Source organism: Aotus nancymaae, unplaced genomic scaffold (assembly GCF_030222135.1).
Source record: "Aotus nancymaae isolate 86718 unplaced genomic scaffold, 86718_ANA_hifiasm-v0.15.2.pri h1tg000012l, whole genome shotgun sequence".
Classification (NCBI taxonomy): Eukaryota; Metazoa; Chordata; class Mammalia; order Primates; family Aotidae; genus Aotus; species Aotus nancymaae.
In genome coordinates, this window is record NW_026988423.1 from 47,535,026 (window position 1) to 47,604,577 (window position 69,552).

General features: G+C 54.5%; 2 protein-coding genes across 2 annotated transcripts; both read right to left on the reverse strand.

Annotated features, from left to right (window-relative positions):
* Positions 1–11,607: 11,607 nt before the first annotated feature.
* ELN (elastin) lies at positions 11,608–39,307 on the reverse strand. The gene is made up of 25 exons (XM_064375297.1): positions 39,124–39,307; positions 38,175–38,216; positions 37,690–37,749; positions 37,341–37,394; positions 34,127–34,213; positions 33,980–34,042; positions 32,777–32,887; positions 30,419–30,469; positions 28,232–28,342; positions 27,957–27,998; positions 27,209–27,295; positions 26,984–27,040; positions 24,816–25,037; positions 24,668–24,727; positions 23,354–23,425; positions 22,709–22,747; positions 20,702–20,770; positions 20,557–20,616; positions 20,229–20,312; positions 17,938–17,976; positions 17,665–17,718; positions 16,898–16,942; positions 15,890–15,919; positions 14,736–14,786; positions 11,608–12,425 (listed from the first exon to the last, which is right to left on the reverse strand). The coding sequence occupies exons 1-25, from the start codon at positions 39,305–39,307 to the stop codon at positions 12,382–12,384; spliced, it is 1,818 nt and encodes a 605-aa protein (XP_064231367.1). The 3' UTR covers positions 11,608–12,381.
* A 50-nt stretch (positions 39,308–39,357) lies between these two features.
* On the reverse strand, positions 39,358–58,210 carry LOC135274545 (elastin-like). Its single transcript, XM_064375298.1, has 12 exons — positions 58,076–58,210; positions 51,046–51,096; positions 49,944–49,973; positions 48,812–48,844; positions 45,388–45,423; positions 43,960–44,055; positions 43,623–43,700; positions 43,489–43,539; positions 42,728–42,775; positions 41,079–41,150; positions 39,889–39,918; positions 39,358–39,404 (listed from the first exon to the last, which is right to left on the reverse strand). The coding sequence occupies exons 1-12, from the start codon at positions 58,155–58,157 to the stop codon at positions 39,358–39,360; spliced, it is 654 nt and encodes a 217-aa protein (XP_064231368.1). The 5' UTR covers positions 58,158–58,210.
* Positions 58,211–69,552: the final 11,342 nt, after the last annotated feature.

Sequence of the window (69,552 nt, forward strand, 5' to 3'; positions counted from 1 at the left end):
TGCCCAACTAATTTTTGTATTTTTAGTAGAAACGGGGTTTCACCCTGTTGGCCAGGCTAGTCTCGAACTCCTGACCTCGTAATCCATGCTGCCGTGGCCTCCCAAAGTGCTGGGATTAGAGGCATGAGCCACCTCGCCCGGCCCCAGAAGGGCTATTCTGATCTTACTCCCCTGCCCTTCATATTCTTCCATTGCCTCCCCTTAGCCAATCCAGTGTAGATGCAGAGGGCAGGGCCGTGTCGGTGCTGTGCCCACAGTGCTGGGTGGAGAAATGCACAGTGGCCTGGAGGGGCTGTGAGCCTGAGCCCGGTTGGTCGAGTGGTGTTATCCAGTTTTGACTAAATAAACCCTCACAGAATGGACTCATTGCTGAAAACAATTCCTGCAAAAAAAGCACAGATTGAAGATGATGCTTTCTGGGCGCTGTGGCTCACACTTGTAATCCCGACACTTTGGGAGGCCAAAGTGGGAGGATCACTTGAGGCCAGGAGTTCAAGACCAGCCTGGGCAACATAGTAAGAACTCCCATCTCTATGAAGATAAAAGATTTAGCTGGGTGTGGTGGCATGCACCTGTAGTCACAGCTACTCAGGAGGCCAAGGCAGGGGGATCCCCTGAGTCCAGGATTTAGAGGCTCTAGTGAGCTCTGATCATGCCACTGTACAGCCTGTCTCAAAAAAAAAAAAAAAAATGAAGCTGGCACTTCCACATGCCACAGGAGCTCCTTGTCAACCACAGTTCCAGGCGAAACATCGGATGTGACATACTCAGTCACATTGCTCATGCAAGGTATTTTTTTACTGAAAGCAAAAAGGATTTTTGCTTTTATTTTATTTTATTTTATTTTTTTGAGATGGAGTTTTGCTCTTCTTGCCCAGGCTGGAGTGCATTGGTACGATCCCAGCTCACTGCAACCTCCACCTCCTGGGTTCAAGCGCTTCTCCTGCCTCAGCCTCCCGGGTAGCTGGGATTACAGGCATGCACCACCACTCCTGGCTAATTTTTTGTATTTTTAGTAGAAATGGGGTTTTGCCATGTTGGCCAGGCTGGTCTGGAACTCCTGACCTCAAGTGATCTGCCCACCTCAGCCTCCCAAAGTGCTGGGATTACAGATGTGAGCTACCTTGCCCAGCTGCAAAAAGAATTTTTGTACTTTTTTTTTTTTTTTTTTTAGGAGAGACAGGGTCTCACTCTGTCACTCAGGCTGGAGTGCAGTGGCACCATCATAGCTCACTGCAGCCTTGAACTCCCGGGCTCAAGCGATCCTCCCACTTCAGCCTTCTGGGTAGTTGCGACCATAGGCAAATGCCACCAAGTCTGACTAATTTTTGTATCTTTTGTAGAATTGGGGTCTTACCATGTTGCCCAGGCTAGTCTCGAACCCCTGAGCTCAAGCGATCTTTTCCACTTTGTGTTCCCAAAGTGGCTGGGATTACAGGCGTGAGCCACCGAGCCTGGCCTGATAAAAGTTTTCTATATGAGGAGTTGTGCGTCCCATGGGATTGACTCACTTACTCCAGAGATTAGAATTGTCCAGTTGCAAATTTGTGCCTGGCTAGACACAAGCCAGTGATAAGCAGGAGGCTCCTTGGGGACGCTGCCATAGCGTGAGCCCAAGGCTGTGGATGAGGGCAGGGCCAGAGCCTATGCTGTCCTAGGCTAGGCATGCAAAGCAGGCTGGCATAATGGGATCCCTCCTGTCAGACCCCGGCTGCCACCCGCCCACTTCTTGCCCACTCTGGGTGACCTCACTGAGACGAATGTCTTGGTGATTCCTTCGACCTCTCTTCGAACTGCAGACACAAGAACCTGAATGTCTATTAGGGATCTCCACTTGGATGGCAAATGGGACCTCATACTTTTTTTTTTTCAGTTGAGATAGGGTCTCACTGTCACCCGGGCTGGAGTGAAGTGGCGCCATCTCCGCTCACTGCAACCTCTGCCTCCCGGGTTCAAACAATTCTCTGCCTCAGCCTCCAGAGTAGCTGGGACTACAGGCGCATGCCACCACACCTGGCTAATTTTTTGTATTTTTAGTAGAGATGGGGCTTCACCATGTTGGCCAGGTGTGTCTCGAACTCCTAACCTCGTGATCTGCCTACCTCAGCTTCCCAAAGTGCTGGGATTACAGGCGTGAGCCACTGAGCCCGGCCAGGACCTCCTGCTTAACACGTCCAGCTCAGAGCTCATAATTTGTGCCTGGATGGTTCCTCCCTACATGTTTCTTATCTCAGTAAATGATACCAGCGTCATCCAGGTGTTTCTTATCTCAGTAAATGACACCAGTGTCATCCAGTAATTCAGGCTAAATTCACAGGCATTCTCCTTCTTCTTCTTTTTTTTACACAAGATCTCCCTCTATCACCCAGGCTGGTGGGCAGTGGCATGATCAAAGCTCACTGCAGTCTTGACCTCCCAGGCTCAAGCGATCCTCCCATCCCAGCCTTCCTAGCAGCCAGAACTACAAGGGTGCAGCATGGCATGACTCCTCCCATTCCCTCTCTTGACTCCCTGCTTCTGATCCATTGGCAAATCCTATTGGCTGTATGTGTAAAATACATCCAGAATTCCAGCACTTCTCCCTCCTTCTTGGCCTAGTTGGGGACTGAGAGCAACAGCCTCCCAAGTCACGTCCTTATGCCCTGTTATCCTGCAGAGCCTCTGAACGTGTAGCTCAAAGAGTGACATTCCTTTGCTTTCTCACCCGGAGGTTCTTGCTTCTGCGCTTATGGGACCTAGCCTCTGGCTACTACTTTGCCCTTATTTTTTCTCTCCTTGGTCATTTTTGTTAAAACCGTGATGGTCAGTCATGGTGGCTCATACCTGTAATCCCAGCTATTTGAGAGGCCAAGGCAGGAGGATCACTTGAGGCCAGAAGTTCGAAACCAGCCTGGGCAACATAGTGAGATCTCTACGAAAAAAAAAAAAATTGTCAGGTATGGTGGTACATGACTGTAGTCCTAGCTACTCTGGAGGCTGAGCCAGGAGGATTGCTTGAGGCCGGGATTTCCAGGCTGCACTGAGCTAGGATTACAAGACTACACTCTAGCTTGGGTGACAGAGGGAGACCCTTTCTCTAATTATTATTATTTTTTATTTATTTTTGAGATGGAGTCTCGCTCTGTCACCAGGCTGAAGTGCAGTGGCATGATCTCGGCTCACTGCAACTTCCACCTTCCAGGTTCAAGCGATTCTCCTGCCTCAGCCTCCTGAGTAGCTGGGACTACAAATGCGTGCCATCACGCCCAACTAATTTTTGTATTTTTAGTAGAGAAGGGGTTTCACCATGTTGGCCAGGATGGTCTTGATCTCTTGACCTCATGATCCACTTGCCTCAGCCTCCGAAAGTGCTGGGATTACAGGTGTGAGCCACCACACCCGGACCCTTTCTCTAATTTAAAAAAAGAAAAATCAGCCAGGCACTGGTGGCTCACACCTGTGATCCAGGATTTTGGGAGGCTGAGGCGGGTGGATCACCTGAGGTCAGGAGCTCAAGACCATCCTGGGCAATATGATGAAACTCCGTCTCTACTAAAAATACAAAACTAAGCTGGGCACAGTGGTGTGTGCCTGTAATCCCAGCTACTCGGGAGGCTGAGGTAGGAGAATCGCTTGTGCCTGCAATCTCGGCTCACCGCGAGGTGGAGGTTGCAGTGAGCTGAGATTGCGCCATTGCACTCCAGCCAGGGCGACAGAGTGAGACTCGGTCTCAGGAAAAAAAAGAAAAAAACAACAAAAAGAAAAATTGTGGTGTGCCTCTCGGCTGCTCTGACTTCCCAAATTTGTGGTAGTCACAGGGCTTTTGACTTGAGGCCAGTCCCTTCACCATCCTGTTAGGATGACGACATTTCTGTCACCGTCTCCTCCTTAGCTTTTGATCTTCGTAGCACTGATTTAGCTAACATTAGAGTTATTATTTGTTCACTGTACTATATTCGTTTCCCGTGGCTGCTATGACAAAGTACCAAAAACCTGATGGCAGAAAACTACAGACATTTACTTTGTACAGTTCTGGAGACCGGAAGTCTGAAATCAGATTGTTGGAAATCAATCCTGAAATCAATCTGCTCTATCTTCTTTTAGGCATTTTATAGTTTTGGTTTCACGTTTAAGTCTTTTTTTTTTTTTTCTGCCTAGCCGTTCTGGCCAGGACTTCCAATACTATGCTGAATAGAAGTGTTAGGATGGGCATCCTTGTCTTATTCCTGATTACAGGAAAAGCTTTATGTCCTTTTTATTTTTCATTTTATTTTATTTTTTTTGAGACAGGGTGCCACTCTGTTATCCAGGCTGGAGTGCAGTGGTGTGATCATGGCTCACTGCAATCTCAACCTCCCAGGCTCAAGCAATCCTCCTGCCTCAGCCTCCCCAACAGTGGGGACTACAGGCATGTGCCACCATGCCTGGCTAATTTTTGTATTTTTCATAGAGATGGGGCTTTGCCACGTTGCCCAGGCTGGTCTTGAACTCCTGGGTCAAGAAATTTGCCTCCCTTGGCCTCCGAAAGTGCTGGGATTACAGGTGTGAGCCACCGCGCCCAGCCCAGTCTTTCACCATGAAGTATGATGTCAGCTGTGGGCTTTCATCTACAGCCTCGATTAGGTGAAGTGGTTTGCTTCTATTCCAAGTTTGTTGAATGTTTTTATCACAAAAGAGTATTGGATCTTGCTGCTTTTTCTGCAGCAACTGAGATGATTATGTGATTGTCTTTCATTCTGTTTATATGTTTTTTTTAGGGATTGATTTTCATGTGTTGAAACATCCTTACATTTCAGGAAAAATCCCACTTGTTTTTAATCTGCTATTGAATTTGTTTTGCTTGTATTTTGTTGAGGATTTTTGCATCAATGTTCATAAAGGCTATTGGCCTGTAGTTTGCTCTTCTTGTGTCTTTGGTAGTAGAATAATGCTGGCCTCTTTTTTTTTTTTTCAAAATTTTTTGCATATTGAGTGAAAAAAAAATTTTTTTGAGACGGAGTCTTGCTCTGTTGCCCAGGCTGGAGTACAGTGGCACGATCTCAGCTCACTGCAACCTCTGCCTCCCGTGTTCAAGCGATTCTCCTGCCTTAGCCTCCTGAGTAGCTGGGATTACAGGCGCTTGCCACCACGCCCAGCTAATTTTTTGTATTTTTAGTAGAGATGCGTTTCACCATGTTGGCCAGGACGGTCTTGAGCTCCTGACCTCGTGATCTGCCCGCCTCAGCCTCTCAGAGTGCTGGGATTACAGGTGTGAGCCACCGCACCCAATGGCTGGCCTCTTAAAATGAGATTGGATTTGTTCCCTCTTCTTCAATTTTCTGGCAGTGTCAGGAGGATTGGTGTTAATTTTTTAAATGTTTGTTAGAATTCTCCAGTGAAGCCATCTGGTCCTGGGCTTTTCTCTATTGGGAGACTTTTTATTACTGATTCAGTCTCCTTACTCATTATTGGTCTATGCTGATTTTCTCTTTCTTCATGATTCAGCCTTGGCAGGTTGTGGCTTTCTAGGAATTTATCCATTTTATCTAGATTTTTCAATTTGTTGGCACATGAGTATTTTAGCTTCTTTTTCTCCCCCACTCCCAGAGATGGGGTCTTACTCTGTCACCCAGATTGGAGTGTGCAGTGGCACAACCATAGCTCACTGCAGCCTTGACCTCCTGGGCTTAAGTGATCCTCCTGTCTTGGCCTCCAAAAGTGTTGGGATTATAGGCATGAGCCACTACGCCCAGGCCTAGCTTCTCATAAGAATACCTGCTATGGGACTGAGGGTCCTGCAGGTCAATCTCCCTGCCTCTCCAGATCCTAACTTAATCACGTCTACAAAACCCCTTTTTCCATATAAGGTAACTCTTGGGGCGGAAGTGTGTCTCCCCCCAAATTTTTTTTTTTTTTTTAAGACGGGGTTTCACCGTGTTGGCCAGGCTGGTCTTGAACTCCTGACCTCATGTGATCCACCCACCTTGGCCTCTCAAACTGCTGGGATTACAGGCATGAGCCACCACACCCAGCCGTCTCCCCAAAATTTATATATATATATATATTTTTTTTTTTTGAGATGGAGTTTCGCTCTTGTTACCCAGGCTGGAGTGCAATGGCGTGATCTCGGCTCACTGCAACCTCCACCTCCTGGGTTCAGGCAATTCTCCTGCCTCAGCCTCCTGAGTAGCTGGGATTATAGGCACGCGCCACCATGCCCAGCTAATTTTTTTGTATTTTTAGTAGAGACGGGGTTTCACCACGTTGACCAGGATGGTCTCGATCTCTTGACCTCGTGATCCACCTGCCTTGGCCTCCCAAAGTGCTGGGATTACAGGCGTGAGCCACTGTGCCCGGCCAAAATTTATATGTTGAAGCATTAACTCCAATACTGCAGAACATGACTGTATTTGGAGATACAATCTTTAAAAAAAAATTTTTTTTTGAGACTCGATCTCAGTTTACTGCAACCTTAGCCTCCTGGGTTTAAGTGACTCACCTGTCTCAGCCTCTGGAGTAGCTGGGATTACAAACATGCACCACCAGGCCCAGCTAATTTTTTTTTTTTTTTTCCTGAGACAGTTTTGCTCTTGTTGCTCAGGCTGGAGTGTAATGGGGCAATCTCAGCTCACTGCAACCTCTGCCTCCTGGGTTCAAGGAATTCTGCCTCAGCCTCCTGAGTAGCTGGAATTACAGGCATGCATCACCACACCCAGCTAATTTTGTATTTTTAGTAGAGATGGGGTTTCTCCATATTGGTCAGTCTGGTCTTGAACTCCCGACCTCAGGTGATTTGCCTGCCTCGGCCTCCCAAAGTGCTGGGATTACAGGCCTGAGCTACTGTGCCCGACCTAATTTTTTTTTTTTTTTTTTTTTTGAATTTTTAGTAGAGACAGGGTTTTGCCATGTTAGCCAGGCTGGTCTCAAACTCTTAACCTCAAGTGATCCGCCTGCCTCAGCCTCCCAAAGTGCTGGGATTACAGGTGTGAGACACCATGCCTGGCCTATTTTATTGTTTTTTTTTTGAGACAGAGTCTTGCTTTGTTGCCAGGCGCCAGGCTGGAGTGCAGTGGCACGATCTTGGCTTACTGTAAACTCTGCCTCCCGGGTTCAAGCAATTCTCCTGCCTCAGCCTCCCGAGTAGCTGGGGCTACAGGCGCACACCACCACGCCCAGCTAATTTTTGTATTTTTAGTAGAGACGGGGTTTCACCATGTTGGCCAGGATGGTCTCAATCTCTTGACCTCGTGATCCGCCCGCCTCGGCCTCCCAAAGTGCTGGGATTACAGGCGTGGGCCGCTGCACCCGGCCTCGTATTTTATTCTTAAAGCAGTGCCCATCTTAGAGTTTACAGTCTGGTGTAGAGAGACAGAAAACAAAGAAGTAAAATATACTTTGTACATGGTAGCAGGTACTCTGGAGTCAAAGAAGGCAGAGACAGGCTGGGCACAGTGCTCACGCCTGTAATCCCAGCACTCTGGGAGGCCGAGGTGGGTGGATCACTTGAGATCAGGAGTTCAAGACCAGCCTGGCCAACATGGTGAAACCCTGTCTTTACAAAAAATACAAAAAATATTTGCTGGGCAGGATGGCAGGTGACTGTAATCCCAGCTAGTCATCAGGCTGAGGCAGGAGAATTGCTTGAACTTGGGAGGTGGAGGTTGCAGTGAGCTGAGATCCCGCCATCGCACTCCAGCCTGGGTGACAGCAAGAATCCTTCTCAAAAATAAATAAATAAATAAATAAAAAGAGCACTTTGGGAGGCAGAGGCCGGTGGATCACCAGGTCAGGAGTTTTAAGACCAGCCTAGACAACATGGTGAAACCCCGTCTCTACTAAAAATACAAAAGTCAGCTGGCGGTAGTGGTGTGCACCTGTAATCCCAGCTACTCGGGAGGCTGAGGCAGGAGAATTGCTTGAACCTGGGAGGCAGAGGTTGCAGTGAGCCGAAATCACACCACTGCACTTGGGTGATGGAGCGAGACTCTGTCTCAAAAAAAAAAAAAAAAAAAAAAAAAAAAGAAGGCAGAGACAGGTCAGGGAGTGCTGAGGAGGGTGCAGCTTGCAATTTTATTTATTTTTAGAATAGACATGGGGTCTCGCTATGTTGCCCAGGCTGGTCTTGAACTCCTGGCCTTAAGTGATCCTCCCACCTAAGCCTTCCAAAGTTCTGGGATTACAGGTGTGAGCCGCCACATTCAGCCCAATTTGCAATTTTAGAAAGGGGTCATTGTAGGACCCTCTGAGAAGGTGACACTTGAGTCAAGACCTGTAGCAGGTGAGGGAGCCCGAAACACTGATAGCTGAGGGAAGAGCGTTTGGGGCAGAAGAGATAGCAGATGCCAAGGCCGGCAGTGGGGTGACCTGCTGCACTCAAGGAAAAGTGAGATGGTTGGGGCGACTGCACAGCTTGAATAGAAGAATGTGAGGTCAGAAGAGCTGGTGCCAGGCGTGTAGGAGCTTCTTGGCCACTGAAAGGCCTCTGGGTAGATGGAATGGTGGATGAGAGTATGGATGGACAGATGGGTGGGTAGATGGATGGTTGGATGGGTAGACGGATGGGTGGGTAAATGGGTGGATGGATGGACAGGTGGATGAACAGGTGGGTGGATAAGTGAATGGATGGATGGATGGGTGGGTGGGTGGATGGATGGGTGGATGAGATGTGTGTAAAGCAGGTGTGTAAGCGGGTGTGTAAGTAGAGGTGTGTAAACGGGTGGATGGATGGATGGACGGTGGATAAACAGGTGGGTGGATGGATGGGTGGAAGGGTAGATGGGTAGATGGACAGGTGCCTGAGTGTATGTATGATGGGTGGGTCGGTGGGTGGATGGATGGGTGGATGGATGTCAGGTGGGTGGGTGGATGAATGGATGGATGGGTGGAAGGGTAGATGGGTAGATGGACAGGTGGCTGAGTGTATGTATGATGGGTGGGTCGGTGGGTGGATGGATGGGTGGAAGGGTAGATGGGTAGATGGACAGGTGGCTGAGTGTATGTATGATGGGTGGATGGGTGGGTGGATGGATGGGTGGAAGGGTAGATGGGTAGATGGACAGGTGGCTGAATGTATGTATGATGGGTGGGTGGATGGGTAGATGGATGGGTGGAAGGGTAGATGGGTAGATGGACAGGTGGCTGAGTGTATGTATGATGGGTGGGTGGATGGGTAGATGGATGGGTGGAAGGGTAGATGGGTAGATGGACAGGTGGCTGAATGTATGTATGATGGGTGGGTGGATGGGTAGATGGATGGGTGGCTGAGTGTATGTATGATGGGTGGGTGGGTGGGTGGATGGATGGGTGGAAGGGTAGATGGGTAGATGGACAGGTGCCTGAGTGTATGTATGATGGGTGGGTCGGTGGGTGGATGGATGGGTGGAAGGGTAGATGGGTAGATGGACAGGTGGCTGAGTGTATGTATGATGGGTGGATGGGTGGGTGGATGGATGGGTGGAAGGGTAGATGGGTAGATGGACAGGTGGCTGAATGTATGTATGATGGGTGGGTGGATGGGTAGATGGATGGGTGGAAGGGTAGATGGGTAGATGGACAGGTGGCTGAGTGTATGTATGATGGGTGGGTGGATGGGTAGATGGATGGGTGGAAGGGTAGATGGGTAGATGGACAGGTGGCTGAATGTATGTATGATGGGTGGGTGGATGGGTAGATGGATGGGTGGCTGAGTGTATGTATGATGGGTGGGTGGGTGGGTGGATGGATGGGTGGAAGGGTAGATGGGTAGATGGACAGGTGCCTGAGTGTATGTATGATGGGTGGGTCGGTGGGTGGATGGATGGGTGGATGGATGTCAGGTGGGTGGGTGGATGAATGGATGGATGGGTGGAAGGGTAGATGGGTAGATGGACAGGTGGCTGAGTGTATGTATGATGGGTGGGTGGGTGGGTAGATGGATGGGTGGATGGATGGGTGGATGGATGGCAGGTGGGTGGGTGGATGGATGAGTGGATAGGTGGACAGATGAACGGGTGGATGGGTGGATGGATAGATAACTCTCCTTTGCCACTACTCTAGGGCAGGCTGTGTCACCCCTCCCAGGACCATTACAGTAACCCTCTGTGCATCTCCTTGAACCACACCCATTACCCCCTCTGATCCATCCATCAGTCCTTAGCACCGCCCTCTCCTGCCAGACATTCTGGCTGTCCTGTCCTCCACCTGAAAGGCTTGACCTTCTTCTCTGTTCTATTCTTTGCCTGGTAAAATGTTTCTGCCCTTTACTATCCTCTGGGGAGCTCTCCCTGAGCACTACCCTCCACCAGCTTTCTCTTTCCCTCCCAGCTCCTTCTGGCACCACAAAGGTCCTTGTGTGCAAGCCTGTAGATGCTCCAGTCTGCACGGTGAGCCCCATCCACACTCCCCGTGAACAGCTCTGTTGCCACGTTTCTGGCTTAGAGGTGTGCACACTCAGCACAGGGGCCCCCTCTCAGCAGGATGGTGCAGGCCTGAGGCTGCAAGTCCTGGAAGAGGGCTTGGTGGCTGGGGAGGAAAGTCCAATATCTGGTACCCAGAGTGTGGTCTAGAGGTGGGGATGTGGGCTGCAGGTGAGCACGTTCCCAGGCCCCATGGATTTCTGGCCTCAAAGGGAGGAGGAAGGGCCAGAATGAACGGGAACATCTGAGTAAGGGTGGAGCTGAGCCTGAGCTTCTCAAAGAAGTCAAATGATGCCTTAATGGGCCACACACGAGAGTAGGTCTTCCTTAGAGCGGACTGTTTCAGAGGAAAATGGTTACCCTTAACCGTCTTCTGAGTTTTCTTAGGTCAGCCATCTTTCCTCTCTGTCTCTGTCTCTGTCTCTTTCTCTGTTGAGACAGGGTCTTGCTGTCTCACCCAGGCTGGAGTGCAGTGACACAATCATAACTCATTGCAGCCTCGAACTCCCAGGCTCAAGTGATCCTCCCACCCCAGCCTCCTGAGTAGCTGGGACTACAGGCATAAGCCACCACTCTTGGGTAATTTTTTTTTTTTGTAGAGATAGGGGTCTCACTATGTTGCCCAGCTGGTCTCAAACTCCTGGCCTCATTGTTAAAGAACAAGCCAAACTTGGAGAAAGATCAATGCCCCAGAAGCCAGCAGCAGGGAGTTTTGGTTGGGAACCTTTCAAATACACTGTGGGAGGTTCCCGGAAGCAGAGCCCTGATCCGCCTGCAGGCCAGGGAGGTGAAGGCAGATGAAATCATATAAAGAAACCCAAGACACAGTTTCCTTTAAAGGTTTTCATTTATTAGTCTTTTCTGAAGCAGTTAATTCTCTTTTCTTATTTAAAAAAAAGATGTGTTTCATCCAGAGTTATATCAGAGTGATTAAAATGATTTTTCTACTGAGGATACAGCTCCTCGGATCAGAAAAAAAAAAAATTCTCTTTTTTTTCAATGAACCACAAAAATAAAACCAAAAGAGAACATCAACAATCAAAAATAATCCCCAAATATCCAGGACAAAAAATAAAATATTTATTGATCTATCACAGCAAGACACAAAAAGATGGGCAGGGCAGGGGTGGGAACTGCTTTGAAGTCCAGTGGACCGAGGGAGGGATGGGGGGATACAGTACTGTATGTGGGACACCTCGGGTGAAAAGGAGATGCCTGGCACCCCAGTCTGCACAGCCCCGCACGCCCTGGGGGAGTGTAGGATGGGGGTGGAGGCAGGGCACAGGCTGCCATGACAGGTCAACCAGGTTGATGGTGGGTGCACCCAGCCAGCCAGTGGTGCCGGGCAGTCAACTGGGGACATGGATGGACGGACGGATGGATGAATGGACGGATGAATGGATGGATTCTCCAAGAGCAAGGCGGCTATTCCCAGTGTGGGGTGGTTTTCCAACCCAAAGGCACCCCGGATGTGGGGAACAGCGATCGGTGGGGGGGAGATGGCCAAGTGGACTGAGGAGAGGAGGATGCTATGAGCGAATCCAGCTTTGAGGCTTCAGGTGCTTGGGTACCAAGTGGATGGCAGCCAAGGGTGGGTCCCAGTGGGCAGGGGGAGCTGGGGCTGCCCAGGAAGTGTCTGCACCATCTTTAGAGGAGCCCCTGGAGAGGGGGTTCCCCGAGGGGCCACCCTTCCCTCCTCCCTCCCCCCAGGAAGATAAGAGCACCAGCATGTAGCACCAAGTTCCCCTGGAGATGGAGGCTGTATGAGGGGAGCTCCTAGGTGGGAAGGGATGGGCCGGGGGCCAGGACCACACACCCCTTGCCTCTGAAGTGGGGGCTCCCGGTTGGGGCACTTGGCCACTCCCCTCTTTTTCCTTGCCCTGTGGATCTGCAAGGCCGCCCGGCCTGCCCGTTCCCTCCTGGGGTGGGGAGTCGGAGGGGCATGGGATAGGGTCACAAAGGGTTTACATTCTCCACCAAGCAGTAGCACCAACGTTGATGAGGTCGTGAGTCAGGGGTCCTGGGAAGCTCATTTTCTCTTCCGGCCGCAAGCTTTCCCCAGGCAGGCCCCAGCTGGATGGGAGGAGGGGCACATCACTGTGAGCCTGGCCCTTCTCAGGGGCGGCTCTAATCCCCACCTGCTCTGACCCACTCAGACAGAGGCTCCAAGAAGCCACGAGAAGCCAAGCTGTGGCCCCAGGCCAAACTCAGACCTGGCCCATGACATCAACTTCCACTGGGCAGATGGGGCCGGGAGAAGCCCCCAAGACATTATTTGGATGGGGCCGGGCGAGGTGGCCCACACCTGTAATCCCAGCACCTTGGGAGGCCAAGGCGAATGGATCATGAGGTCAGGAGTTCGAGACCAGCCTGGCCAACACGGTGAAACCCTGTCTCTACTAAAAATGCAAAATTTAGCCAGGTGTGGTGGCGCACACCTGTAATCTCAGCTTCTCAGGAGGCTGAGGCAGGAGAATCGCTTGAACGCGGGAGGCAGAGGTTGCAGTAAGCGGAGATCGCGCCACTGCACTCCAGGCTGGGTGACAGAGTGAGACTCCATCTCTCAAAAAAAAAAAAAAAAAAAGATACTACTTGGATGAAACTAACGCTAGCACAAAAGGGGGCAGGTCATGGGGTCTGCCTGGGAACGACTGGGCCTGGACAGGGTGTCTGTACCGGCTCCACTGCTCTGAGAAGCCTTTCGAGAAAAAGCTAAGAGCAGCTTCATCAAGGAAGCTGGGGTGAAGGGAGAGTCGGTGTCTGCAGGTATGGCCCCCTCAGGGTGGATCCATACAGCTGAGAGGGCATCCGATAAGTAAACCGAGGCCCAGTAGAGGGAGAGAGGGTCTTATCCACAGTATCTGAGCTGTGACTCGAACCCAGGACTCCTGCCCCCTCCTGGGAACAGTCTGATGGGTGAAGCCTGTTTCAAGGCATCAGTCTGCGTTAGGTGAGGCACCATTGTCTATTACCTGGGCCTGGTGTAGGTCCTACCCTGGCTAGAGCCAGATGTGGCTCCTTACTGCCACCTGGTGGCAGTGAGCAGCAAGTAGGGCAGGAACAGACATCTGCCTCTATTTTTGTTTTTTTGAGACGGAGTCTTGCTCTGTCTTCCCCCAGGCTGGAGGGCAGTGGCGCAATCTCAGCTCACCCCAACCTCTGCCTCCTGAGTTCAAGCGATTCTCCTGCCTCAGCCTCTAGAGTAGCTGGGATTACAGGTGTGCACCACCACGCCCAGCTAATTTTTGTATTTTTAGTAGAGACGGGGTTTCGCCATGCTGACCAGGCTGGTCTTGAACTCCTGACCTCAGGTGATCTGTCTGCCTTGGCCTCACAAAGTGTTGGGATTACAGGCGTGAGCCACCGCACCCGGCCCTGTCTCTGAAGTTTGTCGCCTTGTTTGGGAGATGACGCCATGATAGGGACACAAGCAAGACTGGGGTCCGGTTGAAAACTGGGCACCCTGCAAAGGGTCAGTTTGGTCTTGCCTCTGCCCCCCACCCCTGGCCTCAGCTGTGCAGTGGGGAACAGGGCTGTGTGGAAGGAAATTCACAGTCCTGAGTAACCACAGGGGCGCAGCTGTGGATTCTCTGGGACTCTTTCTGGTATCGCATGGAGGGACCTCGTGGGGGAGTGAAAGAACCGCCCACAGCCTCCCCAGAGGTGAATTGACATATTTTTTTCGGGCGGGGGTGGGATCTTGCTCTATTGCCCAGGCTGCCATGTGATGGCGCAATCACAGCTCACTGCAGCCTTGAACTCCTGGGCTCAAGCAATCTTCTCACCTCAGCCTCCGGAGGAGCTGACTACAGATTCACACCACCACACCCAGCTAATTTTTAAAATTTTTGTAGTGACAGGTTCTCACTTGTTGCCCAGTCTGGTCTCAAACTCCTGGGCTCAAGTGATCCTCCTGCCTCGGCCTCCCGAAGTGCTGGGATTACAGGCATGAGCCACCAGGCTCGGCCAGGTCTGCATCTTTGAGCAGGAATGTGGCTTAGCCCTAGGTGGTGGCCTCAGCCCTCCCTGCCCAGCCCACGGCCACCTTGGATGCCCCCCACCGCTGGCACATGCTCCGATTTCCCTGACTCTGTGGCTCCGGTGATCCCAATCCTTCTCCCTCCCTGCCCCTCCAAGCTTCTCCTTCTCTTTTCCAGCTGACTTCCTGTAGCAGGCTAAGGGACTTTGGGAGGGTGAGCTTGGAGGACCCTGAGTCCACACTCAGCTCTGAGTGTCTGTGTGGGAGGTAGGAGGGCTGGGCGGGAGGCATCCATGCTCCTTCTGTAACCTCCCCGCTCCAGAAGCCAGGCTGGTGGACCATGCCTCTGCCTCTGTCCCTGCCCGTCCCGCCCTGCCTCTTTGTGGGGCTGAATCTCTACTCACCTGGGTATCCCAGGGCTCCCAGGGCCCCTCCATAGGGCTTGGGGGGTTTTCCTGTGGATGGGGAGGACAGGATGGAGAAGGCAGCCCGACTTTCCTGCCTCTCCCAGCTGCTCCACCCTGCACCTGGCCTCCATTCTGTCTCAGCAGGTTCCAAAGGCCTTCCTGCCTCCAGCCTGCCCCTCGGCCCCACCCAGCCATGCTCCTTGTAAATCACAGATGCATCCGGTCTGTGGAGACCTGAGTAGCTCAGCAGGTGCCCAACCCCATCCCACCCAGTCAGCCCAACCCATTTCCCAGTCTCAGCCTTGCCCACTTGACCACTCAGCTTCCCCTCCCAGCCCACCCTGCTTGTCCTGACCTTATTCTTCCCTTACACAGCTTATTTCTCTTTCTTTTTGAAATATTTTAGGCCGGGCATGGTGGCTTATGCCTGTAATCCCAGTACTTTGGGAGGCTGAGGCGGGTGGATCACCTGATGTCAGGAGTTTGAGACCAGCCTGACTAACATGGTGAAACCCCATTTCTACTAAAAATATAAAACTTAGCCGGGTGTGGTGGTGGGTGCCTGTAATCCCAGCTCCCTGGGAGGCTGAGACAGGAGAATCACCTGAACCCAGGAGGTGGAGGCTGCTGTGAGCCGAGATCACGCCACTGCACTCCAGCGTGGGCAACAGAGCAAGACTCCATCTCAAAAAAAAAAGGAAGAAATATTTTGTACACATGGGGTCTCGCTATGTTGCCCAGGCTGGTCTTGAACTCCTGGCCTCAAGCGATCCTCCTGCCTCAGACTCCCAAAGTGCTGGGATTGCAGGCGTGAGTCACCGCGCCAGCCTATATTTCCCTTTCTATAGGACTTTGTCAATCTCTGCAGTCAGACAGTAAACTCTGGGGTGACTCAGGTCCCTGTCTGGCTCTGGGTGCCTCATCAAAGGGAAGGCCAGGAGTCCCAGAAACAGGATCCCTGGCTCCTTCTCTCCCAGCCCAGCGCTGGAGTTCCAGCTTCCATGATTCCCCTGGAGGCTCCTTAAAGCCCCCACACCAGAGTGCGAGCCCAGGGCTATGGCTGCCACCGCAGCCACCCTATGAAAGGAGCTCAGGGACCCTCCTTGAAATGAGCCCACCAGGCATCAGGTGATTTCTTGTTGCAGACTCACCACCAACTCCCAAGCCCCCGGCGCCGACACCTGCAAGGCAAAGAGAGGGGCTGTGAGTTTCCACTTCTGGGGAGCCCGCTAAGCCTTCACGTGAAGCATGGATTCAGCCAGAGGCGAGGGGTAGGGGCAGTGTGGGCTGCAAGAATCCAAGTTCTGGGCTTGGGTGCCAGGAGCCCTGGGCTCTGCCTCCGCTCACTGTGTGATCTTGGAGCGCTCCCTGGCACTCTCTGAGCCTCAGTTTCCCCCCTTTACAACATGGTAGAAAAGCTATCTCTCCTCCAGGAACCCTGAAGGGCATGAAATGTGTTTTGTTTTGTTTTGTTTTTTTACTTTTGAAACAGAGTCTCGCTCTGTCACCCAGGCTGGAGTACAGCGGTGCCATCTCAGCTCACTGCAACCTCCGCCTCCCAGATTCAAGCGAGTCTCCTGCCTCAGCCTCCTGAATGAGCCACAACACCCAGCTAATTTTTGTATATATATATATATTTTTTTTTTTTTGAGACAGAGGCTTGCTCTGTCACCAGGTGCCAGGCTGGAGTACAGGCACAATCTCGGCTCACTGCAACCTCCGCCTCCTGGGTTCAGGCAATTCTCCTGCCTCAACCTCCTGAGTAGCTGGGATTACAGGCATGCGCCACCATGCCTGGCTAATTTTTGTATTTTTAGTAGAGATGGGGTTTCACCATGTTGGCCAAGATGGTCTCAATCTCTCGACCTCGTTATCCACCTGCCTCGGCCTCCCAAAGTGCTGGGATTACAGGCGTGAGCCACCGCGCCCGGGCCTGAAATGTGTTTTTAAAAAGCTGGCGTTCCCTGTTTTTGTAAGAGGTCAGCAAGAAGGAGGGGAGGCTCTATATCTAGCTCGGGTCTAGCCTCGTGTGACCTGAGGCTGTGGGATCCATCCCTAGGTGCCGGCTCAGTCCTTCCAAGCAGGAGATGATGCAAGAGAGGAGGGAGGAGGTGGCTGGAGCTCCAGGGCAGGGCCCAGGGGCAGGCAGCCTGGCATACCTGGGAAAATGGGAGACAGTCCGAAGCCAGGTCTTGCTGCCACTCCTGCGGGAGAGATTTTGGGTTAGTGGGTTGGTGTGGGTGGAACCCGGCTCCAGACTCAGCAGCTTACCCAAGCCCCTCTCTCTGGGACCACCTCTTCTCCGTCCCCCCAATGACATCATTTTTTATATTTTATTTCATTATTTTTTTGAGACGGGATCTTGCTCTGCCACCCAGGCTGGAGTGCAGTGGCGCGATCTCGGCTCACTGCAACCTCTGCTTCCCTGGTTCTAGCCATTCTTCCACCTCAGCCTCCTGAGTAGCTGGGATTACAGGCGGCCCACCACACCCAGCTAATTTTTGCATTTTTTTTTTTTTTTTTTTTTTTTAGTAGAGACCGGGTTTCACCATGTTGATCAGGCTGGCCTTAACTCCTGACCTCAAGAGATCCTCTCGCCTCAGCCTCCCAAAGTACTGGGATTCCAGGCATGAGCCACCGCACCTGGCCCGTCCCTCCCAATATAGCCAGAGTGACTTTCTCAATATAACATGCCCCCACCTAGCAACCAGGTCTGGCCTCAACCCTGAGCTCAGCCTGGCACTGTCCCCAACCTTTCAGCTTGCCCCTTTGCCCAGGACATCCATGGTCCTAGAGTACCCTCTTGAGCCCCTGTTTCCTGTCCTTGTGTGGTCACAGGCTCCAGGAGTCCCCACTGCTAGACAGACAGGCCCCCTTTAGATCTGGGCAGAGCTGAGGATTACACAGTAGAGCTGACTGCCCCTACCTCCAAGTGGGAACTGCCCGACACCCCCTAGGACACCTCCAAGGCCAGCAGCACCTGAGAAGAGGCAGGTGGGGTCAGGACAAGGTACACTCATCCAGAGGAGGCCCTGATATCCCTGCTGGGTTCTGGGGTAAGGAATGCCCTAGATAAGATCTTCACGGGTAGGGGGAACCAGAGGGAGGCCTGAGCTGGGCTGGGGGAGGGTGGGGGAGGGTGGCGATGGGCACGGCAGGGGGTGCAGGCCACTGGCAGGAAGGAATGAGGGGAACTCACCGTATTTAGCTGCTTTGGCGGCTACAGCTGGAGATACACCTGGGGAGATGAGGGACAGGAGAGCTCAGGAATGCCACCCTCCCTGCTCTGTCACCCAGGCTGGAGTGCAGTGGCACGATGTGGCTCACTGCAACCTCTGCCTCCCAGTTTCAAGCGATTCTCCTGCCTCAGCCTCCCGAGCAGCTGGGATTACAGGCGCCCACCACCAGGCCCAGCTAATTTTTGTATTTTTGGTAGAGACAGGTTTCACCATGTTGGCCAGGCTGGTCTTGAACCGCTGACCTCAGGTGATCCACCCACCTTGGCCTCCCAAAGTGCTGGGATTACAGGTGTGAGCCACTGTGCCTGCCTGGGCTCTGTCTTCTGACCTACTGACATTTTACCATCTGCTCATGGACTCACCCTCCCAGTATCTATTCCTCATCTCCCCTTCATCTAATCCAGGGTCTTGCCCTGTTGCCCAGGCTGGAATGCAGTGGCTCGATCATAGCTCAGTGCAGCCACGAACTCCTGGCTTCAAGTGATCCTCCTGCCTCAGCCTCCCAAGTAGCTGAAATTACAGGCACACACCATGCCTGGCTAATTTTTAAATATTTCGTAGAGATGGCAGGTGGTGGGGGTCTTGCTACATTGTCCAGGCTGGTCTTGAACTCCTGGCCTCAAGCGATCCACCCAATTCAGTCTCCCAAAGTGTTGAGATTACAGGCATGAGCCACGGTGCTCAGACCCAAAAGTCTTAATTGTGAAGCTCCTACTGTGTGTTTGGCCTCTGGTACTCACAGGAAGAGCCGTGCAGGCGGGTTTAGGGAGGAAGACACAGTGACAGCTCAACAGAGCGGCTCGATCTCAGCTCACCCCAACCTCTGCCTCCTGGGTTCAAGCGATTCTCCTGCCTCAGCCTCCAGAGTAGCTGGGATTACAGGCACCCACCACCATGCCCGGCTAATTTTTGTATTCACACCTATAATCCCAGCACTTTGGGAGGCTGAGGCGGGCCGATCACCTGAGGTCAGGAGTCAAGACCAGCTTGGCCAACATGAGCTCCAGTGATTCCACCAGCGTCTCTACTAAAACATATAAAAATTAGCTGGGCAAGGTGACACATGCCTGTAATCCCAGCTACTCAGTGAACTGAGACAGGAGAATCACTCGAAGCCAGGAGGCCACAAAGTTGACCACAATGGCGGAGGCTTAGGGAAAGCAATTTCTCTCCGAGCTTCGATTTCTTTCTTGGAGAACGGCGTGACCATTGTTCTCCTAATTGACTCCCACAGCAGTGGTCGGGTGGGGGGTGGGGGGGTTGGAAGAGAGGGGAGGGGGAGGATTGGGACCCTGGCGCTAATGGACAGCCCCAGCTCTTGTCTGCCACATTCCTTGTTTGTATTTTGCTTTGGGATCAGGTCTTGCTCTGCTGCCCAGGCTGGAGTGCAGTGGCGTGATCATAGCTCCCTCTCTGCATGTTGTCGAGGACCAGAGGGGAGGAAGGGGTCCATGAACCCTAAGGAGCAGGTACGGTGGGGGTGGGCTGGCTGGGAGAGAAGAAGGACATCTTTCTGATTCTTTCTTTTTTTTGAGACAGAGTCTTGCTCTGTCGCTCTGGTTGGAGTGTAGTGATGCGATCTCGGGTCACTGCAACCTCTGCCTCCTGGGTTCAAGCAATTCTCCTGTCTCAGTTTACTGAGTAGCTGGGATTACAGGCATGCGTTGCCACACCCAGCTAATTTTTACAGTTGTAGTAGAGATGCTGGTGGAATCACTAGAGCCCATGTTGGCCAGCCTGGTCTTGACTCCTGACCTCAGGGGATCAGCCCGCCTCAGCCTCCCAAAGTGCTGGGATTATAGGTGTGAACCACTGTGCCCAGTCTTTTTTTTTTTTTTTTTTTTTTTTAATGACAGGGTCTCACTCTGCTGCCCAGGCTGGAGTGCAGTGGCACAATCTCAGCTCACTGCAGCCTCCGTCTCCTGGGCTCAAGTGATCCTCTGGCCTCAGCCTCCCACCAATCCGGCTAATTTTTGTATTTTTGGTAGAGATGAGGTTTCGCCTTGTTGCCCAGGCTGGTCTCAAACTCCTGACCTCAAGTGATCCACCCGCCTTGGCCTATTAGGGTGCTAGGATTGCAGGCGTGAGCCACTGCGCCTGGTTGAGAGGGACATCTTGAGCAAGGGTGTGGCAAGGCTGGGAAAGAAAGACTCTGTCTCCATCTGTGTCTCTTACACACACACACACACACACACACACACACACACACACACACCCCGCACGCACTCACTGATTTCAGAACAACGCTCACCTCCAAGGCCCCCAACACCTGGGACGACTCCAAGCCCTCCAACTCCGAGTCCTCCAACACCAAGCCCAGCAGCTCCCGCCAGGCCTGCAGAGAGAGCTGAGCGTTAGACTCCACTGGTCAGAAAGTGAGGACGGAAGCTCAGCCTGCGGAGGGTGGAGGTGTCCTCTGGGGACCCGGGTGGAGCCTGAGCTCTCCCAGCCTCGTACAGCGGGGCCAGGAGGTGCCTGGGGCAGGGAGGCCGAGTCTACAGTGCCTGGTCGGAAGCTCCTCCCATACCCTGGGACCTTGGGGGGGTGCGGGGGGCAGCTCCACCCCACCCAGCACTCACCAAACTGGGCAGCTTTGGCAGCGGCTTTGGCTGCAGCCGCAGCGGCGGCGGGTCCGGCTCCTGGGGACACAGACCAAGTTCAGGGAGGGACTCTGTCCAGGTTAGCCTCCCTCCCCACCCAGCCCCTCCTGGCGTTTCAACTCACCCAGCACACCGCCTGGGATGCCTGCTCCGAGAGCCCCGACCCCTCCAAGGGCCCCGGGCACTCCTGCTCCTGCGGGGAAGAAGGAAAGATGAGTCCCCCATTTCTGAAGGATGGGGTGTCCCTGCCCCAGGGACACAAGGCAAGGAGACAGGTGGCAGGGGCATGTGACACAGTGGAGGAGCCCTGGACAGGAAGTCCAGTCCTTGTTTTTGTTTCATTTTGGGATGGGGTCTTGCTCTGTCGCCCAAGCTGGAGGGCAGTGGTACAATCACAGCTCACCGCAGCCTCCCACTCCTGGGCTCACTCGATCCTCCCGCCTTAGCCTCCCAAAGGACTGTGCCTGGACTTAAAAGTTCTTTTGAAGGCCGAGTGTGGTGACTCACGCCTGTAATCCCAGGACTTTGAGAGGCCAAGTCCAGTGGATCACCTGAGGTCAGGAGTTCGAGACCAGGCTGATCAACATGGTGAAACCCCGTCTCTACTAAAAAATATAAAAATTAGCTGGTCACGGTGGTGGGAGCCTGTAATCCCAGCTACTCGGAAGGCTGAGGCTGGAGAATCACATGAACCCAGGAGGTGGAGGCTGCAGTGAGCTGAGATCGCAGCACTGCACTCCAGCCTGGGTGACAGAGAGCGAGACTCCACCAAAAAAAAAAAAAAAAAAAAAAGCAGCGACAGTATCTACAGCAGGCACTTAAGGTTCTAAGTGCTTCACACTTAGCAGCCCATTTTTTATGCACTGCAGCAGGAAAGGCAGGCACTCTTGTCATTCCCATTTTACAGATGAGAACGCTGAGGCAGAGCAGAGGTTAAGCAATGTGCTCAGGGCCTCCAGGCCGGGAAGTGGCTCTGCTCACATGACACCCCTCTGTTTGCCTGGCAATGGCTGTTGACTCAGCCCGGCCAAGCAGTCAGCAGTGAAGATGGGAGGAGGCCGGGGCCGCTGGGGGTCCGGGCTGAGGAAGCCGGGATTTTCCGAGGTGGAAACTGGCCCCAAGTGGACCTGCCTGGCCGGTTGGTGGATCGCTGGTGGAGTCCCCTGCCTCCCCCCAACTCTGCTCACAGGAGGCCAGGAATGCAGAGGCCACAGACAGCGTGGGTCTGGCCAGGCGGGGCTGCCAGAGTGCCAAGTGCAGAGGCTGTGGGACTGCCACGTCCTCTGGGCTGGCTTATGGCAGGAACAGTCTTGCTGGCAGGATGGGAAGGCGGGTGGGGGCCAGGGGTGCCCAGATGAGGAACAGCAGCTCCTCTGCTAGGGCCAGAGAGCTGAGGTGGAGGCAGAGACTGCCCGGCCTCCTCATCCCACAGCGGGCCCGGCCCGTCCCTGGCCCTGGGGATCACGAAACTGTCAGAGTCTGAAGGGCCTTAGGGCCAGTGGAATCGCCTCCTGGGAAGCAACTGGGATTGCCAGGGTGGTTTTTGTGGTCACAGGGGTTGAAGGCACCATAGACATTTAGTGGGCAAGGGCCAGGTTTTTAAACTGTCATAAATGTGTCCTAGAACCTGCCTTTTTCTTTTCTCTCTCTCTCTTTCCTTCCTTTCTTCCCTCCCTCCCTCCCTCTCTCTTTTGCTCCCTCCCTCTCTCTTTTGCTCCCTCCTTCCCTCCCTCCCTCCCTCCCTTCCTCTCTCTCTCTTTCTCTTTCGTCTCGCTCTGTCATCCAGGCTGGAGTGCAGTGACAGTGATATCAGCTCCCTGCAGCCTCCATCTCCTGGGTTCAAGCGATTCTCCTGCCTCAGCCTCCCAAGTAGCTGGGATTACAGGTGCCTGCCACCACGCCTGGTTGATTTTTGTATTTTTAGCAGCGACGGGTTTTCACCACGTTGGCCAGGCTGGTCTCGAACTCCTGGCCTCAAGTGATCTCCCTGCCTCTGCCTCCTAAAGTGCTAGGATGGCAGCCACTGTGCCCGGCCTGAAACTGCCTTTTTCTGTCATGTCAACCCCTGTCCTGTGCTGTCAGAGATGGCGTGGTGGCAAGGGAACCACAAGGGGTTGTGGGGTGCACTCACCAAATTTGGCTGCTTTAGCAGCAGCCAGGGTTCCAGGTACTGGGGAGAAAGAAAAGTAGGGGGGTGGTCAGCAGCCGAGCTCCGTGCCTGGGAGTTCCCACTTCCTCCAGGGAGCCCTCTCTGATTTCCTTGGCCTCCATTGCTTTCTCAAAACCGTGAAGCTGTGTAGGCACAGAGCTCTAGTGCGGGACAGTGCCTCCACCTTCCATCTGCCCCTCCTTCTCTCCCCAGGCCCAGCATGGCCTGCCTGAGGCTGGGCACAGAGTGGTGCTCACTAACCACCTGGTGAAGAACTGGAGTTCCTGGTGGCTCCCTGGCCACAGACCACTGCTGAGGGGGAGCCAGGCGGGTCCACCTGCTCCTTCCCTGGGTGGAGGGTGGGCTGTTTCTCAGTCTGGAACCCCGTCACCCCTCTACTGAGGAGGCAGATACTCTGCAATTTGGCAGCCTGGGGTCCCTTTGCCTGGTCTTCCCTCCTCCTGCCTTCTGTTACCCCCAGATGCTTAGGAGAACCTAACGAGGAATTTACTATGCATCCCTGGATGGTGAGGGGTTGCTGGGGAGGTGCTGGGAGGAGGAGGGATTGCCTTCCCTGAGCTCAGGGGACAGGTTCTGCCTAGTCCCTAGAAACCCCCTCACCCTCACCTGCCCCGAAGCCAGGAACACCAGCACCAACTCCAAGTCCAGGGACGCCGGCACCAAGCCCAGCAGCAGCTCCTGCAGACAGAGGGCAATGGTGGTGACAGCAGGTAGGGAGCTCATCCCTAGGGAGGTGTCCTGCCCAGGGAGCTGAGCCCAGTCCCAAAGGAAGGGGCCCACCCAGATCCAAGCAGCGGCCTCCTCCTTGGCCCTCTCTTCAGACTTGGCCTGCTTAATCCATCTTGTATGCAGTCGCTGGCTGGTTTTTCTTTGCGCGCGCTCTCTCTCTCTCTCTCTCTCTCTCTCTCTCTCTCTCTCTCTCTCTTTTGAGACAGGGTCTTGCTCTGCAGCCCAGGCTGGAGTGCAGTGGCACAATTGTGACTCACTGCAGCCTCGAACTCCCAGGCTCAAGCAATCCTCCCTCAGCCTCCTGAGTAGCTGACACACACTACGGGTGTGTGCCACCATGCCTGGCTAATTTTATTATTATTATTTTTGAGATGGAGTTTCACTCTTGTTGCCCAGGCTGGACTGCAATGGCTCGATCTTGGCTCACTGCAACGGCTCAATCTTGGCTCACTGCAACCTCTGCCTCCTGGATTTAAGTGATTCTCGTGCCTCAGCCTCTTGAGTAGGCTACCACGCCCAGTTAATTTTGTATTTTTAGTAGAGACGGGGTTTCTCCATGTTGGTCAGGCTGCTCTCGAACTCCCGACCTCAGGTGATCTGCCCGCCTTGCCCTCCCAAAGTGCTAGGATTATAGGTGTGCGCCACATGCCCAGCCTGGGATTGGATTCTGTAAAACTCCCACTGACCCTCTAGTCCTGTTGGGGGGCATTCGGGACCACACCCTGTGGGTGCCACTTCCCTTTCCAGCCTCATCTCCTGTTCTTCTCTCTTGGTTGATGCTGTTTAATTCTCCTAAAAGCCTTCTGTGGAAGGTGCTGTCTGTACCCACACTTAACACGCAAGTACAGTCACTCAGAGGTGCTAGTGTGGAGCCCAGGACTTGAACCCAGGTCCTCCTCAAGCCAAATCTGCACTTCTGACTCCTCTGCCCACTGCCCTGGGGATCTAAGGAGGCTGCAGGGCCCTGCTCTGGGCCCCATTCAAGCTTGGAAGCTGGGTTCCCAAGGACAGAGGGTAGTGGTAGTGACAGCAGGCAGGGAGCATGCCCCAAGGAGGGGTCCTGTCCAGGGAGCTGAGCCCAGTCCCAAAGGAAGGCGCCCAGATCCAAGCACCAGCCTCCTCCCTGGCCCTTGCCCCTAACCAGCCCTGGGCTCGTTGGGGAGAGGAGAGAAAGGTGGGTGAGGCACTCACGGAGCTGGGCTTTGGCAGCTGCCTTGGCAGCGGATTTTGCTGCAGCTGGGACTCCTGCGCCTGGAGGGAGAGAGAGGGGATTAGAGATGGAGATGGGGCCCAAGGAGGCTTCAGGGGCCCCTCAGGGTCATGGACTCATGCAGCTCACCTATGACTCCACCAGGGGCGATGCCAATGCCGGGAGCCACACCCACACCAGGTGCCACGCCCACACCAGGTGCCACGCCCACACCAGGCACCACGCCAGGAGCCACGCCGGGAACCACGCCGGGAGCCACACCGGGAGCCACACCGGGAACCACACCGGGAGCCACGCCAGGAACCACGCCGGGAGCCACGCCGGGAGCCACGCCAGCACCAGGAACTAAGCCTGTAAGATGGAGAACAGCCTGATACAAGAGAACAGAGCTGATGAAAAGAGCTGGAGCCTCGGCCTGGCAGAGACTTGCTGTGTGACCCTGATCAGTTACTTTCCCTTGCTGGGCCTCAGCTTCCTCATCCCTAAGATGAAGCGTGCGCGGGTTCAGGAGTTCCTTTTTTTTTGGAGACAAGATCTCGCTGTCGCCCAGGCTGGAGTGTAGTGGTACAATCTCAGCTCACTGCAACCACCACCTCCTGGGTTCAAGTGATTCTCCTGTCTCAGCCTCCCGAAGAGCTGGGACTACAGGTGCACACTATCACGCCTGGCTAATTTTTTTGTATTTTTAGTAGAGACAGGGTTTTGCCATGTTGGTCATGCTGGTCTTGAACTCCTAACCTTGGGTGATCCACCTGCTTCAGCCTCCCAAACTGCTGGGATTAGAGGCGTGAGCCACTGCACCCGGCCAGGAGTTCTTAATCTTTTCAGTGACAAGGACTCCTTGGAGATTTGAGGGTGATAGAGGCAGAGTTACATTATATAAGGGGGTTTGTAAGACAGAAAGCTTTTGGGTTCAAATCTCAGCTCAGGCACCATTAAGCTGTGCAACTGTAGGCAAGTTACTTAAGCTCTGGGAACCTCAGTCTCCACACCTGTAAAATGGGAAAAATAAAACCAACTCTATAAGATTGTTTGTAGGCCTGGCACGATGGCTCACGCCTGCCATCCCAGCTCTTTGAGAGGCCAACGTGGAAGGATCACCTACAATTTTTTTTTTTAAACTGGGCATGGTGGCACGTGCCTGTAGTCTCAGCTACTAGGGATGCTAAGAGGGAAGAATTGCTTAAGCCAGGAGTTCGAGGCCTGCAGTGAGCTATGATGGCATCATAGCCTGGGTGATGAAGTGAGACCCTGTCTCAAATAAATAAAGATTGCTGTGTGTGAGAATTTGGGGCTCCGCAGACCTGCAGTTGAAATGCTCTCTGGACTATTTAGCCTTAGAGATTCTGATCTGAACCTTTCAGCTCACAGGTCCCTAAGGCCAAGGCCTGCAGACCCCATGCCCAGGGCCTGACACACAGCTGGGCTCTACAATTGGTGCTGCCATAATTTGCCATGTTGAGAAAGGGGTAGGCACCTGGGGCTGCCAGGGTGGCCCTCAGATGTGGCAAGAGATCGGGAACCAGAGGTACTGCAGGCCGGGCGCAGGGGCTTACGCCTGGAATCCCAGCACTGTGGGAGGCAGAGGCTGGAGGATTGCTTGAGCCCAGGAGTTTGAGACCAGCCTGGGCAACATAGTGAGACCTCTGTCTCTACAAAACAATCAAAAAATTAGCCAGGCTTGGTGGCGGGCACCTGCGGTCCCAGCTACTTGGGAGGCTGAGGCAGGCAGATTGCTTGAGCCTGGGAGGTCGAGGCTGCAGTTAGCTAGATGATGGTGCCACTGTACCCCAGCCTGGGTGACAGAGCCATGCCCTATCTCAAGAAGAAGAAGGAGAAGGAGAAGGAGGAGAAGAAAGAAGAAGAAAGAAAAAGGAGGAAGACGAAGAGGAGGAGGAGGGAGGGGGAGGAGGAAGAAAAGAAAAAGGAGGGGGAGGCCAGAATGAAAGAAGGAGGAGGAGGAGAAGGAGGAGGAAGAATGAGAAAGAGGAGAAGGAGAAGAACTGGAGCCCTCAAGGTGGCCGGAGCTCACGTGCGGTCAGGAGGGGTCAGGTCCCTACTAGACCGAGAGGCTCCCGGCACTTTGGGAACAGGGAGGCTTACACTGCTTCCCTCATCAGAAATGTCACCACGACTCCTAGAGGTTGTTGGTGGGCCAAAAACCTGAAGGAGGGCCCACCCTAGCACAGCCTGGGGTGGGGGAGTGGAAAGGAACAGGGAGCTGGGCAGTGAGACCCCAGAGCAGGGCACCGGAGAGAGCAGTGACCTGTGAGCGGTGGCGGGGTGAGAGGACTCACCAAACTGGGCAGCTTTGGCGGCTGCTTTAGCGGCAGCAGCTGCTGGGGTCCCGACTCCTGGGGCGGGAAGAGAAGGGGTGAGGGAGTGGCCTGAGCGCCCCTCCCTGCTTCCCGCCTCCAGGTCAGTCTTCTCGTTTGTAAAATGGTGCAGTCGACCTTGGTCAACTCCAGGGACCCTTCCACTAGACAAACCAAACCCGTCTCTGGGCTGGAGACACCGCTCACCTGGCACTCCTCCCGTTCCCGGCACACCTGGGACGGCGACTCCGGCACCTGGCACCAGCCCACCCAGCACTCCCGCTCCCCCAGCACCTGCGTGAGTGGAGAACTTTCAGCCTTGCCCCTCCCAGTGCTCACTTTTTGGGGGAGCAAGGATGAGTGGGAGAATGGGGGAAAAGAGAATGGCTTCCTGGCACCTTCAATTCTTTTTATATTTTATTTTAATTTTTTGAGACGGAGTCTTGCCCTGTCGCCCAGGCTGGAGTGCAGTGGCATGATCTCGGCTCACCACAACCTCTGCCTTCTGGGTTCAAGCGATTCTCCTGCCTCAGCCTCCCGAGTAGCCGGGATTATAGGTGAGTACCACCATGCCCAGCTAATTTTTGTATTTTTAGTAGATATGGGATTTCACCATGTTGGCCAGGCTGGTCTCGAACTCCTGGCCTCAAGGGATCTATCTGCCTCGGCTTCCCAAAGTGCTGGGATTACAGGTGTGAGCCACCACACCCGGCCAGGACACCTTCGATTCTGGGGGTGGGGGTGGGGTGATGAGCAGGTCACCAACGGTCCTAACATCGGGCATCTGAAAAGGACAGTAGAGTGGAGTCTGGCTTTGGAAGATGGGGCAGGGGCCTCATGACCTTGGCCCAGGCCATTCCGGTCCTGGAGGCGTGGGAGCCGGTTTGCCCTGAGGCTGGACCCTGGGCCCCATGGGAGAGCAGGGCTTAGGGATGGACAGGGCAGGGGCACTTACCATACTTGGCAGCTTTGGCGGCCGCTGCTGCCTGGGCTTCAGCTGCAGGGAAACGAGAAAGATGGAGACCCTCAGAAGCTTTGCCTGGGTCTCCTCCGCGCCGTGCTTAAAGCTCTTCTGCCCTGTAAGGCACGGACGGCCTCCCTATCCTCTCCCCCAACTCCTCCCTGAGCACGCTCAAGCCTGATCTACACTCTCCACTGACCGTGCACAGCCAGCAGAAGAGAAGCCCCCATCCCTTCTCAACGATGTCCCCAGATGTGACTAAGCCTCACGGGAAATGGCAGCTCCCGGGACGACTCCGACTCCAGGGACGACACCATAGCCGGGAAAGCCCCCAGCTCCAACCCCAAAAGTAGGAATGCCTCCAACTCCGACTCCGGCGCCTGCAGAGGGAGAATCAATTGGAAAAGCAGCTCAGTGAGAGAGGCGGGGGGGGCTCTGAGGTGTGCTGATTGCCTGGGAAAGAGGATACAAGTTTCCTCCAAGCCTTGTCCATAAAAGACAGAAAACTGGAATGCCTGCGTCCCCAGCAACCTCCACCATGAAGCCTTTAAAAAAAAAAAAATGGGCGGGATGCAGTGGCTCACGCCTATAATTCTAGCACTTTGGGAGGCTGAGGCAGGCAGATCACCTGAGGTCAGGAGTTCAAGACCACCTTGGCCAATATGGAGAAAGCTCGTCTCTACTAAAAATACAAAAATTAGCTGGATGTGGTGGTGCATGCCTGTAATCCCAGCTACTCGGGAGGCTGAGGCAGGAGAATCACTTGGATCCGGAAGGTGGAGGTTGCAGTGAGCTGAGATCATGCCACTGCACTCCAGCCTGGGCGACACAGCGAGACTCTGTCTCAAAAAAAAAAAAAAATTTTTTTTTTGACTGGGCAGGGTGGCTCATGCCCATAATCCCAGCCCTTTGGGAGTCCAAGACAGGTGGATCACTTGAGGCCAGGAGTTTGAGACCAGCCTGGCCAACATGGCAAAACCCTGTCTCTACTAAAAATACAAAAATTAGCCAAGCATGGTGGTGGATGTCTGTGATCCTAGCTTCCTGGGAGGCTGATGCAGGAGAATTGCTTGAACCTGGGAGGCAGAGATTGCAGTGAGCGAAGATCATGCCACTGCGCTCCAGCCTGGGCAACAGAGTAAGACTTTGTCTCAAAAAAAAAAAAAGAAAAAAAATTAAAAATTTTTTATTTTTAATTTTTTGTGGAGATGGGGTCTTGCTATATTGCCCAGGCTGGTCTCAGACTCCTAGGTTCAAGCAATCCTCCTGCCTCAACCTTCCAAGTAGCTGGAACAAACAGGCACATGCCACCATGCCCAGATACTTTTTACTTTTTTTTTTTGAGACGGAGTCTAGCTCTGTCATCAGACTGGAGTGCAGTGGCGCAATCTCAGCTCACTGCAACCTCCACCTCCTGGGTTCAAGTGATTCTTCCGCCTCAGCCTCCCGAGTAGCAGGGACTACAGGCGTGTGCCACCACGCCCAGCTAATTTTTTTGTATTTTTAGTAGAGACAGGGTTTCACTGTGTTGGCCAGGATGGTCTCGATCTCTTGACCTTGTGATCTGCCCGCCTCAGCCTCCCAAAGTGCTGGGATTACAGGCGTGAGCCACCGCGTCCGGCCTACTTTTTTTTTTTTTTTTGAGATGGCGGTTGCTCTGTCACCAGGCTGGAGTACTGTGGTGTGATCTCAGCTCACTGCAACCTTCACCTCCTGGGTTTGAGCAATTCTTCTGCCTCAGCCTCCGGAGTAGCTGGGGCTACAGGCGTGTGCCACCACACCCAGCTAATTTTTGTGTTTTTAGTAGAGATGGGGTTTCATCATGCTGACCCGTATGGTCTCGATCTCTTGACCTCATGATCTGCCCGCCTTCACCTCCCAAAGTGCTGGGATTACAGGCGTGAGCCACTGCACCCGGCCTAATTTTTACATTTTATGTAGAGACAGGGTCTTGCTATTTTGCCCACACTGCTTTCTAATTCCTGGCCTCAAGTGATCCTCCTACCTTGGCCTCCCAAAGTGCTGGGATTACAGGTGAGAGCCACCGAGCCCAGCCCCACCATGAAGCTTTCACTGACACCCTTCAGTCCTCCTCCAGCCCCTCTCCTCTCTGAGCACTTGGGGAAGACCCCCTTTGTTGGATGCAGAGAGACTATTGGCCGAATCCACATCCCCAGGCAGTTTTGGGCTCCTCTGAGGGGGTCTTGGCCAGAGCAGGGAGGGTCAGGGTCACTGTCCCCACTGGGAATGCCATACTGGGACTTCCCCGCCACTCAGCCCCATGGCCCTATGGTGGAAGACAAATGAGGGAGACGTTGTCCTGAGACCTGCCAGTGACTTGCTGGGCGACCCTGAGCAAGTCACTCCCCTTCTCTGGGCAAGTAGAGGAGGGTCCTTTAGTTCTGGCAAGTAAAGGCCAGGACAGGGTGGGGCAGAGCTGTCAGCACGGCACTCACCGTATTTGGCTGCCTTCGCAGCTGCAGCTGGTGGCACAGCTCCTGGAGGGACTGAGAGGGACACGAATGCTCAGGAGAGGTTGGAGGAGGGCTGCTCAGTATGTCTCCCTCTGTCCACCCATCTGTGTGTTGGGCCATCTTCTTTCATGCCAACATAGAGTCAGCTACACATCCACTTATGCACTGAGGTCCACCCACCTGCCCATCTGTCTACCCAGCCACCCACATCATCCATCTACCCAGTGACCCACCTCTGTACCTGTCCATTTGTCTGTCTATCCTTGGATCTCAATCCACCACCCAACCACCTAACTCTCTGTCCACTCATGCACTCATCTATCTACCAACTTATCCCATCTGCCTATCTAGCCATTCATGTAACCATGTAGCCAACCCTCCCTTTTGTATTTACCTGCCCACCCTTCTACCATCCATCTATTCATCTGCTTGTAAAATCATGTGCTCCTTCATCCATTCATTTATCCATTCATCCACCCAGCTTTCCATCTATCCATTCCCCCATCTATCTACCCATTTATCCATTCATTCATCCATTCTCCCATCCATCCATCCATCCCCCCATCCATCCCCCCATCCGTCCACCCATCCATCCATCCCCCATCCATCTACCCACACATCTACCCACCTACCCATCCATCCATGCATCCATTCATTCACCCATCTATCCATCCATCCACCCATCTATCTACCCACACATCTATCCACGTACCCATCCATCCATCCATGCATCCATTCATTCTCCCATCCATCCACCCACCCACCCATCCATCCCCCATCAATCTACCTACACATCCACCCACCTACCCATCCATCCATCTATCCATCCATGCATCCATTCATTCACCCATCTATCCATCCATCCACCCATCTATCTACCCACACATCTATCCACGTACCCATCCATCCATCCATGCATCCATTCATTCTCCCATCCATCCACCCACCCACCCATCCATCCCCCATCAATCTACCTACACATCCACCCACCTACCCATCCATCCACCTATCCATCCATGCATCCATCCATCCATCCATGCATCCATTCATTCTTCCATCCATCCACCCACCCACCCATCCATCCCCCATCAATCTACCTACACATCCACCCACCTACCCATCCATCCATCTATCCATCCATGCATCCATTCATTCACCCATCTATCCATCCATCCACCCATCTATCTACCCACACATCTATCCACGTACCCATCCATCCATCCATCCATTCATTCACCCATCTATACAACCATCCACCCACCCACTCATCCATCCATCACCCATCCATCTACCCACACATCTACCCACCTACCTATCCATCCACCCATTCATCCATCCACTTATCCATCTACTCATCCATCCACTTATCCATCCATTCACCCATCTATCCATCCACCCACCCACCCATCCATCCATCCACTCATCCATCCATCACCCATCCATCTACCCACACATCCATCCACTTATCCATCCACTCATCCATCCACTTATCCATCCATTCACCCATCTATCCATCCACCCACCCACCCATCCATCCATCCACTCATCCATCCATCACCCATCCATCTACCCACACATCCACCCACCTACCCATCCATCCACCCAGTCATCTATCCACTTATCCATCCATCTATCCATGCATCCATCCATTCACCCATCTATCCATCCATCCACCCACCCACCCGTCCATTCACTCATCCATCCATACCCATCCATCTACCCACACATCCACCCACCTACCCATCCATCCACCCATTCATCCATCCACTTATCCATCCATCTATCCATGCATCCATCCATTCACCCATCTATCCATCCATCGACCCACCCACCCATCCACCCACTCATCCATCACCCATCCATCTACCCACACATCTACCCACCTACCTATCCACCCATTCATCCATCTACTCATCCATCCATCCATCCATGCATACATCCATTCACCCATCTATCCATCCACCCGCCCACCCACCCATTCATCCACCCACCAACTCACCCATTCATCCACCCATCTACCCTTCTATCCACCATAAACTGAGCACCTACTTAGCTAAGGGCTAGGAACATGGAGATGAAAAAGACATGGTTCCTGCCCCCAGGAGAATACTGATAGCCAGAAGGTTAATTGGAAAAGATGACACAGGTTGGGAGCTAATTAGGAGATTGTCATGGCCTAAGGAAGAGAAGATGAGGGGATCAGGCACGGTCAAGGGTATAGGTACATTGTTGAGGTGTTAGGGAGAACGTAAAATGTTGGCAATAGTCTCAGTATTTCTCTTTTACACACACACACACACACACACACACACACACACACACACACACACCCCAGCTCACCAACTCCTGGAACCGCAGCACCTGGGATCCCAGCGCCTGGAACACCTGGAATGCCAGCTCCTGGGACACCAACTACTCCTGGCACGCCAGGCACTACGCCTGTAGGAGCTCCTGTGGAAGAAAAGGCATTGCTCTCCTGACCTATAGGTCCCTCGAAGGGGCTCCAAGGGTGGTTAGTGGAGTATGGATGTGACAATTGGTCCTGACTGCAGGATTGCAGGGGGTGGACATTTCCTCTGCATGGATCCAACTCATCAGAGAGATGCGGAGAGACTGAGGGTCCCTGAAGAGAGCTCTAAGGGTTTGGATCTGTGGGCTGGAAGGAACGTGATTGATTTCTCTTTCTCTCTCTGTCTTTCTCCCTTTTCTTTCTTTCTTTCTTTCTTTCTCTTTCTTTCTTTCTTTCTCCTCTTTCTTTCTTTCTTTCTTTTCTTTCCCTTCCTCCCTCCTTCCCTTCCTCCCTCCCTTCCTTCCTCTCTTCCTTCCTCCCTCCCATCTGTCCTCCCTCCCTGCCTCCCCTCCCCTCTCCTTCCCTCCCTCCCTCCCTCCCTTCCTTCCTCTCTCTCTTTCTATCTCTCTTTCCTTTTTTTGAACCAAATTCTCACTCACCCAGGCTGGAGTGCAGTGGCATGATCATAGCTCACTGCAGCCTTGAACTACTGGGCTCAAGCGATCCTCCCACCTCAGCCTCGCAGGTAGCTGAGACCACAGGCATGTGCCACCACGGCTAGCTAATTTTTAAATAATTTTTGGAAAGACGATGGTCTCAGTGTGTTGCTCAGGCTGGTCTCAAACTCCTGGTTTCAAGTGATCCTCCCTCCTCAGCCTCCCAAATTGTTGGGATTACAAGCGTGAGTCACTGTACCTAGCTAGAATGTGATCTATTTCTAAGGCGCAGTCAGAATTCTTGCCACTGGGCACCCACTTAGTTGATGCAGCAGATGCCTGTGGGCCGGCCCTGGAGGGGATGGAGTGAGAGCAGCCAGGTGTTCTGCTGGGTCCCCCCCTCTGCTGAGTTAATCAGGGCAAAACAATAGAGATGGCATCTCAAGTAGAGTGACCAGAAGGAGTGAAGGTAAGGAGGCATGAACAATGCATATTTGGGGAGGGACAAACGCCAAGTCCCCCTGGCTTTAGGACTAGGGTCCCCAAGCTCCATGCAGGGGCCCGAGCCCTGGGCTTGCCGCCCTCGGAGGCACTCACCATATTTGGCTGCCTTAGCGGCGGCGGCTGCAGCAGCTGCGGCTGCAGCTGGTGCCCCAGCACCTGAAAAGACAGCCACAAAGGGTGAGGTCCTTGCCTTGTGGCCATCTCAAGGACACACCCACCCCCTGCTGGGTCAGACGTTACCTGCAATGCCTCCAATCCCAGGAACTGCACCAGGTACCCCGGGAACGCCGCCCACTCCAATGCCAGGGAGGACTCCGGCTCCAGCACCTGTTGAGATGGGGCAGTGCAATGTAGTTTCCCAAGGACCCTCCTGAGGCCAGGCAGGATGGTCACTTAAACGCTGCATTTTAACCAGCGCAATCTTATCCAGGAATGGGGCCCGGGTGTCTCCAGATGGACCTGTTTGAGGAGGTCCCCACCCCACTCCGCTGTTCCTTGACTCACCCCCAAAGTGTCTGTTTCAACACGCTCATTAAGGGACTTGTATGTTTTCAGACAAATCTCATTCTAATCACTGCCACATACTGAGAAACCACAAGTGGCCGCTCCCTGGGCCAGAGGGGCCCCTGCAGGAATGTTCAAGACTTCCTCTCCCTGTGTTCCGAAGACGCAGCCAAGTTTGTAATCCAAGCGCCTGGCCGCTTGGCTCTGGCAGCCCCTTGCAGCCCCGCTTTCCCGCTCCCACATTCCAGCCAGCCCCACCAGCCGCTGGGGCCAAGGAGTCTTGGGTGCTGGGAGGGGGGCCTATGGGGCCTCTGAGGGGGCAGCTCCAGGCTTCTCCCCACATTCTCGCTCCCTCGGGCGGGTAGGGAGATAAGGAAAGGGCTTCCCTGGGGCTGAGGATGAAGGAGGACTTCAACCCTAGTGATCTGACCCTGCTGGGGACTACCTGGGGTGGGGGACAGATGCCCACTCCACCCACTGCATGGGTACAGGAATACCACGTTCCATCTGCAGCCATGCTATCCAAGAGCTCACTGGCTTGAGCATTGAGTTAACATTTTTATAGTACACATTAAATTAATACATAACTATTAAATGTTTTAAATGCTCATATATGCACCACCTAAAATGATCTTTCCAAACACTGTGGTACCCACTCCCTCTTCTTGGCCTCCTCTTTCCTGTTCTAACCACATGGTAAGCTCCATCTTTATTTTTAAGGCCTGAATCAAATGTCACTGTCTCTGGGAAGCCTTTCTAACTTTCCCAAGGTAGAAAGAATGCCTCCCGTTATGAATGAATGGATATATGGAGGAATGGATGGATGGGTGCATGAATGCATGGAGGAATGGATGGATAGATGGATGGTTGGATGGAGGAATGAATGGATGGACGGAGGATGGATGGATCATGGGATAAGGGATGGATGGGTGGATGGGAGATGGAAGAATGGAGGAATGGATGGATGAATGGATGGATGGACAGAAGAATGGATGGAGGGAGGGATGGATGGGTGCATGGATGTGAGGAGGAATGGATGGATGGATGGTTGGATGAAGGAATGAATGGATGGATGGAAGATGGATGGATCATGGAGAAATGGATGGATGGGTGGATAGACAGATGGAAGAATGGAGGAATGGATGAATGGAAGGATGGATGGAAGAATGGATAGAGGGATGGATGGATGGGTGTATGGATGCATGGAGGAATGAATGGATGGATGGAGGGAGGAATGAATGGATGGAAGGATGGATGGGTGCATGGAGGAGTGGATGGAGGGATAGGTGGACACATGGAGGAATGGATGGATGGAGGTCTGGACGAATGGGCAGATGGATGGAAGAATCGATAGAGGGATGGCATGATGGATGGATGGATAGATGGATGAGTGGATGAATGGATAAAGGAATGGATGGAGGGATAGATGGATGCATGAAGGAATGGACAGATAGATGAATGGATGCATGGAGGAATAGATGGATAGATGGTGGATGGATGGATGAATAGAGGGAGGGAGTGATAGATAGATAAATGGATGGATGGATGGGTGGATGGATAGATGGATGCATGGAAGAATGGATGGATGAGTGGATGGATGGATGGGAGAATGGATGGAGGGAGGGATTGATGGATGCATGGAAGAATGGACAGATGGATGAATGGATGCATGGAGGAATAGATGGATAGATGGTGGATGGATGGATGAATAGAGGGAGGGAGTGATAGATAAATGGATGGATGGATGGGTGGATGGATAGATGGATGCATGGAAGAATGGATGGATGAGTGGATGGATGGATGGAAGAATGGATGGAGGGAGGGATTGATGGATGCATGGAGGAATGGACAGATGGATGAATGGATGCATGGAGGAATAGATAGATAGATGGTAGATGGATGGATGAATAGAGGGAGGGAGTGATGGATAGATAAATGGATGGATGGATGGGTAGATGGATGCATGGAGGAATGGATGGATGAGTGGATGGATGGATGGAAGAATGGATGGAGGGAGGGATTGATGGATGGATAAATGAACAGATGAGTGGATGGATGGATAGATAGATGCATGGAGGAATGGATGGATGGGTGTATGGATGAATGGAGGGAGGGAGTGATAGATGGATGGATGAGTGGATGGATGGATAAATGGATGGATGGATGTGTGGACAGATGGAATAATGGATGGATGCATGGAAAAATGGATGGATGATGGATGAGTAGACGGATGGATGCATGTATGGGTAGGTGAGTAGATGAATGAATGGATGAATGGATGGATAGAGAGATGGATGCATGGAGGAATGAATGGAGGGAGGGAGGGATGAATGGATGAGTGGATGGATGGAGGGAGAGATGGATAGATGAATGAGTAGATGGATGAGTGGATGGATGGACACATGGATGGGTAGATGAATGAATGGATGAGTGGATGGATGGACAGACGGATGCATGGAGGAATGAATGGAGGGATGGATGGATGGATGGATGAATGGATGGATGAATGGATAGACAGAGGGAGAGATGGATGGATGAATAAATGGATGGATGAGTGGATGGAGGGATGCATAGATGAGTAGATGAATCAATGAATGAATGGATGAGTGGATGGATAGATGGATGCATGGAAGAATGGAAATGGAAGGAGGGAGGGATGTATGGATGAAAGGATGTCTGGATGAGTGGCTGGATGGATAGATGGATACATAGAGGAATGGATGGAGGAGGGAGGGATGGAGAAAGCAATAGATAGATGGAAGGATGAATGGATGCATGAAAGAATGGATGGAGGGAGGAATATATAGATGGGTGATGTTGAAAATATTGAGTAAATGGGGGAAGTAGGGGCACTTTGGTCATTCATCTGTGAGGCAGGCTCTCAACAGTAATGGGAATGGAGAGGCTGCGGGGCTGGAGGCCACCAGGCGGGGACCCCAGAGGCACTCACCAAACTTTGCTGCTGCCTTAGCTGCTGCCGCTGCTGCTGCCTGAGGGCCAACCCCTGCGGGGGGAGCAGAGGGGAGAGACCCTGAAACAGTGCTCCTGTATCTCCAGAGCCCACTTGTTCCCAGCCTGGAAAGAGCCACTCCACGGACATAGGGGTGTGAGTGGGGCTCGCAGCAGGCAGAGGAGACAGAGCTGCCCCACCCCTCCCAGGATCCCGTTCCAGGTTCGGACCAGGGCCTGGATGCAGGGTGGGCTGGCCTGCTTTTGGAGAGATCCTCGCCCACCCCAGGGCTCTGGAGCCCGAAAGATCAGGGCTCCCTCAGCTGGAAGTGAGGGGAGGCTTTCGTTACCTGTCCCTGTTGGGTAACCAGCCTTGCCCGCTGCACCAGCCACTCCGCCAGGCCCATAGCCTGCAAAACAGAGGCTCAGTGGTCGTCTGTGCAGACATCATCACTGCTGCCCTCCCCCTCTCCCTGCCCTGCCCTCGGGGCCCAGGCTGTCTTAAGTCTGCATCCTGTCACCCCCAGCCAGAGTGAAAACAAATACGAACACACGTATTGAATTGTTCCTCCCATTTTACAGATGAGGACACAGAGGCTCAAAGAAGCAACACAGCTCATCTAAGGTCTCATTATTGATAGGTGGGAGAGCAGGAACGGAGACCCATGCTGAGTCCAAATTCCATGCCCTTTCCTTCTGAGACTCCCACTCCAAGCCCCTAAACCTACCCCAGCGAGGTGCTCTCCTGGCCCAGGGATGGGAGCACAGCACCTTTGCTAGAACCCTGGAGCGGGAAAGGGCTGGATAGGCCACAGTCTAGAAGGGTCTCACTCACCAAAGGGCAGTTTCCCTGTGCTGTAGGGAAGTCCATAGCCACCTGGAGAGAGGACATGGCAGACTCAGGAGTTGCCCCACACCTTGCTGGGCTCCCACCGACCTGGGCGGACAGATCTTCCCCCACAGGTGCTGAGGCCTGAGACCCCCTGCCCCCAGACCACCGTCCTGAGCTGCTCCCAGGAGAGCAGAGGCACTGGGTGGAGGAGGGAGAGGACACCTCTGCCCCCGGGCCTGATGGAACACCCATCCCCCTACAAATTCAAGCCCCACCACGGCCCTGGAGTCTGAGTATTTTCCTGACGCCCCTCCTCAGTGGAAAGCATCTCACTGGCTAAGCTGATTTCGGAGGTGGGGGTGGGAGCACAGGTGGGTGGATGTCAGAGGGACCTTTCCAGTGAACGGCGTTCCTTTCCATCAGCACAATGGCTTCAGATCGGAACTATGATTCTCTGTGCATGAGTGTGCATGTGTGAGTTCGATACCTGCAGATGACTTCCCATGCTCTCCTTGGCTGGGGACCACACGGGGTCTTCAATACCCCTCCCCTGCCACCAGAGACGCCTGCACCCAGGCCGACTTCTCTGCAGGGAGGCTCAGTGAGTGGTGCATTATTTATTTTTATTATTTTTTTGGAGACAGAATCTCACTCTGTCACCCAAGTTGGAGTGCAGTGGCATGATCTCGGCTCACTGCAACCTCTGCCTCCTGGAGTCAAGTGATTCTCCCACTTCTGCCTCCCCAGTCGCTGGGATTACAGGCCTGTGCCACCACGCCTGGCTAATTTTTGTATTTTTAGTAGGGACAGGGTTTTGTCATGTTGGCCAGGCTGGTCTCGAACCCCTGACCTCAAGTGATCCTCCTGCCTCGGCCTCCAGAGTGCTGGGACGACAGGCCTGAGCCACGGTGCCTGGCTGAGTGGTGTATTTTGAACCATCCCTCTGACTCACCGGGCAGCTTGGGGGCCTTGATGGGGTACCCCAGTGGGACTCCAGGTTGCTGTCCCGCAAAGGGTCCAACTCCTGTGGGAATGAAGAGAGCCAGTTCAGGTCCCAGCAGCCCCTTCCAGACCCTCCGCCATCCGCTCCACTTTCTGTTCAGACAGAAGGAACTTGCTACAGCTGCAGAAACCATCCTGCCTCAGGGCCTCCCTGAATCTCCATCATGGGTCAGCTGAGAAATTCCTAGCGATAAGCTACTTCCTCCAGGAAGCTGTGGGATTCTCTCCCTCCTGGGGTAGATGAAGGGATAGTTGGATGCATGGAGGAATGGGCAGATGGATGAATGGATGGATGGAGGGAGAGATAGATAGATGAATGAACGGATGAGTGGATGGATGGATAGATGGATGCATAGAGGAATGGATGGAAGGAGGAGGGACGGGCCCCAGTTCCGGCCTGCAGCCCTTGGCACAGGCTGGCAGGTTTTCTGGGCTTCTTTGGGCTGCTATGCTGGTGGGGGAAGCAGGCCTGGGATGGGTGCCACTTTGTGCTACATCCACTGCAAGGCCTGGCGCAGCAGGCATGGGGGAAACCAGGCAGGCTTGGATGGGATCTTGGGTGCCCAAGATTTTGTATTATTAGTAGAGACGGGGCTTCACCATGTTGGTCCGGCTGACCTCAGGCGGTCTGCCCACCTCCCAAGGGCTCTCCCCTCCCAAGGCAAGAGCCCCTGCCTGGCTGGCCACCCTGCTTCTCCCACCAGCCTTGCCTCACCTGGGATTCCAGCAAAAGCTCCAGCTCCACCTGTAATGATAAAAGAGCTGTCACTGCAGCCCTGGCACCATGGACACCGGGCCAGACAGCACCGCGGGGCCAGGAGGCCCAAAGAATGGCCAGTTCTTCCCAGCCCAGTCGGCCCATGCTGCCCTCACATGCATTCTGGGATTTCTTTTTTCAGAGATGGAGTTTCTCTCTTGTCGCCCAGGTTGGAGTGCAATGGCGTGATCTCAGCTCACTGCAACCTCCTCCTCCCAGGTTCCAGCAATTCTCCTGCCTCAGACTCCCAAATAGCTGGATTACAGGCACATGCCGCCATGCCCAGCTAATTTTTGTATTATTAGTAGAGACAGGGCTTCATGTTGGTCAGGCTGACCTCAGGTGATCTGCCCGCCTTGGCCTCACAAAGTGCTGGGATTACAGGCATGAACACCGGGCCCAGTCTTTTTTTTTTTGAGATGGAGTTTCGCTCTTGTTACCCAGGCTGGAGTGCAATGGCGCGATCTCGGCTCACCGCAACCTCCGCCTCCTGGGTTCAGGCAATTCTCCTGCCTCAGCCTCCTGAGTAGCTGGGATTACAGGCACACGCCGCCATGCCCAGCTAATTTTTTGTATTTTTAGTAGAGACAGGGTTTCACCATGTTGATCAGGATGGTCTCGATCTCTTGACCTCATGATCCACCCGCCTTGGCCTCCCAAAGTTCTGGGATTACAGGCTTGAGCCACTGCATCTGGCCTTTTCCTTCTCTTTTTATGGGGGGACAGGGTCTCTGCCTGTTGCCCAAGCTGGAGTGCAGTAGTGAGATCATAGCTCACAACAACCTTGATCTCCTGGGCTCAAGAGATCCTCCTGTCTCAGCCTCCTGAGTAGTTGGGACCACAGGTGTGTGTGACCACGTCTGGGTAATTTTTTAATCGTGTTTTTGTAGAGATAAGGTCTTGCTATGTTGCCCAGGCTGGTCTTGAACTCCTGGGCTCAAGTGATCCTCCCAGCTCACCCTCCCCAAACACTGGGATTACACGTGTGAGCTAGTGTACCCAGCCACACTCTGGGGTTTCTCAGGAACATAAAAGGTGTCACCCATAGGGCCCTGAGCCAGTCCAGCATCCCACCGCATTTCACACCCCGGGCCAGAAGGTGGTTGGAGAGTCCCCACCATCAGCCCTCTGCCCAGGCACCTGCATACCTGGAACCTTGGGTTTGACTCCTGCTCCAGTAGGAACACCAGGGAGCACCCCCACACCGGGGAACCGAACTCCTGCCGGGGAATAAAGCGGTGAGCATAGAAAGGCAGGTCTTGCAGGCCCCGCCAGGAACCCCTCCCTTCCTCGGGTCCCCCAGCTGACCTCCCTCGGGACCAACTGTCAGTGACAGGCACGGCTCTGGGGGGGCGGGTGGAGAAAGGATCTGTTTAGCGCTGACTTTCCTCCCCTGTCTGGCTCAAGGTCAGAAGATCTGAATGTTAATCCTATTTCCCAGCCATGTGAGCTCGTGCCTCAGTCAGCCTCATCTCTACGCGGAGTTAATCACAAAAGCCGTCCCAACCACCCTCCGCCGAAAAGGCAAAGCTGCCGTGCGGTGCCACTCATCCATAGACCAAGGAAGCCTGTGCTCTCTGGGGCTCTCGCCCACAACCCATGCCCCCAAAGCAGACATCTGGCTACAGCTGGGACCCATGCCAGCGTCTCTCCTGGGGCTGGGCAGCCTTGGCTCTCGGTGTAGCGGGGGAGAGAGGGAGGAAGGGCCACTCTGTCAGCAAATCCCACAGAAGAGCCTAAATCTGGGCTTTTGGGGAAATTCAGGAGATCACATGTTGGGTGGGGTGGTCAGGCCCTGGCGGGGAAGGAGGGTGAGGGCAGCTCCTCAGGGTCTCCTGCAGGGCAGACTCACTGGGTGGCCCCCTGGTGACTCACAGCTTTTGGGAAGCAGCAGGTCACATTGGGGTCTGTCCTCGGGGGCCCGCCTAGGGCTGTGATGATGGTCTGGGCCTGGGATCAGGGTTTGGGTGGGGCACAGGAAGCCTGTTGACCTTTGGGGGATGGAGGGACTGCCAGGGGACCTTATGTCTGTTAAGCCCTAGCGTTGGTGTCTGGGAAAATGGCCCGGGTCAGGACCCAGGTGTTCTGGTGGCCTCTGCTTTTTGGGGAGGCAGCGGGGGTACTAGGGAGGCTGACGGAGGCTGCTTTTCTTTTTTTCTTCTTTCTTTTTTTCTTTTGAGACGGAACTCTCACTCTTGTTGCCCAGGCTGGACTGCAGTGGCGCGATCTCAGCTCACTGCAACCTCTGCCTCCCGGGTTCAAGCTATTCTCCTGCCTCAGCCTCCCGAGTAGCTGGGACTACAGGCCTGCGCCACCACACCCGGCCAATTTTTGTATTTTTAGTAGAGACAAGGTTTCTCCATGTTGGTCAGGCTGGTCTCGAACTCTTGACCTCAGACGATCCGCCCACCTCAGCCTCCCAAAGTGCTGGGATTATAGGCGTGAGCCACCGCTCCCGGCCTTCTTTTTCTTATTTTGAGACAGGGTCTTGCTCTGTCCCCCAGGCTGCAGTGCAGTGGCACCATCATAGCTCACTGCAGCCTGGACCTCCTGGGCTCAAGCAATCCTCCCACCTCAGCCTCCCGAGTAGCTGGGACTACAGTGCATGCCACCATGCCTGGCTAATTTTTTTTTTGTAGAGACAGGGTCTTACTCTGTTGCCCAGGCTGGTCTCAAACTCCTAGCCTCAAGCCATCCTCCCGCCTCAGTCTCCCAAAGTAATGGGATTACAGGTGTGAGCCACCGTGTCCAGGCTGCTTTCTTCCTATAGAGTCCCTGTTTCCCTCCTTGCCCTCACCTGTGCCTGGGAGCACGCCACCTGGGTATACACCTGGCAGCCCCACACCTGTGCCCAAAAGAAAGCAAAGTCAGGAGCAGCAGCTCAGCCTCCAGGGACCCCCTCCCGGCCCTTCCCATGCAGGCAGCTCCGGGGCTCTCAAACCAACAGCCCCTGTGCCCAACAGGGGCAGCCAGGGACAGACGTGGGGTGGCCACAACCCTCCTCCCACGAGTTTCGGAAGTCATCTGCAAACTCTTCGGTGTGTGGATTTATCTCTGTCTCCTGGAGCCTATTTACGTGGCTGGGCCAGCCCACCTCTGGCTAACAGCTTCCAGATGTCCCTCCCTGCTGTGTGGACTCAAGCAGCCTTTTGTTTAACCTGAAGTCACTTCCTAAAGGGCTTGGTGAGTACCAGATGGGGAGTCAGAGGACACAGGGCTCCCCCAGCTCTGCCGGGACTCCCTGCAAGCCCTTCCACACTGATTCACCCCTTTGAGTCTCAGTTTCCCCCTCTGTTGCCTGTCTAGACAGCCTGCCACAGAGCCTGCCTCTTTCTACCCTAAGATCCTGGGAGAAGGGCCCGGGAAGTAGGTCAGGCCCCTCCTCTCCGTTTCACAGATGCAGGCACCACACTTTGGGCCTGGCTATTTCCTCTGCCCGGCTGGAGCCACGCCCTGCCCTTCCTCCCCAAGCGCAGTGGCGCGGAGAGGGCTCTGTTCCTCCCTACCCTCTGCCCCTCCCTGCCCTCTGTCCTCCAGCCCCAGGGATTCCGCACTGACCTGGCACTTTCCCCGGCTTCACTCCGGCTCCAGGCTGAGGAACCACTGCACCTGGTACACACGGGGATGCATGAGAGTGGGCTCCACCCAGGCCTGCCACCTTGACCCAGGGAGCTCGGGGATAGCCGCTGTACCTGCAGGCACTCCCAAGCCACCAACTCCGGCAACGCCACCAATGCCACCAACTCCTGGGACACCACCAAGCCCAGCACCTGCAGAGCCAGGACAGGTGAGGCATTGCACGAGGAACAGGCATTGCACGGGGAGACAGAAGGGCCCAGCATTGAGGCCTGGCCCCGTTACCAACTCACTTGTGGACTGGGCACAGCTAGCCGCTCCCCTGAGCTAGATTGGAGCTGACAATCCCACCCACCCGGCTCCCAGGCCTGGGTTGAGGGAAGGCTCTTTGCAAAGCAGAATGCCCCATGGAAGCCAGAGGGCTTGTGGCATGTCCCAAGGAGCACCACTCACCAGCCTTGGCAGCAGCTTTATAGGCTGCAGCAGCGCCAGCCACTCCGCCAGGCACCAGAGCCCCCGGAAAGGTCCCTGCAGGGAAGGCACCGAGCCCTGCGGAGGGGAGGATGGGATGAGGTCCTGAGCTACCACATCCATAGACTCCTATGCTCTGGCCCCACCTGGCCATGCCCCACTCAGAAGCACATTGGAGGCTCTTCCGCTCTCGGCCAGACATCAATGCCTGCAGGACATCGATGTGACCACTGCTTATCAGGACTGGGTTGTTATTTTTTTTTTTTGAGACAGGGTCTCACTCTGTCACTGAGGCTGGTGTGCAGTGGTGTGATCTCGGCTCACTGTAGCCTTGACCTCCCAGGCTCAAGCAATCGTCCCATCTCAGCCTTCTGAGTAGCTGGGACTATAGTTGCATGACATTGTGCCTGGCTAATTTTTTTTTTTTTTTTGTATTTTTTGTAGTGACAGGGTTTCACCATGTTGCCCAGGCTAATCTTGAACTCCCAGGCTCAAGCGATCTGCCCACCATGGCCTCCCAAAGTGCTAGGAGTACAGGCATGGGCCACTGAACCCAAGCACCAGGACTAGATTCTGTGCTGAGGTTAATGTGTCAGATAACTCTAACAAAACTACATGGGTCTTTTTTTTTGTTCGCCTTTAGAGATGGGGCCTTGTGGCCGGGCGCAGTGGCTCACGCCAGTAATCCCAGCGCTTTGGGAGGCCGAGGCAAGCAGATCACTTGAGGCCAGGAGTTTGAGACCAGCCTGGTCAACATGGTGAAACCCCATCTCTACTAAAAATACAAAAATTAGCTGAGCGTGGTGGCACACGCCTGTAATTCCATCTATTTGGGAGGCTGAGGCAGGAGAATCACTTGAACATGGGAGGTGGAGGTTGCAGCGAGTTGAGATCGAACCACTGCACTCCAGCCTGGGCGACAGAGCGGGACCCTGTCTCAGCAACAGCAACAAAAGAGATGGACTCTTGCTCTGTTGCCCAGGCTGGAGTGCAGTGACGTGATCATAGGTCCCCGAAGCCTCAACCTCCTGGGCTCAAGTGATCCTCTTGCCTCAGCCTTCCTGAAAACTGCATGGATCTTTTGGGGTTCAATTTCCCCACCCACCTCCTCCAGAATGCCTTCCTGAACCCCTGCTGAGTGAAGTGACTCCTCTGGGCTCCCTCTGTTCATGGGGCTTCGTCCATATAGCCTTCACCACTACGTTATAAATGACCCCAGGTACCCAGCTGTGATTTCCTCACATCCTGGGCAGATGCTTGGGGCAGGCAGTATCAGCATCAGTCCCCATCAGTGCCCAGGATGGAACCTGGCCTGTACCCCTGTCTGCTAACTGTGCTCCATACCAGCCCTGGGTTGAGCTCAGGGGCTGGTTCGAGCAAGGGGCATCTTGCCTGGGTGTCGGCACTTACCTGCCGCGGGACCAATGCCTGCGAGCGCTCCAGGACCTGTGGAAAGGAAAGAAAGACAGGAGTGGAGGCAGCATTCAGAGACCCAGAGTGGGAAGGGTCTGATGGAGTTAGGACAGTGCTGTGGTCAGCTACTTGGGTCCCTAGGCTGGTCCCTGAGCCTGTGACGCTCAGGGGCGATCCTGATAAAATAGCGTAGTGAGCAGCTACTATGCGCAGTGCAGGTGTGATTGCACCAATCCCTAACAAACCCAGGCCGGGCCTGTGCCTCTCCTAGAAGTCCTGCTGGCTAGTAGGATTCAGCAGGGCTTTCTTCAAGGGCCAGGGCTGAGCAGAGTCCGTGAGCAAGGCCTTACTCCCCTTCACCTGCATCGGGGAACTCCTGTGTCCCCACCATCCGCCCGTCCTTCCATCCAGCCTGCCTTGCAGCTCAGGAGTCTCCTTGATCGGATGTTTACAAGACGCCAAATGGGTCCCTCTGGCTCTCTCCTCCCCACATCTGGGCCCAATCGCTTCATCTCCCGCTCCGGGAGACATTCCACTGGCCTGGGCCAGGTCCAATGGGCCATCAGGTTGGAGTTCACAACCATGCCGGGTTTGCTTCTAATTATGTGACGATCTCTCCTACCAGTGCCAGCCCTGAGCCGCAGGGATGAGTCCTCTCCAGGGACGGATCCCAAACCTGGAGCCCGCTGTGCCGTGGAGAGGTGCCCCTCTGGCTTTCCCTGGGTGTGGTCTCCGTTACTAACCACTCCTCGTCCCCATTTCCTGCTAGTGGGACCTGGACCCCTCTGAGACTCAGCCAGCCTCATGTAAGACGCATCTCTGCCCCTGGGCGGGAGCACTTGGTGATCAGGCAGGACTCAGTTCTCAGCACCCGGGCCCTGCCCCACCAACATTGGCAGCTGCTTCTCTCAAGCCAGGCCTGTTTCCTGAGCTCAGAGAGGGCAACAGACAGGCTCAGATCTTTCCTTTCCACAGAGGCGCTGGGAGGGGAAACTGAGGACTGGACAGGAAGTGAGAAGAGGCTGGGGCTGCAGTAGGGGACAGGCTGCCTCTCTGCAGTCATCTACCCTTTTCCCCGTGGTCCCAGCCTGCGCATCCTGTCCTCTGGCCTGACCACTTCCACTCCTGTCTGCCCTCCTTCCTTTGCACTCACCTGCCCCAAATGCCCCAAGGAGACCAGCACCTGGAAAGGAGGAGGAAGCGAGGAGGGGCTGACCACAGCTGGGAGTCCAGGGACCTGGCCAGCCCCATCCTTCTTCCTGGAGTCAGGGAGTTCTTGATTCAGACCCTGCTCCTCCTACCCAGTCTCCATGAGCATGATGAGGCTCAGCTTCCCCCGTCTACCAAACGACTATTATATCACCTGCCTTCCTGGGACCAGTGAGCATGTGCGCAGAAAGCACCTAGTGTGTGCAACCTACCCCCGGGCGCACAGTGGGTGCTCCTAGCTCTTTCTTGTCCTTGCCTGTGCCCCTCTCGGTGGGCGGCTGGCCTCTGGCTAGGGCTCAGGGTGTGGGTCGTGCAGGCTCCCAGCTGCCTGGTCCCCCGCTGAGAACTGAGGCAGGGCGGGGCCAGCTTGGGCCCGAGGTGGCGCCCACGTGGAAAAGCAGCTGCCAGGCCACCCACCCTCTATCACCAAGGGATTAATTGTTCCCAAGCATGACACGTGCTGCCTGTGCCCCATTCCACCCTGCCTGGGCAGGCCCGGACGTCCCTGAAGCCCGGATGTGGGGGCCTCCCTGGGGGTGCCATGGGGACTCTGCCAACCCCTTTGTCATTCTGAATCTTCGGGAAGGTCATGGAATCCAGCCCCTTGCCTGGAAGGAAACAGTGCCCTTTTTATCAGAAGGCGATGCTCTGACTTTCCTACGGATCGACTCCTTCACCCTGGGCTGGAAGTTCTTTCAGAAGTCTAACCTAAATCTTTCCTTAACAAAAGCTTCACTTTTGTAGCTGTACATCCTGGAGCTCTGTAGGGAGTTGTGTCTTTCTGTGGTATTTAACCACAACCTGCTATGTGTCTCTTGCTGCTAGTGGGATCAGCGAATGCACCCTCCAGCTTTGCAGACACAACCTCCACAATCTGGGTCTTCTAGGCCAAGCACAGTCCCACCTCCACACCTCTGTGCCACTCTTATCTTCCCTGTCCGCTCTCCACCATCAAAGACCCTGCCAAGACCCCTCACCCACTCCAGGAAGACAGGGTGTAGCTGCTGGCGGGGATAAGTGGCAACCCCCCAGGTCTCCTGGCCTTGCAGAGCCCCATAGACCCCAGGCACCCCATTCTCCTCCCGCCTCTCCTGGCCCCAGCCCCGGTGTTTCACAACCCAGATGGACTTTCAGCGCAGGGGAATCTGGGGCTTGAAGATTCATTTGCACTTGGATTATCAACGGTTGGGATTTCATAAGAGCTCTTGGACATCTAAACTGTGTCCCAGAGCCTTAGGCTTCTGAGCCAGGGCAACACAGCTCAGGGTGTGGGGCAGCCAGAGTCCCATGTGGAGCATGTCATGCCGAGGGACCATCAATCTGGACGGAGACGCTGTTTCCTCCACCTGCTCCTTATCCATCAGTATTTCCCAGAGGGAAATACTGCTGCACCCTCCTTCCTGGGGGTGCATTCCCCAGAGCTCAGAGCGGATCCCGGTGGCAGATCCCAGTCCCTTGGGTGAGGCCGGGATAGATCTGGCCACACCTTCTTACTGGAAATCTCCATGGTCTGGAGGGGGCCATGGAGAGGTTTGGAACCTCCTCCACAGCTGGAAGGGGCCTGAGATCAGGAGGGGAGCTCCTCTGGGGCCAGGGTCGGTGCTCAGCTTGGGCTGGGGGACAGGGCTTGGCCTGAGGCCAGGGTTGGGGGTCCTGGGAGACCAGGATCAGGGTTCAACCTGGGGTTAGGCTCGGCTTGGGCTGGGGTCAGGCATCAGCTTGAGACCAGGGCTCTGTCTGGAGTCAGGAGAAGAGCTCAGAATGGCATCAAGGTCATGGCTATCTGGGGTGTTGGTCTGGGGTCAAGGGCTAGGGGACCACTCAGGGGAAGTCTGGGTCTGAGGATCTGCGTCTGAGCCCCAGAGTGTCTCGTACAGGCTTGGAGGCCACTGGATCTGGAGCAATCCCCCACGTTGCCTCTAGTACCGAGGCTGTCTCTGAGACAGCCTCTCCTTTGCAGAGAGGAGCCTCTGCACAGCTGGGTGCACACACAGGTGTGTGTAGGGTATGTGTAGGTGGAGCCGCCTCCAGCCTCCTGTTCCTGGAAGCCCTGGGACCTGGCTCCGGCCTGCTCATCCCTGGGACACTAATCGGGGTCCATACCTCCCTCCTTCCCCCTGCCCGTTGGCTTCCTTGTCCCGTTACCAGCTGGGTAGACCCCTCCCTCTCCAGCCCCCTGCTTTCTCTCACGCTCCGAGGCTTTGGGTCTTACCTGGCTTGGCAGGTTTGACTGCAGGTCCCAGCGCTGTAGAGGGAGGAGAAGATAGTGAACGGGGAGGCCCAGCCCATCCATCTACCACTTATCCAACCCCCATCCCAGGCAAAGTGTGGGCAGTGTGGAATCTCATGCCCTGGGTCCTCCCCCTTGGACATGGAGGCCCTGGGAAGCTAGCTCTATTTCTAACGCGTGGTTTATACTATCTGAGCCCCAGAGTCTCAGCCTCAAAAGGGGATGATGGGCTGGGGGCGGTGGCTCACGCCTGCAATCCCAGCACTTTAGGAGGCCAAGACAGGTGGATCATCTGAGGTCAGGAGTTCCAGATCAGCCTGGCCAACATGGCAACACCTGTCTCTACTAAAAATACAAAAATTGGCCGGGCGTGGTGGCAGGTGCCTGTAATCCCAGTTACTAGGGAGGCTGAGGCAGGAAAATCACCTGAACCTGGGAGGTGGAGGTTGCAGTGAGCCAAGATCTGCCATTGCACTCTAGCCTGGGCAACAAAAGTGACACTCTGTCTCAAAAAAAAAAAAGGGGGATGATGGTGTCTGCCTAGCTGGCTTGGCAGGGAGGTTTTTGAGGATCAAAAGAAATAGAAAGGGGCCGGGCATAGTGGCTCCTGCATGTTAATCCCAGCACTTTAGGAGGCTGAGGTGGGCGGATCACCTGAGGTCAGGAGTTCGAGACCAGCCTGGTCAACATGGTGAAACCCCGTCTCTACTAAAAATACAAAAATTAGCTGAGCATGGTGGTGGCTCCTCTAGTCCTAATTGGGAGGCCAAGAGAGGAGAATCACTTGAACCTGGGAGGCGGAGGCTGCAGTGAGCTGAGATCGCACCACTGCACTCCAGCCTGGGTGACAGAATGAGACTGTCCCAAAAAAAAAAAAAAAAGAAGAAGAAGAAGAAATAGGAAGGCAGAGGCCACCAGGGATGAAGCCTAGGGGAGGGACGGGGAAGGCCAGTGGATTCTGGTTCTCAGACAAGCCTCCTCCCCGGCCTGGATGCTGCCTGTGAAACGAGGGAGTCCTTGATGCGTAGGCCTCAGATTCTCAGGTCTGAGGTGTGTGTGTTCGGGTGAGACCCAGGCCCCTTCAGTGAAGAGCAAGTGTGGTTTCTGAGCTCACCTCCTACTCCAAGGCCTCCGAGACCAGCCCCTGTTGCAGGAAAGAGAGAGAGAGAGCATTGGTACTCCAGCCCGGCTAGCCCGCTCCCACCCCAGCCGTGGCTGACTCCGCCCCTGCCGAACTACCTGACCCTGGGCAAGCCCTGCCCTCTATGAGCCTCCATTTCCTCTTCTGCTTTGCCAACAGCCTTGTGCCAGTTTGTATCTCGGGGGGTGCTGGTGTCTCCCCCTAATTCCATGTCAGTTCTGCACACTTAAATTATTTTTAAGTATTGGAAGTATTACTTTTTTCTTTTTTCTTTTTGAGACGGAGTCTCACTCTGTCACTAGGCTGGAGTGCAGTGGCGCGATCTCAGCTCACCGCAACCTCCCCTTCCCCAGTTCAAGCGATTCTCCTGCCTCAGCCTCCTGAGTAGCCGGGATTACAGGCGCGCACCACCATGCCCGGCTAATTTTTGTATTTTTAGGAGAGACGGGGTTTTACCATGTTGGCCAGGATGGTCTCGATCTCTTGACCTCGTTATCCACCCTTCTCAGCCTCCCAGTATGCTTGGATTACAGGTGTGAGCCACTGTGCCTGGCCTCCTTTTTCTTTTTAGAGACAGGGTTTTACTGTCACCCAGACTTCAGTGCAGTAGTGCGATTAAAGCTCACTGTAGCCTTGAACTCCTAAGCTTAGGTGATCCTCCTGCCTCAGCCTCCCCGGTAGCTGGGACTACAGGCATGCACCACCATGTCCAGCTAATTTTTTTTTTAATTTCTATGCTTCATTTTCATTTTTCTCAACATAGAATGTAGCTAATTAAAATTTTTTTTGGTATGTGTAGAGAGGGGGGTCTCACTATGTTGTCCAGGCTGGTCTCAAACTCCTGGCCTCAAGCGATCCTCCCTTCTCTGCCTCCTAAAATATTGAGATTACAGGCGTAAGCCTGTATGCTCTGAATAGCTGTAAATCAGTGTCTTCTTAATTGCATTTTTAAGTGGGCATCACTTCTGGTAGGCGTGTCAATGTGCCTACCTTCTAGGATGTGAAAATGTGCATCTATTATGGACATCATCATCATCTGCACGACTTGGGTGTGTGGAAGTTTCATGTACATTACCTGGATAAAAGACTCCTCCAGGAACTGCACCAGGAATGGCCCCAGGGACCCCTGAAAGGAAACACGTAGAGTCAGTCCTCCAGGAGCCAGAATTATCAGGTTGGTGCAAGAATAACTGTGGTTTTGCCATTACTTTCGATGGAAACAAGAATGATGCTGATGGCGATAATGACACTGCTTGTCTTCAGGACGATTTCTATTTACAAAGTGTGTTCTCATTCTTGCTCCTTGAAGTGGGCCTGTGAAGTTGGAAGGGCAGAGCTTACTATCATGGTTTTTTTTTTTTTTTTTGAGACTGAGGCGGAGTCTTGCCCTGTCCCCCAGGCTGGAGTGCAGAGGCACGATCTCAGCTCACTGCAACCTCTGCCTCCCAGGTTCAAGTGATTCTCCTGCCTCAGCCTACTGAGTAGCTGGGACTACAGGCGTGTGCCACCACGCCCAGCTAATTTCTGTATTTTTAGTAGAGACTGGGTTTCACCATGTTGGGCAGGCTGATCTCGAACTCCTGACCTCAAGTGATCTGCCTGCCTCAGCCTCCCAAAGTGCTGGGATTACAGGTGTGAGCCACTGCGTCTGGAGACTATCATTTTAACAGACATGAAATCAGGCTCAGAGAGGTTAAGGGACATGCCTGGGGCCACACAGCTGGAGAGAGATGGAGCCTGGATTCAAGCTCAGGCCAGTACTTTATTTTTGAGATGGAGTCTCGCTCTATGGCCCAGGCTGGAGTGTAATGGCGTGATCTCGGTTCTGTGATCTCCGCCTCCTGGGTTCAAGCTATTCTCCTGCCTCGGCCTCCCAAATAGCTGGGACTACAGGCATGCGCCACCATGCCTGGCTAATTTATTTTTTTGTAAAGACGGGGGTCTCAGTATGTTGCCCAGGCTGGTCTTGAACTCCTGGGCTCAAGCTGTCCTCCTGCCCTGGCCTCCCAAAGTGCTAGGATGACAGGCCCCTGCACGCTGCTTCCAGTCCTTTGAGTATGATGGTTCTCACTGTGTTACCTGGTTCTCCCTGGAGTCGGAGAAGGGCCTGGGGCGGGAGACACTGGGTCTGAGCGCCTCTTACCAGGCAGCCCAGTCTCTCCCGGAGCCGAGCCACCGGATAGGGGCCAGAGCTTTGGGAAGGGCAGGCCGGGCTGCCACAGCGAGCATTCAGGAGGCGCAGCTGCCGGCACAAATGCAGCCATTCCCACACTGATAGGACGGCGTGAGGTCAGCGTCCTCAGCCACTGGGCAGCCGAGCCTGGGTGGGGCTCTGGCTGTCTGACATGAGCTGTCTTAGGAGGCGCCGGGGCCGCAGGGGGACGCCATGAATGAGCACAGTGAATAGTTTCCTAAGGAAAAGCAAATTCACCGGCCAGGCAGGATCACGAGTTCAGTCCCCATGGACCAGTGAAGCTCTCACTGGGGAACGCCGTGATGCTGGCTCCAGACCCTGCCTGAGCCGTCGCCATGGCAACAGACCGGTCCCAAACCGGGGCCCTGGCTCCACCTCACCAGGCCCCCCTCTGAGCTCGACAAGCCACCTTGCCAATGCCCCAGCCCTGCCCTCCCTAGCTGCTTTTGCTGAAAGGGGCCGGGAGTCCCGTGGGGCATGGGCGGAGCTCAGGGACTGTGTCTGGCAGATCGGCAGTGTGTCCAGGGAGCCCTCGAGGCCAGACGTCTGGCCTCTGAGGCCTGGCGACGCTGCACAGCTGGGCTTGCTGGCCTCAGGGCCCTGTTAGCCTCAGCTGCAGCCCAGCAGGGTCGGGGCTGCGGAGCTGTCACAGCCACCCCGTGCCAAGACCCCAGTGCCACCCCCTCCCCGACTTGTGGTTCCCCAGGCCCTGTAATCCAGGCCTGAAGTGTGCAAGTAATCTGGTCAGAACCTCGAGGCTCGGAGCAGTGGCCCCACGGGGGCTGGGCCTGCTGGGAAGGAGCACTTGGGCCCTGTCATCCGCTGCCAAGCGCACACATGGCCCGCCTTGGGCCTCTGATGCCTTCTCTGGCTCCGGCCTCCAGCTCTCAACAGTCTCTTACGTGCCTTTCTCTGCCTCAGCTTCTCCTTCCTCCTCTTTCTCCCCCCTCCCTCCTTCTTCACGTCCCTCTGTCCCTTCCTCTCTATTCTCCAGCTCCAGAGCAGACTGCATGGAACAGTGTGATGGAGGTGGGGGGAAGAGCAAGGCGCTCAGGACAGACCCCTCTGGCTTCGCTGCTTCTTACCAGCTGTGTGAACTTGGGCAAGTCACTCAACTTCTCTGAATATCGGTTTCCTTTTTTGCAACAGGAGGCAGATAATCACTTGGTTGCTGCAAGGTTGCCAAGTTGCTGCAAGTTGTAAAAGGGTTCAAGTAACGGGCTGGGTCCTCTTCTGGACCTGGCACACAGTCATTGCTCAAAGATAAAAAGGCAGTGGCCCTTACACTTCATTTTTTCCACTTCACTGCACGGTCCATTGCCCAGGGCCTGGTATACAGGAGTTACTCAATACATGATGGGTGAATTAAGTGGAGGGGAGGCAGGGAGGCTGTCTGTGGATCCGGCTCTAACCTTCATCCCCATCTGCCCTAGGGGTCCCCCTGCCTCAGGCTTGTTGAGGCTCCAGGCCTGGCTGAACCTGACTTTCTTTCTCCTGGGGTTCTGCCCTCCCACACCCCAGGAGTTTTTTGGGGGGAAGACTCAGCTTTCCCTCCCCAGCTCTCCTCCATCCTCGCTCTCCACCTCCACTGTTCAGATCCTGATGGTGGTGGCATTTGCCAAACGTCACACCTGAACCGTGAGGGCCTGGGGAGCCCGAGATTTTAATCCCCATTTTGCAACGAGGAAATGTAGATTTAGGGGCTACAAAGGATTCCTGTCTCTCTGCAAGTGCAGAGAGGTGGGAATACAATGAGACAGCAGCTGGACATTGGAAAGGTAACCAGCCTCTTCCCATGCCCCACGGGGCATCCTCACTTCTCCCTCCGCTCCTTGGCACAAGCCGTTTCTCCTGCCAGGAACATCCTCGCCTCTGTCCAAGCCCTACCCTTGCACCAGGGCTGAGCTGAGACTCTCCTGCCTGCCTTTCCTGAGCCCGCGGCTCTCCCTGACTGTGCTGCTCAGCTGGCGCTCAGCAGTTGGCCTGGAGAATGCTTGTCTTGTTTTATGTGGTTTTGGCATGTTTCACCGACTAGCCCAGGGTGGAACTTGTCTCTTGCATCTTAGAATCACGATCCTAGACTCTCAGGGATCATAATAGTCTTCTGGCCTGGACTGGACCTCCTTCCGCAAACATCCTTCATGTTCTGCTTGCATACCTCCCGTGACGGGAAAATCACCACCTCCAGATGCTGTTAGCACTGCCTGCAGACTGAGTTTCCTCCGATCAAGAAGGAGTCTGCTTTTCTGTCTCTTCGGTACTGCCTGCTAGATCCTGTGAGTGTGAGACTTACCCCTCATCCCCGGACTGCCCTGCCACATTTACCTTTCTTTCTTATTTATTGATTTTTAAATGTTTATTTATTTATTTTTTAAATAGAGACGGGGGCCTCCCTTTGTTGCCCAGGCTGGTCTCAAACTCCTGGGCTCAAGCGATCTGCCCACGTGGGCCTCCCAAAGTGCTGGGATTGCAGGCATGAGCCACTGCATCTAGCCCCGTTTACTTTTATTTTGAGGTCTAACTCGAATGTCACCTCTGCTGGGAAGCCTTCCTGGATTTCCCCAAGCTCCTCTGGCCATTCCCAGCCCCGTCCTGTCTGCGTCTTTTATCACTGCACATCTATTTACACGGGAGCTGCCTCCCCACTAGACAAAACCTGGCGTAAGTAGTGAGAGGGAGAATGGACACTTAGAAATGTGAACGAATTCAAGAATCAAGAGTCCAAATGAGCAGACTCTGAATAAGAGAAGAGATTGTTTTGAAAAGGCTCATCCCCACGGTCATTTATTGGATGCATTTTTTCCCCCCAGATATTACATTGCTGGAACCTCTCATTGGCCCTAGGAGATACTTCAGGCAGGGATGTTTCTCCCCATTTTGCAGCTGGGGAAACGGAGAACCAGTGAGCTGTAGCGCCTAGTCTGGGACCCCCAGCTGACCCCAAGTCTCAAGTAGGGCTGCCTGCCCGGGCCCTGGGCTCCAGGTTCAAAGAGCTGGGAACGGGCTGTTTGGGAGCGAGCCTGGGTGCAGCCGGCCTTGGCAGCGGGCTTTGCCAAACCGAAGTCCAAGGGGCCGGCTCAGGGAGCAGATAAGACCACACGAAGCTGTTTGTTGTTTGTGTGCAGAAGGCTGCCAAGCATTTTTCAAAAACAAGCTGTCCTCTACTCGGTGACTGTGTCCCCTCCCACACAGGGCACATTCGCCCTCACGCCGGGGACCAGCAGACAGGCATATGGAACGGGATCAACCTCTGAACCCGTGCTGTCTGCCCGGCGACCCACCGTCATCTGGGGAGCTTGAAAAGGCTCTGTGTCCAGGTCCCTGCCCAGCCAAAGCAAGCAGGGATCCTTGGGGGGACTCTACTAGACAGCCAGGTTGAAAACTCCCGCTCCTACATAAGGACAGGGGAAAAAAATAATTAAAAGATATTTAAAAAGAGGTGGTGGCTCATGCCTGTAATATAAGCACTTTGGGAGGCCGAGGTGGGAGGATCGATTGAGCCTAGGGATTCAGACCAGCCTGGACAACACAGCGAGACCCTGTCTCAAATAAAAAAAAAGCAAGGTAAAAAAATAGAAATAAAAAAAGGAAAAGAAAAGAAAAGGAAACCCCTGTTTCAAACTGTCTTTAGTTCTGAAATCAGAAAACAAAAACAAAACCAAAAATCTCTGATACTATTTCTGGGGAATGGGGAAGAATTATACCTGGGTTAAATTCTCATGCTCACTTTTGAAACAGGGTGGGGGCTGGGTGGCTTGTCCCCTCCTCCTGCTCCCCCACCCCACCCCCAACAGGGTCCCCTCCTTGGAGGTGTGGAACTCGCATAAATGACACCCTCCTCTTTGAGGGAGAAGCCAGGCTTCCCCAGGGCAGCCAGGTGAGTGGCAGTGAGCATGTGACTGAGGCCCCACTGCCCGTTCGGCTCCCTGACCTCTGCAGACTTCAGTAGGACGTCTGCAAAACCCCAGGAGAGCCCATCAGTTCACACACCCCTTATTTGGACCTCGAAAGTCCAGCCACCTGAGACAGAGCTGAGATTGATCTCTGCAAAGAGCCGGGCCAGCCAGGCATTTAGCAGTGTCACTGTGGACACGGGCGAGGGCTGATTCTGCCCAGGGCACGCCCACTATAAAGGACCAGGCTGAGCCCCAGGCCTTTCCCAAATGCTGCCTGCTGGCTTGCTTCTGACCCCTCACCCTCTGACCTGGGGCAAAGAGTTGACTGATACTAACCTCCCAGGGACGGTCTTAGCCTGCTGGAGCCTCAGTTTCCTTGTTTGTCAAGCGATGATAATCATTTCTAACTCCCAAGGTTCCTTGATGATGAGCTGCCACCCTATAGGTGGTAGCCCCATCTGGGAAGGCGGGTGGCTGGGTATTTGGGGGGTACACCCGGAGAGGAGGCTGAGACAGACCCAGGCTGCGGCTTTCAGACCTGGCTTGTTGCCCTGCCAGGCCCCGCCTGTTGGTACCCACGTCCCTTGGGCTCGCCCAGGTCCAGCAGCAGGCCCTGAACAGGAAGACCTTCCAATCTCACGGAAACAGCTGCAGCTCCTGCCCGGGCCCCTGACTCCACCCTGTGGCCCCCCTACCCCCAACTCAGCGCCTGGTTCTCATGGCAAGGAGGACTCCCAAGGAAACAAGATGCCCCTACCAAATGCCCTCCTCTTTCCCATGCCCGGGGAGCATCTTCGGTGTTCCCCAGTTGTCCGTGGCATAGCAGCCCCTCAGGGGACACTCTCAAACCCCATCACCAACTGTGCCTGGGTCAGGGTACATAGCAGATGCCCTAGCGTCAAACAGCGGAGCTCTGACTTTCCTCACGGGGATCCCGGCTTCCCAGGGAGTCAAGGAACCTGCCGAGGTCACACAGTTCACTGCGGCTGAGCTGGTCTCAAACCCAGGTCCCCTGTCCACATGGCCACACTGCCTCTGCCAGGAGACAGACGCCTTCTCCAGCCTACCTTTTCGTGCTTGCATGCCACATCACACACACAGATGCTTACGCCCCGTCACACACACAGTGACAATCCACAACAGTGCCACACCTGGAGGCCAGATCACCCGTGTCTGCACGCGCACACGTCTACCTGTCTGTCGGTGGCAGACTTTCCCACACACTAAGGAGCAGCTTCACGTACCTCCCCCAAACATACACACACCTGTCTAAGGATGGACCCGTGAACAGACAGATGGACCCTTCCAGAATCCGCTTGCCCTGTCCAGTGACATAGCCAGCAACTGCACACGTGCGCACCTGTGCACTCACACATATACACACACGAGCAACAGTTCCTGCGCGCGCGCGCACACACACACGCACGCACGCACGCATACCAGGAGTCCCCACCCTCCTCAGCAGGGAGAACACAGCAGCAGCTTCCCAACCTGCAAACCCGTCATCAGCGGAGCGCTGACCTTCCTCACAGGGGATCCCAGCTTCCCAGGGAGTCAAGGAACCTGCTGAGGTCACACAGCTCACTGCCGCTGAGCTGGGCTCAAACCCAGGTCCCCTGTCCCCAGGGCCGGTGTGTACACACCCAGTTGTGTCCACAGGTGTGCAGACTGTGGTGCCTCCAGACCCAGGGGTTCCCGCTGGGCCCTCCCTCAGGATGCTCTGATCCCCCCACGGGGCAGGCACCTGAGTGGGGACCCCCTCAGCCCTCGCAGAGCAGCAAAGCCTGGACGCCAGGTTGGGACTATTCTGAGCCAAGGGTGCGTTTGGCAGGTTCCTGCTGGGCATAGGGCTGGCTCCTGGACGGGCAGTTCCGAGGACCCAGTGGCCGAGGGGCTCCCACCTGGGACCCTTCGGAGGACCCAGGGGTGAAGGTCTCCCTCTTATGCGTCCAGTCACCTGGCCCAAAGGGCCCGCGGCTGTGGGCAGCGCTGGGGACGGGGTGAGGGGCCCTTACCTCCAGGCCGAGAGGGGTGCAGGATCGACAGCAGGAGCAGGAGGACTCCGGGCCGCGGGACCGCCGCCGTCAGACCCGCCATCTCGGGGAGAAATGCCCCAGCCCGCTCTCCGCACCTCGTTTTATCCCCAAAGCCTAATTGCTGCCTCGTCGGCTGCGAGGGAAGGAGGGAGGGAGAGAGGGCGGGCGGGAGGGCGGGAGAGGGGGGAGGCCTGGGGGAGGGGGCCGCGGGGAGGGGACAATTACGAAAGGCCGGGCTCACAAGCCTCCCGGGCTCGGGCTGCTGGACTGCGGGCTTTTTTCCTTGACACACACACGCACACACATGCACACAAGCGCACACTCACACACACACACTTTCCCCCATCTCTTTCCCGCTTTCCCTCCGCGACTGTTCTCTCGCTGCTGGCCCTGTTCCCGCCAGAAAGTGCGAGGGGGGCCCCTGCCAGGACAGCCCTCGGGAGAGGAAGCGGGAGGGAGGGCCTGGCGGCCCGGCCAAAAATCCCAGCCCCAGCCAAGGCCCGAGTGGCCAGGCTCCCGCCCCTCCGGCTGGGCCCCGGGCCCAGTGTGGGGACACAGGCCAGCTGTCCCACACCTCGGCCCCCACCCCGGCCCTCCAGACTCCCTAACGCCCCCAGGCCTGGCTAGAGACAGGTTCTGCCCAAAGCTGGGGAGGGGAGGTATTGGGCAGGTCTGGGTTTTCCTGGGGTGTGGGGGGGCAATGTCTGCAGAGGTCAGGGGGCTACAGGTTGAATGGCCTGGAAGGTAGGGTTGGGATAGGATTGCTCTGGGAGGGACCCGGGGGGTGGTAGGGGACCCTGGACAGGGCTGCATTTTGCAGGGGCCAAGGTCTCAGCCTCCTGCCTGAAGCTGGGGTGGAGGTGTTGGGTCTGGGGTGGATGCCTGCAGGGGCCAGGGCTAGAGGCAGGGGAATGGCCTGGGAGTTAAGGCCATGTCAGTGCTGTTCCCGGGCCATCTGGAGCACAGGGACACTCATGGTTCTATTCTGCATAGGTCAAGGTCACAGCCCTATACCCCACCCCATGCAGGCCTCAGGGGCTGGCAAAAATCAGGCTGCATCCCCAGGTGCCCTGTGGGGGAACAGGGAGGTGGGAGCCCCCTGCAGACTGAGAGGCAGCCCGGCTTCCCGTGATCACTGGGTCACCTCCCATCCCCACGCTGAGCACGGCTAGCGCCCAGATCAGCCTTGGAGCTTCTGGACTGCTCTTCTCTGGCCCCTCTGGGAAGTCTTGGGGCTGACATTCCTCTGGTGGCCAGGAGGGGGCGGCCTGCATTAAAGCAGCTGGGACCGCATTCCTGGAGAACTCTGCATTTCTGCTCCCAGGACTGAGCTGGAACAGGACCCTGGGGGATTTTAGGGGTTTGAATGTGTGGGGTGGAACAGGAGAGGGTCATGTCCCTCACCCTTCACTTCCCAGTATCGCTAGTGGGGAAGAAATGTGAGACTCAGAGAATAGGAGAGGGAAACTTGCTGGTCCTAGGTCACCGCCGGTCAGGGGTCAGCATGGAAGCCACATGCTCCGTGGGCTTTTCCCTGAAGCATGGTGGCTCCAAGGGATGGGTTAAAGGCCCCTTGTGCAGCCAGGATCATTGTGGCGGTCTGGAGTGCCAGCAGGGGTGGCCCTGAGTGGAAAAGTCAAAGGCAGGCATCGGTGGGCATAGAAGTAAGTTTCTGGCCTTTCTAGTGGGATAACCTCTCCACAGAGTGTCAGTTTCCTCATCTGTCTAAGGGTGATCCGCATTCCTAGCTAAGAGATTATTGCAGAGGCAAATACATTGTGGTCCTGCATTTCTGCTAGATCTTCAAGAATGCTCTATGTTCAGCTGGTACTAAGACTGGTGTTGATACCACGACTGCCATCACTCGTCCCAGAAGAGCTGTTCTTGTTTCTAGGACAGCTATCAGGGTTCGGTCTATATGGGGCCACCCCGGGACCCTGGACAAACCCTTCCCTTTATTGGGTCTTTGGAGGGAGCAGCTCTGTAATTTTGGAAGGTGGGGAAGTGCCAGGAGAATTGTCTTGAAGATGTACACACGCATCCCGTGCACAGCTGTTACTTATGGTATGTGTTTATTTGGGGGTGCTTTGAGGGTAGCTGATGAAGATTGTGCTGGGGTGAAAGTCCCCACCCCAAGCCAGCCTTTGTTGGTGGGGGTCGGGGCTGCTCAAGGGCAGGGCTTGATGCCCGGGATGTGCCTGCTGAAGGGGAGGGGAAGTCAGTGGTGTATCTGCATGTCTCCCACTTCCTGGGAAGGAGGAAGGCAGGGGGTGCTGTGGGGAGCTGGACCCCTTTCCTCTTGAGGCAGTGACGTGGGCAGGAACCAGCTTTCAGACTTGCAAACCGCAGTCTGCACAGAGTCTTTATTAATTCCAGGACGGGGAGAGTCCGGAGCCAGGGGGAGAGAGCTTGCAGTGGGGGGATCCAGGAGGGGTGTGGAGGGGCCCTCGCAGGGATAGATTTGAGGTGACTGGAACAGACCTCTCCCCCGGGGCCCGGGGCCCTGCGTCCTGTCTCAGCCTGTGCGCTGCTTCTGCTTAGCAGCCTCTGCTCATCGCAGGAGTTCCACGAACATACATGCAATGAGACTGCACACATTGTAAATCTGTACATCAAAAGGGGCCTCAATTCAGAATCAAATCCATTGTACTGAATATCCGTGCTGTGTAGCCCAATGCATGCAATACATAATGTAAGGACTGGAGATGACAGTCATCGGCCACCATTCATTCATTCATTCATTCACTTGTTCATTCAAGACCTCGTCAGTGCTCAACGGCATGGTGTCCCTCGTTGCCCAGCTGTATGATTAACTAAGGTCATCCATGCGGAGCTGCCCACAGAGGGCTACTGGGTGCACTCGGCTGCCTGGTGAGCTCTGGTTCTGCTGTTTTCATCAACAAGCCTAGCCCACTTGTTGCCTGGCTCAGTGCTACCAAGGAGCAACCAGCTGAGTCACCCACAGGACATCTCTGTCTTCCAGCTCCTCTCGGCGTACCCACTTCGGAAGGACAGAGTTCCCAGCCTCTGGAGAGCTCTGAGAATGTCACTGCTTTGCTCAGACACTCTCAGTTGCTATCCAGACAAAGTTCAGATTTCTTTTTTTTTTTTTTTGAGACAGAGTCTCGCTCTGTTGCCTAGGCTGGAGTGCAGTGGCATGATCTCGGTTCACTGCAAACTCTGCCTTCTGGATTCAAGTGATTCTCTTGCCTCAGCCTCCCGAGTAGCTGGGACTACGGGCATGCACCACCACGCCTGGCTAATTTTTGTATTTTTAGTAGAGACAGGGTTTCACCATGTTGGCCAGGCTGGTCTTGAACTCCTGACCTCAGGTGATCCGCCCACCTCGGCCTCCCAAAATGCAGGGATTACAGGTGTGAGCCACCAAGTCCAGCCCCTCCTCTGATCTTAAATTTACTAGTAGCCATATAAAATAAAATAAAACATAATTCATACTATTCTCAATAATATATTTAACACAACATATCTAAAGTATAATCCTTTCAACATGCAATCAAAATAAAAATTATTGAGATATTTTGCATTCTGTTTTTGTACCAAGTCTTAAAATTGGTGTGTATTTGACGTCAAGCGTGGGTCTCAGTTTGGACTTGTCACATTTCAAGTGCTCCATCTGCCACACGTGGCCAGCAGCCGCCGCCGGGGACAGCGCTGGCTTAGACCGTAAGAGGATTGGCGAGATGAGCTGGTCTTAGTTCTGATATTCTTGGAGAGGGAATCTGGATCCTGCTATGCAGAGGTTCAAGGTGGGACGGGGCTTGGGGACAGGGGAGAGGGACAGAGAAGGAAGGATGTCCTTGCTTGGGGGCAGGCAAGGGGCATCCGTGACAAGCAGTCCCAAAGGAGAGGCCCTGCCTTCGTGCTGGTGATCGAGCCAGAGAGGGCGGCCACCTACTGTGGGGTGCTCGGCAGCATCGGCCCAGAGCCAGCACCTCAGCTGGAAAATGAAAGGGACCTCTGAAGCTCCTCTCTTCCCAGAGGCCACCAGGGACCCCTGAGACGGCCGGCCAGGAAAGGAAGGGGTCTGGCGCAGGCGTCAGACCTTACTGGAGGTAAAGGGACTGCAGCCGAAAATAGCTCGAATGCTGTGGGCCTGGGCCATTTGCTGGGTGTCACTTCATCACACAGTCAGCCCAAAAGAGGGACAGGCTGTGCTTCGAGGGGGTGCGTTGGACATTGGGGGAGGGAGGTTGGGATTCTGGAACACGGTGCTTCTGCGACCCTCAAGGCTGGGAGTCGGTTCGGAAGGGTCAGCAGTCGTTGTTGTGGTTGCGATGGGGACTAATATTGATTAGTGTGTAAGTTTGGCCAGATTACCTAATAATAGCAAAGGATGGTGACATCAACAGTAATTAACCCCTAGAATCCCTGGTTTTGTCCTATGACGGCAAGAATCTTCATGACCACTTAAGAGTCCACACATCTGTAAGAATTTGGTATACAGCAAGTGCTCAAAATGGGAGGGGGTCCACGGCAGCATTTCAGGCCACCGATGGTGGCTGGGTAGAGGGGTAGGGTACAGGAGGAAGCCCCATCCCTGTGAGTGCTGCCACCTGCAATCTCTGGCCGTGCTGAGTTTCCTCTGAGCTGGGGGTGTTTTCGTGTCTGAGTCATTTCTCGGTCTGGATCTCTGGCCAGTGTGAGCCGGGGGTGGGGAGGTGGGTGTCCCGGACGGGCTGTTCCGCCCTGTGCTGTTCCTACATCGCCTCACGGGCTGTCTGTTGCCATCTGGAGGGGAACATCGTGAGCCGGGCCCGCTCTGCGCACCCCCTTCCCATGGGACCCGGGATGGAGGAGTCCAGAGCACGCCTCTCATTTGCTTGACGATTGACTGTTTACAAAGCTCATTTCTATTCTCAATGGGGGATATTATTATTCCGGTTCACAAACAGAAGGGTTAGGAGCCCTGTCTACAAACTCGGGCCACCAGAAACAGCATCTTGGTGTCTTCCTCAGATCTGTTTAAACTTAAGCCAATGTTACACTGGTGGGTGGCAGTGAATTCATCCCAGTTACTGGGTCTGTCTTCCCCCCACTCTCCACTCCTCACTAAAATCCAGGCATCTTAGGGCGGGCCTGGAGATAACAGGGGTCCTGCCTCCCCCAACCCCCTTGTTGGAGCCTGCGTGCTCCTGTGCACCCCGAGACGGTGCTGGAGTCTTGCTGAGGCTGCGGGAGCTCGGGGCTAGACCGCCTCCGGAGACGCTTCCAAGGGAGTGGACCTGCAGGACACTCTGTGATCTCCGGGCTGGCAGGAGACCTTCCCAGGCTAGGATATTCACTCTCAACTCAAAGATGACTTCAGGCTGCTTTTCGCTTGCAACTTGGGGAGCTGCTTGGGAAGTGATGAGAGGGGAGGGTTACAGGGTGGACAAGCACAGATACTCATGACTCAAGAAACTATCCTGCTACACAGGCGAGGAAACTGATCCTCGAGGAAGCACGTGACCGGAGCAAGGTCACCCAAAGGCACTGTGACCTGGAGCTCAAGCCTCTAGGGCATCACATTCCTCCAGCCAAGCGGCTCTAGGGTGGAGCCATGGTCGCCGCTGCAAGGTCGGCTCAGCACCTGGAAAGCGAAGCTTTCCCTCCTGGACTGGACACGTAGTGAGACCCGGGGCTGAGCTGCCTGCTCCCCCGAGCTGGCTCTGGGAACCGGTGGGCAAAGCTGCTGAGGCTCTCACCCCACCCAAGCGCCCTCCCTGTCATCCTTATCTCCCTGGCCTCCCGCAGCCCTCCGTGCTCAGGAGCCCCTCCAAGTGCCTGAGCCGGGAACACTGCCGGGTGTGGGGCGCTCTCTTTCTCCTGGTTTTGCTGGTCTCCATCCCCACACCATGCTCGGCCGCTCCCCGCCCTGGGCAGAGCCCTCCACCCATGCCCGGAACCTCAGCTGGCCTGATCCCTGTGGCGCCAGGCGGGTCCCGCAGGGCGGGCAGGGCAGCTGCCAGGATGCTGGGTGGGAGGCAGGCGAGGCTGGACCAGGGGCTCCCACTGGGCCTGGGGTGATCCACTCCCTTGTTCATTCTGTTCTTCACATTCCTGAGCAGGGGGAGGGGAGACAGACAGAGAGGACATCAGTACCTGCAGTCCTGGGAACGGAGGGTCAGAGCCTCCAGCGGGAGGGGAGGCAATCAGGAAGGCTTCCTGGAGGAGTCGATGCTGCCGGAGCTGAATCCCGTTCCCGTCTCCCAAAGGGAGTTGCTTTTCAGGTGGTACACACAAAAGCAGGAAGGCTGAAGGCAGCCCTGACCAGGCACCCGGCCTTTGTCCTCCCGCCCACCCACACGGCTGCCTGCAGGGAGCATCTGAGAGCACAGACCCCACGTGTCCCCGCCCTGCTTAAAGCCTGCCAGTAACAGACTGTCAGAGGATGCTGGCCCTTCCTACTCGGCCCAGGCCACCTTCAGGGCTCCCTCGAAGGGCCTTCACTCAATCAGCACTTTTCAGATTTCAGGTTGTGACCCATTAGTGGGGCTTGAAATCACTTTAGTGGGTCAGGAACAGCATTTTTGTTTTATTTATTTATTTATGTATCTAGAGACAGGGTTTCACTCTGTCACCCAGGCTGGAGTGCAGCGGCGCGATCTCAGCTCACTGCAACCTCCGCCTCCCGGGTTCAAGTGATTCTCCCACCTCAGCCTCCTGAGTAGCTGGGATTACAGGCATGTGCCACCGCGCCTGGTCAGGAATGGTGTTTTCAGATGGGATGCAATGTTATAGACCAGAATGGAGTGAAATAAAACGGAACAGAACAGAACAGAACAGAACAGAATAAATGCAATTGATCAAATTCAGCACTGTCTCTTGCACTGTTTATCTTTCCTTCTTTCTTTTATCTGTTGAGACAGGGTCTTGCTCTGTTGTCCAGGCTGGAGGGCAGTGACATGATCATAGCTCACTACAGCCTTGAACCCCTGCACTCAAGTGATACTTCTGAGTAGCTGGGACTGCAGCTGCATGTCACCACATCTGGCTAATTTTTTAAGTAATTATTATTATTATTATTATTATTATTTTGAGGCAGAGTCTCGCTCTGTCGCTCAGGCTGGAGTGCAATGGCGCGATCTCAGCTCACTACAACCTTTGTCTCCCGGGTTCAAGCGATTCTCCTGCCTCAGCCTCCCGAGTAGCTGGGACTACAGGCACGCGCCACCACGCCTGGCTAATTTTTTGTATTTTTAGTAGAGACGGGGTTTCACCATGTTAGCCAGGATGGTCTTGATCTCCTGACCTCATGATCTGCCTGCCTTGGGCTCCCAGTGCTGGGACTACAGGCGTGAGCCACTATACTCGGCCAATTAATTATTTTTTTTACAAAAACAGAAACAGGGTTGCACTATGTTACTCAGGGTGGTCTCGAACTCCTGGCCTCAAGTGATCCTCCTGCCTCAGCACGATTACAGGCGTGAGCCATCGCACCTGGCCTGCACCTTTATGTGTCTGCAGGTGTGTACTGCATCCTGATGGACTGTTTTTCTGCTCAGCGCTGTCAAAAAGTCTAAAAGGCATGGTTGCCATGACTATTTATACATCATTCTCTCTGTCTACCCTGAGGGGTGTTGTCGTTCCTATAGCAGGCATCTGCAATGCAGCTGTGTGAATGTGTGAGTGAAAAAAATGAGTAGGGGTGAGGGGAGACCCCTATTGCCACACAGCTCCCTAGCCCCCCCTGGTGGTCATGGGACAGGCTCCTGCCAAGCAGGTAAGAGCTGGGTGCTGGGGTCGTGGGCCCCTGGTGGGTCACAGGTGGGGTCATGATTCTCAGGTGAGACGGTGTCCACTCCTGGCCCCATAAGCCCTCCAGACTCCCAGGAGGACAATCAATAGGTTCAGATCCTCAGAATCCCAAGGACAGGGCCAGGCACGGTGGCTCATGCCTGTAACCCCAGCACCCCAGCACTTTGGGAGGCCACGGCAGGTGGATCGCTTTAGGTCAGGAGTTCGAGATCAGCCTGGCCAATATGGTGAAAGCTTGTCTTTACCAAAAATACAAAGACTAGCTGGGCATAGTGGTGCACAACTGTAATCCCGGCTACTTGAGAGGCTGAGATCGTGCCGCTGCACTCCAGCCTGGGCAACAGAACAAGACTCTCTCTCTCTCTCTCTAAAAAAAAAAAAAAAAAAAAAAAAAAAAAAAAGTCACTTTCTGAGGTCCTGGGGGACTCAGAGGACTTCAACATGTCAATTTCGGGGTGACCCATTCAGCCCATAACAGCGGGCTTACGGGAACCTGGGAGAGGGATGGGGCCTCCTCCTGCCTCCCAGCCCCAAGCCCAGGAAGGGAACATTCTGGAGCTAGGTCCTGCAGATGCTGATTCTTTTCTCCACCATCAACACGCTCATTGCAAACCTTCCCTTGCCCTCTCCCGAAAGCAAACCTCTCTGGTTAGGTTTGTTCCAGCCCGGGCTGGAAGGGTGGGTTTGCGGAGTTGTGGGTCCCTCCCAGAATCGCATTCAAAATATCCTCGTTAGGAGAAAAGCCGGCACTGACTTCTCAAGAGGTCCTTCCCGGTTACCCTGTGTTACTAGGTGGTCTGAGTATGATGCCCCGGCGAGGGGCCTGTGACTGTCCCTGGCCCTTTCTTTGTCTCAGGCTGGGCTAGCTACTCTTATTCCATCAGCCCAGATTGGTGGGAGCTCTGGTCCCCCTACCCTGAACTGTGTATGGGAATTCACTGGTATTAAAAAAACCCACCTGAAAGTGATAATGGGGGTTAGGGCGGGGGATCAGGCAGAAGCAGTGCCAGACGGGGTCAGTGCAGGAGGGCTTCCAGGAGGAAGAGGTGAGAAATGGCTTTAGCTTTCAGCCTGAACCTCCCTCCTGCCCGCTGTCAGGCACCATGCTAGAAACCTGTATCACAATAACTGGTTTAATCTCCAAACAAATGGGGCAGTGCTATTTATCCTCCTCAATCTTTTTTTTTCTTTTTAGATTGATCCTTGCTCTGTCGCCCAGGCTGGAGTGCAGCGGTGTGATCTCTGTTCACTGCAAAGTCCGCCTCCCAGGTTCAAGTGATTCTTCTGCCTCAGCCTCCCAAGTAGTTGGGATTACAGGCACCTGCCGCCACGCCCAGCTAATTTTTGTATTTTTAGTAGAGATGGGCTTTCACCATGTTGGCCAGGCTGGTCTCAAACTCCCAACCTCTAGTGATCTGCCCGCCTCGGCTTCCCAAAGTGCTGGGATTACAGGTGTGAGCCACCGCGCCCAGCCTCCACCTCCCTGTGCCTCTCTGTCTCCCTCTGTCCATCTCCACGTGTCCTGTCACAGGTGGGGTCATGATTCTCAGGTGGAACCGTGTCTGCTCCTGGCCGCATAAGCCCTCCAGACTCCCAGCGGGGACAATCAATAGGTTCAGATCCTCAGAATCCCGAGGACAGGGCCAGGCACGGTGGCGCATGTCTGTAACCCCAGCACCCCAGCACTCTGGGAGGCCACGGCACGCTGGGGCTACTCCCGCAGGTCTGAGGCTCTGGCTCTCTGGGTTTGCATCACATTGTTGATCCAGAGGAGACCTCGCTGCCTGAACTCTCCTTCCAGCTCCCGGAGGAGGAAGCTCGCCCAGTGGGGTGGCCCCGTGGCCCCTCATGCAGGCTTCGACTTTCGGCTCTGGGCAGACACTGCTTTTCTCTGCCTTGTGCTCTATCCTTGAAATCACCAGGGCAGCCTGGATGGTCTTCGTGCTGCCTCTGCCCTCCCAGAGGAGGAGGCTGAAGCCTGCTGGGGAGGGGACGTAGCAGTGAGGGTGTGTGTCTCTGTCAGTGTATCTGTGGCTGCGTGGCACTGTGTGAGCGTGTTGTCATGTTGATTTGTCAGATAACATCTACTCATGCAACTGCTAATGCAACTCCATAGAGTATTTTATTTATTTTTGAGACAGGGTCTTGCTCTGTTATCCAGACTGCAGTGCAGTGGTGCGATCATAGCTCACTGCAGCCTCCACCCTCCAGGCTCAAGTGATCCTCCTGCCTCAGCCTCCCGAGTAGCTGGGACTACAGGTGCGTGCCACCATGCCTGGCTACTTTTTACATTTTTTTGTAGAGATGGAGTCTCACTATGTTGCCCAGGCTGGTCTTGAACTTCTGGCCTCAAGTGATCCTCCCGCCTTGGCCTCCCAAAGTGCTGGGATAACACGCGGGAGCCTCCACATCGGGCTCCCAGTGTGATCTTAACTTTCATTTCCCCGATGAGTAATGATGGTGAGCACTTTCTCACTTGCTTTTTAGGCATTTGATTATCCTTGTTTGTGACGTGACTTTTTACATCTTATGCACATTTTTGAAAATGAGATTAGTTTTACCGTTCACAATTAGGTCTGTGATCTACGTTGATGCAGAGCATTTTAAATCTCCCCAGAGCCAGAACTCAGCCTGCATACCCTCACCCTTCCCAAAGCGTGGTGGTCCCAGCGTTTGGAAAACACTCTTCCCTCCTGGGTCGCTAGCTGCACGTCCTCTTTCGAGGGCCCCAGCCCTTCCTCCAGGCCCTGGAATTAATAAAAGCTCTGAGCTGCCTGTGGTTTTCAGGCTGAGAGCTGGTTCCAACGTCTGTTAGGATTCAGGAAGCAAGTTGGGGGCCACCATCCTTTCTCCATGTGGGTTTCTGTGCTCTCCCTCCTGGTGGGGAGAAGCTCATCGTTCATGAAACTCTGAGAGTCCCCAGACTGGAATAAAAAAATCTCTCTTTTTTTTTTTTGAGATAGAGTCTCACTTTGTTGCCCAGGCTGGAGTACACTGGCATGATCTTGGCTCACTGCAACCTCCACCTCCCGGATTCAAGCGATTCTCCTGCTTCAGCCTCCTGAGTAGCTGGGATGACAGGTGCCTGCCACTGCGTATGGCTAATTTTTGTATTTTTAGTAGAGTCGGGGTTTCACCATGTTGGCCAGGTTGGTCTCAAACTCCTGACTTCAAGTGATCTGCGTCCCCCTCAGCCTCCCAAAGTGCTATCACGCCAGGCCCAGAATTAGGAATCTCAGCCAGGGGAGATCCTTTACCCCTGTAATCCTAGCACTGTGGGAGGCTGAGGCGGGCAGATCACTTGATGTCAGGAGTTCGAGACCAGTCTGGCCAACATGGTGAAACCTCGTCTCCACTAAAAATAAAACCATTAGCTGGGCATGGTGGTGCGTGCCTAGAGTCCCAGCTACTCAGGAGGCTGAGGCAGGAGAATCGCTTGAACCTGGGAGGTGGAGGTTGCAGTGAGCTGAGATCGCGCCAGTGTACTCCAGCCTGGGTGACAGAGTAACACTCTGTCTCAAAAAAAAAAAAAAAAAAAGCCTCTTATCTAGTGTCTTCTTACTCCAGCCTAACCACACCCCCACCACTGCCCCGCAGCCCAGACTTCTCCGGCTGCCTCTCTCTCGTGGGCTGGAGGAGCTCATTCCAACCAGGATGGCAGATAAGTTCCATCACCAACCGTGTTTGATGGGCAATGG

Excerpts from the sequence above, each read along its gene's own strand:
- ELN (XM_064375297.1), bottom strand. The coding sequence starts at position 39,307 with ATGGTTTCTGCAGCTGTAGCAAGTTCCTTCTGTCTGAACAGAAAGTGG. Across the intron at positions 25,038-26,983 it reads CGCCAAAGCTGCCCAGTTTG|GCTTAGTTCCTGGTGCTGGC; the intron begins GTGAGTCCTCTC and ends TCCATCTTACAG. Across the intron at positions 20,771-22,708 it reads TGCTAAAGCAGCCAAATTTG|GAGCAGGAGTGCCCGGGGCC; the intron begins GTGAGTGCACCC and ends TCTTCCCCGCAG.
- LOC135274545 (XM_064375298.1), bottom strand. The coding sequence starts at position 58,157 with ATGGCGGGTCTGACGGCGGCGGTCCCGCGGCCCGGAGTCCTCCTGCTC. Across the intron at positions 45,424-48,811 it reads AGTCAAACCTGCCAAGCCAG|GTCCTGGAGCGCTCGCAGGC; the intron begins GTAAGACCCAAA and ends TCCTTTCCACAG. Across the intron at positions 44,056-45,387 it reads AGGCATTGGTCCCGCGGCAG|GGCTCGGTGCCTTCCCTGCA; the intron begins GTAAGTGCCGAC and ends TCCCCTCCGCAG.